At 44.8% G+C, this 72,089-nt stretch overlaps 1 protein-coding gene across 2 annotated transcripts; it reads right to left on the bottom strand.

Moving 5' to 3' along the window:
- Positions 1–17,435: 17,435 nt before the first annotated feature.
- Ccdc126 (coiled-coil domain containing 126) lies at positions 17,436–43,978 on the bottom strand. 2 transcript variants are annotated; one of them, XM_028864162.2, is made up of 4 exons: positions 43,893–43,977; positions 41,985–42,124; positions 24,198–24,575; positions 17,436–19,298 (listed from the first exon to the last, which is right to left on the bottom strand). In XM_028864162.2, the coding sequence occupies exons 3-4, from the start codon at positions 24,433–24,435 to the stop codon at positions 19,114–19,116; spliced, it is 423 nt and encodes a 140-aa protein (XP_028719995.1). In that variant the 5' UTR covers positions 24,436–24,575; positions 41,985–42,124; positions 43,893–43,977; the 3' UTR covers positions 17,436–19,113. The 2 variants fall into 2 exon arrangements, with proteins under 2 accessions (XP_028719995.1, XP_028719997.1); XM_028864164.2 differs by lacking the exon at positions 41,985–42,124 and having other exon boundaries at positions 43,893–43,978.
- Positions 43,979–72,089: the final 28,111 nt, after the last annotated feature.

Here is a 72,089-nt window from a genome sequence, read left to right as displayed (position 1 = left end):
TTATTAAGACAACTATGTATGCATGCTTTAACCTCTTTATGCAAAGGATGTATAGTCATTTTTGAAAATTTTGATGCATTATGTCTTAATCACTTATCATCCTCATGTGTAAACCCACCAGTACTCTTAGAAATCACCTTGTAATTTCTTTTTTTTTTTTTTTAAGATTTATTTGTTTATTATGTATAGTGTTCTGTCTGCACATATCCCTGCAGGCCAGAAGAGGGCACCAGATCTCATTACAGATGGTTGTGAGCCACGTTGTGCTTGCTGGGAATTGAACAAAGCAGTGCTCTTAACCTCTGAGCCATCTCTCCAGCACTTCTTACAAGGAGTAAATGACACCGACACTTTCTTCTCCCTGGGTCTGTAGATTGACTTTAAACAATGTAATTCCAGATAGCTCACAGCTCTGTGGTTGAGGCTCTTGGGTACATCTCTCTCCTGACATCTGCAGCCAATTCTCTTCAAGTGCATCTGCCCTGTAGTGAATTAGTGAGTGACCTTCTAACTTTGCTTTACTGATTGCCCCTGACATTCTTTCCTGTAGTCCCAAGCCATGATCCCAGGTGCACACGCACAGAGGCCTGAGGCTCTGCAGCTCTTTGAGGATTCCTCAGGCTTCACAGCTGGCCAGCAACCAACCTTCCCTGCTTCCCACAACCTGTGAGTTTTGGAGGTCAAACAACTACCTTCCAAGATTAGTTCATAGCAGATCAAGTTTTGTTACAATTATCAACATCACAAAAGTTTCAGTGTGTCAAAAAACAAAAAACAAAAAAAACAAAAACAAAAAACAAAAAACTTCTAAGCTCCATGACATGCCCCAATTGACTGGACTTCTATGAGCGCAACTTTTTTTAATGCTAAGACAAGAGAATTGGGAAATTTTGAAATCTTCAAATTTCCTTTGAGAAATAAGATTGTATTTATTATATAAAAGATATTACCTACTCTTAAGTTGAACTTAATCCACAGTGCCAGGAATGGGCTATGTCTAGTTGACTTAAAAGGGCCCCATGGAACCCCTCAAACAACCGAGGCTATTCCCAAGGGTATTGGTGTCTTTTGACAAACGGACAGTAAGACCCCACTGCTGACGACAACACTTATATCCCTCACTGGACACAGAGAAGCCGTGCTGGTGCCTAGCCAGAGCCTTCACCCAGGACTAGTGTTCATGGTCCTGAATGGCACCCTGCATGCTTCCAGAGGAGAAACCCAAGGGCAAACCCTGCGGTCTACAAAGGTGATCTGCCTGAATGATAGGATGGTGCAATGGTGGGTAAATGTTGTGGGAACAGCCAACTACCAACTAATTGGATTTAAGGCCCATTCCACAGGCCGGAATCCTTGGCGGACATTGCTGGGATACAAGAACCTGAGACTGAGCGGCTGCAGGCCTGGGGAAAAACCCATTCCCATTGTCCTGCTAACGGAACACAGCAATAAAACAGCTCCTAATCATATCCTGCTCCACCCGCAGATCAGTGTGCAGCTCAGCCATCATCCGAGACGTCTCCTCTTGCACTAGCTGGAAACTAACTCAGAGACCCCCAACCAGCCTTAAATGGAATATCTTCATCAAACCCCTCCTCTCGGGGCTCAGGGAGCCATGCAGAAAAGCAGGCAGGAAGATTTTCAGAGCCAGAGGGGACGGCTGACTCCACAGAAACAGTGTTTTCCTGACTCAACAGGACTGACCCACATAGGAACTCACGGAGACTGTGGCAGCATGCGCTGGGCCTGCACAGGCCCAAGGTAGACAGGGTCCCAGTGCTGAGAGGGGGAAGTGACAGAAGCCCCCATCCCTAACCAAGGAGCAATCCCCAACTGACATCCATTGGCAAAGAAATATTAGTTCTCTCCAATGGAGTCCCACTGGGTATTATTAACCATTGCCAGCACAAAACAACCTCGATGGTAATTTTGTAGACGTTTTATCTCATATTGCTTTGTTTGGGCTTTTTTTTTTTTCTTACTGGCCTTTTGCTTGTACATTATGGTTTCTGATTTGTGTGTGTGTGTGTGTGTGTGTGTGTGTGTGTGTGTGTGTGTGTTCTGTTTTTCCTTTATTTTCATTATGTTTGGGGTTTTGTTGTTGTTGTTGCTGTTTGCCTATTTGTTTTCTAAAAAGAGAGAAAGAAAGGGTCTTGTGTAATATTAGAGGAACCAGCCTTAATATTACACATCCCAGGGGCTCAGGAGAGAGAACTACGAACGTTGAGGACTATTTTTGGGAAATAGAATCTCAGCACACCGAGCTCTTAGTTCAGTCATTTATTCTTCCAAATCTTCTTCCTCTCCCTCCCATGCCCTGGGAGTCCCAGTATATACGCTTACAAGCAGTAATCAATTGGCAGTGCAAAGCCAGGCTTCCAGGGTCAAACAGAGGGGTGATAAGAATCACATAGGGAGGCAATAACCGTTAATTATCATTTGCAACCCAAAGGGAAGTGACCAATGGGGAAATTAATTAACTAAGGGCTAAATTCGGGTAATGTCTAAGAAGAGGGATCTTATGTGCTCAACTATAATCTTAAATGTGATTAGTAGAAAATGTTAAGAATCTATAAGTTGCTAGGTCAATGGGAGAAAAGAAAACTGCCTTCTTTTTTCCTGTGGCTACTATCTGTCCAAGCTATCTGCCGTTTTTCTGCAGGGTGGGGGAAAGTGTGCTCCATCGCTAGGCAACCTGTGTACAGCTAAATGCCTCTGGTGATAGTTAAAGGGAGATCTGGAACTACAGGTAATGTTTGGGAAAGGAGGAAATTAAGCTTAATTGGCACATCTGCCAGGCCTTCTCAAACAGGTAGCCTGGATGCTTAAGTCTGTTCTTAGAGAGTGCAGAGGTATCTCTGATAAGGTACTTTCCTCCATCTGGGGATGGACCTGGCCGGATGCTGCCAATGATGATAATTACAGGGAGGCTTGAACTGGAGTTCTGGCTGAGCATAGCTGTCAGCGCAGAAGGTTATCTAAATATTCCTGGAAGTGGTTAGGTAAGGAGTTAGAGGTCTATAAAGTTAGTAAGGCTGTAAGAAAGGAGGGTCTGAGCTAAATTGAGTAAAGCTATTACTTAACATCTACCTGACCTAGGCAGTGTCTCCTTGTGGAATTTTCCTTAAGTCAGCAGATTTGTATGTGGACTGTTAGGGAGATATATCTGATTCCAGAGGAGGCCTTTCCTGAGGCTGTTCTCCAAATACCTTGAATGTGTATGTCCAGAGAGTGATCAGTCCATACTGTTAGCCCTTCTTAGAGAAAAAAATCAATTATGAAGGCACACATGATTTTCATAACAGAAGACAGCTGATATATAACAAGCCAAGTAACACCAAAAGCTCCTTGGAATTTGGCTTCCTGTGAAGGAATTCCTTGATCCCTTCAGGTAGTGACTTTGCCATAACCAGCTGAGTTCTTATGATACATTCCTTTGGCCCTCGGCAAAAGGGTATACAGTTGGGTGGGTGAGAAGGTGGGGAGAATCTGGGAGGAGTTGGGGAGGGAAAACTGTGATCAGAATATATCGTTTGAAATTTTTTTCAATAACAAAAAAAGTCCCTTTTTTGTGGCTTTTTCAAGACAGGGTTTCTCTGTGTAGTTTTGGAGCCTGTCCTGAATCTTGTTCTGTAGACCAGGCTGGCCTCGAACTCACAGAGATCTACCTGGCTCTGCCTCCCGAGTGCTAGGATTAAAGGCATGAGCCACTGCCTCCTACTCTTGTTTTTTATCCAACTCTTGTTTTTTATTTATTTTATGTGTATGGGTACTTTGCTGTATGTATGTCTATGAACCATGTATACGTGTGATACATGAGGAGGCCAGAAGAGGGTGATGGATTCCTTGGAACAGGAGTTACAGGTGTTGGTGAACCACCATGTGGGTGCTGGCAACTGACCCTGGGTCCTCTGAAAGAGCAGCCAGTGCTCTTAACTACTGATCCATCTTCTTCAGCCCCATTTTCTTTAACTTTTTTTTTTAGTTTTTTGAGACAGGGCTTTTCTGTATAGTTTTGGTGCCTGTCCTGGATCTCACTCTGTAGACCAGGCTGGCCTCAAACTCACAGAGATCCCCCTGGCTCGGCCTCCCAAGTGCTGGGATTAAAGGCCTGTGTCACCACTGCCTGGCTTTCACTAACTCTTTACATCTCTAAAACCTCATCTTATTAATTATACAAATATAGCAACACTGAATAATGTCAATAAGGTCATTTATTTTACTTTAATTTCTTTTAAAGGAATAAAATCTATATATCATATTAGAATGCACTTGTTTTCTTATGTAAAGTACTTTATGTATTGTAATTTTTCTTGTGCTCTAGCAACCTTTACTTTTTATATGTTTAGGAAAACTGAATAGTCAATATTATACTTGAAATCCTTATTTCTTCATCTCACAAATGTCACCATGTACCTGTTTGGGATCCACAACTATCATCTCCCATGGATCGTCCCCTCATGCTCAGATGATAAGATGAATGAACACATTTATGTGCTGGAGGTTTGACCTATGTGGCAATGTCCAAGTATTAGAATCTTAAGATATCGAGTCTATGATGTCGGGGACAACTGGGTCATTGGATTACTGCCCTCAGAAGAAATGAAGAAAGTTCTCTTAGAACCCAGAGAGAATGAGTTGTTATATAAAAGAGCAAGTTCAATACATGCCTATTCCAGTTTCCTGTCTTGCTATATGAGCTTCCTGTCACATATGCTACCATGGTATCCTACATCATGACGTAGTACAAGCCAAGGGAGCCTCACCAGAGATAGCAGGTATCAGCCCTTGAGCCTCCAAAGCTAAATACCATTTTCTTTATGAAGTACCCAGCCTCAGTAGTTTACTACAGCAACAGAAAGTAGACTGCTGTGGTAGTGATATGTACTATAAAGGGGGAATCAGATCCAGGCAAATAAAGAGTGAAGTGATAGAGTGTCACAGGTCAGGTAAACATCACCAATGAGGCAGTAGCTTGAGTGGATCGCTGGAAAAAAAGAAGAGAATGAGCCATCCAAGCAATAGTAGCCTAGCGAGTGCCCGTGTCCTGAGGCAGACAGGTATTTTGCCTCTTCTAAACAAAGAGGTCATTGTGGTTGGAATAGGTGTGAACTAGAGAACCCTAGGCAATGATGGCTGAGAGAAAGCAGAGCAGATCACAGGGCCTGGCAGACACAGTAGAAACACAGCATAAGACATGGATGTATTTTAAATTCTCAAGCAGCCATACTTGAATAGTAAAAAGAAACAAGTGCAATTTTAAGGAGATTTTATTTTGTTCTATATAGCCAAGATAGTTTTTTTGTTTGTTTGTTTGTTTGTTTGTTTGTTTGTTTTGAGACAGGGTTTCTCTGTGTAGCTTTGCGCCTTTCCTGGGGCTTACTTGGTAGCCCAGGCTGGCCTCGAACTCACAGAGATCTGCCTGGCTCTGTCTCCCGAGTGCTGGGATTAAAGGCGTGCACCACCACTGCCCGGCTCCAAGATAGTTTCTTATTAACACTGAAGCAACTATATTGCATGACAAAACAAGATATTAGTGTGATGATCGACACTTTTGGCTTTCTTGTTAAGTCTTTAAGTTTAGCATGGATTTTAAACTCACAACTGTGGTAATATTTTAATTGTGTTGAAATGTGATTTTACTTGTATGTTAATAAATAAAGTTTGCCTGGAGACCAGAGGTCACATAAGGAGCCATAAGCAGAAGTCTGGCGGTGGTAGCCTACTCCCTTAATCTGATCACATGGCAGGCAGAGTCTCTGTGTGGTCAAGGACACAGCCAAGTGTGGTGACACAAACCTTTAATCCCAGTACCAACCATAGAGACCTGGAGGTCTGTATAGACAGGCAGTGACAAGGAAGTCATGTGGCTGGGCTTAGAGCCAATGAGAAGGCAGAACAGAAAGGCAATAAAAACACAGGTTAGAAGGGGAGAAGCTCTCTCTGGGAAAGCAATGGCATTAGGTGGTAAGATAAGGTAGTCATGGCTCTTCAATAGTTCTCTGATCTCTTTGACTATGATCTCTGTATTTGGCTCTGTGTTCCTCATTTAATAAGGCTGTTTAGAAATTCATCTACACACAATGCAGTTAAATTCAGTCTAGCAACATTTCCAAGTATCCATTAGCCACAAATACCTACTAGTGACCTTAACTGACCAGGCAATTAAACAAAAATTGTGAAGCTTTTTAAACGATTTTGTTTTTTTTTTAATTTTATATATGTATATATATATATATAATTATATATACATATATGTGTGTATATATATCACATTATTAATTTTATTATTTGTGTTTGATGTTATTATGTATTTATAATTGTTATTAATTTATATTATATATAATTTACATGATACATCCTAGCAATATATGAAAACAAATTAACTATTATGGACTCATGTTTCTATCACCCACTTTAAACAGTTAGCAATGTCTGGCCAAGCTTTTGTCTCTCTCTTTCTGTGTGTGTGTGTGTGTGTGTGTGTGTGTGTGTGTGTGTGTGTGTGTATGTCTGTGTGTCTATGTGTGTGTGTGACTCTATGTGTCTGTGTGAGTGATGTGTAAGTGTTCTCACCATTGTGCCACAGTTACCTATGTGCAGGTCAGAGATAACTAAGGAGTTGGTTCTTTCCTTTCAGCAGGCTTTTCAGAGCGAAACTCTGCTCATCAGGTACATGCTGCAAGGACTTTCTCTCTAGCCACCATGACCAGTCTTGATGCATCTATAAATCAGCCAAAGCCCAAGGTATTCTAAGGAAATATACTGGCAAGTTTTGAGCAGAGGAGTCAGTCCCTTATCAAAGCTCATTCCATTCCCTAGTGGAAAGAAACTGTGAAGGACAAGCAGGCAGGAAAAACCCAGACAAACTGGCAGCTGCGGAGCTTTGGGTGGAGGGGCTGTCGGGGGTGGTGTCTGTCGGGGTGGTGGCTGGGAGTGGGGAGAGAGAATGGACTGGGCTGACTGGATCCCTGATAGCAGAAGCTAACAGGAGATACTGGTGGACTGGTTACGGAATAAACGAGGGAAGAACCAACGGTAATGGTGGCAGGATTCTGGCCTGACCAAAATGACAATGTTGCCACTTATTAAACAGGGGAGAGAACAGGCGACCCTGAACACCCGAGTTTGTGTTTAACCTGTTAAATGTAAGCCACCCATCCGCGACCCAAGCGGGACAGTAAGTGAACAAGCTGGATGCGTAGAGCCGCAGCTCGGGAGAGAAGTATCGGCAGGAGATCACGCTGGAGAGTGGTCAGGACATAGGCTGTAACAGAAACCCCGGCCGCCTGTACTCTAGCGCTTGAGAGAGGAAGGTTTCAGGTTCTGGGCCCATTTAGGACAGATTCTTATGTCAAGGGGCAGCGGAGGGCAGGCCAGATGTGTTCAGTAGGAAAGGGATGGAGCTGAGAGAGCCTGGTGCCTCCCCTGTTTACGGCAGGAAGAGGAAACACAGACGGCCCCAGCGAGTAAGAAAAATATAAAAATAAACACAAAGGGAAGGAATGCCACGGACGATAAGAAAAAGACGTAGTTCAGGACGGGGGTAGGAGCAAAACTTCCCACTAAATTTTAAGAGAAGGAAAGAAGAACTAAAGCACGGAATTAGAAAATAAACTGAAACAAGTAACCAGTGTGGGTTTGGTGACGAAATCCAGGCAAGAGGCGATTCTACCAGACCTTGAGCAAAATATTGTCACTTCCCATCTCTGCACGCTACTTTCTTGGACCACAACACAAGCAGCAGGGGCCAGGCTTCAGATTACCGCCTCCCTTCAGCAGTCTCATTGTTCACAACAGTACCGCAGTTATTTTGAAACACGGTACTGTATAATACTACGACAAATAAACCACGTTAAAGACAGCAAGCCAGACATTTAGCACAAAAAGACCAGTAAACAACAACAGCCATTAAGATCTTACATTGGCATCTGGGTGAGGGGTTTCACACCTATAATCCCAGCAAAGGAGACTGAGCAGGAGGATGGTGATGATACAGCACAACTCGGTATCCAAAAAGAGAAGAGAAGGAGAGGGAGAGAACAAAAATATAAAATTCTTCAGTTGTAGATATATATTGTAGATAGAATCCTAATACAAAAAAAAAAGCTTTTTAATTTTAGGAGTTACATATTTTTGTCTCTCTGTGCTGATAATGCTCCCACAAACAGTGAATGTTCCTAAAACTCACTGGACTTTCTGGGAGAAATATGGCCATCACCTACCCGGCAAAGTGACGCAGCACACGGATCCTCTGTGGGACCAGGGAAAGCAGCTCCTCGGCAGGAACCTGCAAAGATGACCGTGCTGAGGTGTGAGCGTATGGAGCTCAACACAGGCTAAGAGAAACTCTGGAGGACATAAGACCAAGGCCAATGGTCCAGATCTCACTGATGTTGTTATGAAAACCATCGTGAGGTTATATTAGGGGAAGAAGTTGCATGTTTCCCAGCTCTCACTGGTGATCTTGTAGCAGAGCCCTGTGTGTACTGAGATCCTGAAACACCATTTCTTAAAGGGCCAAGAATGTCCAGGAAACAATGACCCCAAGAAACATACCATTTGTTCTTGGGACATCTTAATTCTGCCAAAAGACAAGGAGATCATCAAGATGTAATACTAACTAATTAAAGCTGCAAAGAATCACCACACACCCATCAGAACAGTTATTATCAGGGCCAAGGAGATGATTCAGCAGATAGAGGTGCTTCCCAGCAAGCCTGAAGACATAAGTTCAATCCCCTAGAGGCTTCATGGTGGAAGGAAAGAACTAACTCCCAAAAGTTGTCTTTGACCTCCATAAGATCACCGTGGTATATGCATGCGTGCGCGTGTGCGTGCGCATACACACACACACACACACACACACACACACACACACACAAGGGAGAAAGGAAGAGTGGCTATTATAAAGAAAAAAAGGGTTGCCAAGGATGGAATGATCGGGATCCTTTGTACACTATGAATGTAAGAATATACATTAGTACAGCCACTATAGGAATCAGTATATAGTTTCCCAGAATATTAATAAATAGAAACTACCATGCAGTTCCAGTACTGGGTTTATATCCCAAGGAAATAAAACCAATGTGTCACATATCTGTTCCCATGTTCATTGTTGCAACAGCCTAAGGCATCAATCTTGCGTGTATCAATCAATCAGTGGATAAACTGATAAAGAAACTGTACGATAAATATAAAATGGAACAGTATTCGGTCTTTGAAAAAAGAAAAAAAACCGCCATACGCAATAGTACAGACAAACCTGGAGGGGAAAACACTTAATTGGGGCTGGCTTATAGGTTCAGGGGTTTAGCCCATTATCATCATGGCAGGAAGCATGGTAACATGCAGGCAGACATGGTGCTGGAGAAGAAGCAGAGAGTCCTACATCTGAATCGTCTGGCAGCAAGAGAGAGAGAGACACTGGGCCTGGCTTGAGCATGTGCGACCTCAAAGCCCTCCCCCAGTGACACACTTCCACCAACAAGGCCACACCTACACCAGCAAGGCTACACTTCCTAATAGTGCCACTCCCTATGAGCTACGCAGGTCATTTTCATTCAGACCACCACAGAAGGTAAGGAAACTAAACAGACAGAGAAAGTTATAACACAAATTACTAACAAGCACAGCCTAAAAAAACCTCACACTCATAGAAGAAAAGAAGAATGTGGTAAGATGGGAGTGTGGATTGGGTAGGGAATAGACAGATGTTGCTGAAAGGATTCCCCTTCTGTCCATGAAAACTCCCTCCTTCCCATTCCTGAGCCCACTCAGCTGCTGTGGTCAAGGCTGCCAGTGGCAGAGAACTGGCTGCTGAGTTTGGCAACCTTGACCACAGAGCTGAATGGGCTCAGGAATGCAAAGGAGGGAAGGAGTTTTCGTGGAGAGAGGGAGGATGTGGCTGTGGCAGGCAGACTGTAAGTCTTCCCCTCTGCCATGCTCCTACTTCCTGTATTTACAGTCTTGTGTAATCATTCTCTTTAGGCCAACAGTATGGTGATATTTAGATATCACTTTCGGGATTAGACTGTAAAAGATTGACTTCTACCCCCCCGGGGGAGGTACCTTTAATCCCAGCACTCCAGAGGCAGGGTCGGGCAGATCTCCATGAGTCTGAGCCTGTTCTACAGAGCAAGTTCCAGGGCAGCCAGAGCTACACAGAGAGACTCTGTCACTAAAACAAAACAAAACAAAAAGACCGACTTCTGCCTTTGAGCAGACTTCTCCATTCGATGACTTCTCCACGTCAAGAGTCCTGCTATTAAGCAACCCAGGACAGCCTCAGGCCAGCAGTCAGTGAGGAACCAAGTCCTCCGGGCCCAAGAGGCCAGAGAGTGCAGCCTGAGCTGGGGAAGAGCCGCCAGCCCTGGCAAGCACCACTTTGGACGGTAAAAGGAGGCCCAGCTACCTGGTGCCTGCACACCTGATCGGACAGAAGCTGCGGGAGAATAAATAAATTTCAAGTGGTCAATCTTTTGGTGATCGTGGTTACAAACAATAGATGACTAATACAGTAGATAACTAATACAGTAGGTAACCAATAAAATAGATAACCAATACAATAGATAACTAATACAGTAGATAACTAATATAGTAGGTAACCAATAAAGGAGATAATCAATACAATAGATAACTAATACAGTAGATAACTAATACAGTAGGTAACTAATGCAATAGATAATACAATAGATAACTAATACAGTAGATAACTAATGCAATAGATAACTAATATAATAGATAACTAATACAGTGGCTATAGTCGAAGTGTGTGGGGTTCAACCATGGTTAGATTTGGGGGATTGGTTACTTTTGGGGGGTGTTGTTTTGTTTTGTGTTTTTGGGGGAGGTTGTTGTTGTTGGGTTTTTTTTTTTTTTTGGAGAAGGGTTTCTCAGCCCTGACTGTCCTGGAACTCATTTTGTAGACCAGATTGACCTCCAACTCATCTGCCCGCCTGCCTCTGCCTCCCAAGTGCTGAGATTAAAGGTGTGCACCACCACTGCCCAGCTTGGTTACTATTTTTAAGGGGAGGATATTGTAAAGTTTGAGGGCTTGGATTTTGTGGCTCTGTTTTGGTTTGTTCGGGCTTTATTTGAATGAGGTAGTCCAGGCTGGTGCCGATTCCCAATCCTCCTGACTCAGTCTAATGTGAGGGAAGCTGGGGCGGAGTGGGAGACTACACCAGTCTGAAGGCGAGCGCACTGCTTATGAGGTCACAGAAGGTCAGAAGACTGAAGCTGATGATAACTTTCAAGAAATGGGGAGGGGATGTCTCTACAAACAGATGACAGAAGAAAAGCTAGTTTGCCTCAACCCAAAACTCTGGGGAGGAGAAAGGATATCTTTTTATTTATTTTATTTATTTTAGTAGTTAAGATTTGTGTGTGTGTGTGTGTGTGTGTGTGTGTGTGTGTGTGTGTGTGTGTGTGTGTAGGACAGAAAAGGGTATCAGATCCCTGGAGCTAGGGTCTTAGTGACTTTTTTTGTTGCTGTGATAAGACACCATGACCAAGGCAATTATAAAAGAAAAGCATTTAATTAAGCTTATGGTTAGTGAGGGTTAGAGTCCATGAAGGCAGAGTGAAGGCCTGGCACCAGGAACAGGAAGCCGAGGGCTCACATCTCAAACAGCAAGCAGAGAGCACACTGGACATGGTGGACAGCTTCTGAACCCTCAAGCAGCCCCCAGTGACAACACCTCCTCCAACAGGGCCCCGTCTCCCAATCCTTCCCAAACAGCCACCAACTGGGGACCAAGTAAACATTCAGATATAGGCTCCTGGGGGTGGGGGAGGGACATTCTCCCTCCAACCACTACAGCTGAGCAGGAAGTTATAAGCTGGCTGTTGGAAATGCTGGGAACCAAACTCGGCATTTACAAAAGCAGCAAGTGCTTTTAACCCCTGAGCTTCCTCCCAAATCCCATCCTAGCTGCTTTCCCAGGGGCTTCATGGGCACTGCTTTGTCCTTTTAGTCCCAAGGCAAAAAGATAGGTCAGTCTGTCTTAGGTGATCAGCAACGCTCCAGAAATTCCTAGCAGAAAGCAAGTACAACATCAATGTCAAGGTATTATCTCAGTTGGGGCCAGGCAGGGTTTCCGCCACCAAAGCCACACTGACCATGAGATAACGATTCAACATTACATAACAAAAACAATCTATCGTGGATGACTATCAGTATTGACTAGAAACTATCAAATTATTTCACATAATAGGATTTTATTAGCCATGCCTGGAGCCACAAGCCTGTAACCTTAGCTATTCCGGAGATTTGAGCAGGACAACTGTATATTCCAGACATGCCTGGGCAATGGAGTTAAGGCCCTCTTTCAAATTTTAAGAAAAATATTGAGAAGGTTGGCATACTAGTTACGTTTCCTATTTCTGTGATAAACACCATGGTGAAGGCAACTTACAGGAGAAAAGGTTTACTTGGGGCTTACAGCTGGGGGGGGGGATAAAAGTCCATCGCCACCATCAGATCATGGAAGAGAGGCGGCAAGCACCAGGCCTGCCTGGGAGCTCGCATCTGTACCAACAAACAGGAAGCAGAGAGGGCACAGCACGATGGAGGGAGTCCTGAGACTCTCAGAGTGGCGTGCTTCCTCCAGGAAGACCACACATGCTATACCTCTCCAACAGCACCAACCGGGGACCAAGTACTCAAATGCTAGAGAATTTACCATTCACCACGAGAGCCAAAGTTACATTTTATGTTTTCATTACTGCACCTAAGAGATCCATGAAACAAAAATGCCTCTAACCTGTAAGCTCCCTTGCCCAGGGACGGATACTTCCTGAAGTGCTGGAGGCTATTGTTTATGGGGGATAACAAGCTACAAGTTTTTGCTCCCCTAGACAAGTTTGTTTGACCCAAGTATACCTGATGGTCACATGTAGGGGAGAGGTACGCAGGCAGGAAGTACGTCAGGATGTATGTTTGGCCCTGATTGGACCTAATGGGAAATACGGTGGCCTTATGGGTGTGCCTTTATACGTCTCAGCAAAATGTGACTCATCATCATTTCCTGGGAACCCTGAAGGGACCTGGCCAGAGTCCATCAACCTGGCCAGTATTTAATTAAAGCTTGCTTCAAATCCGGCTTTAAATTGGGGTAGTGGTCTTATTCTTGACCGGTGGGACTAACAGCACCACACTGTGAATAGACCTCAGTGGCAGAAGCAGAGAGAAGGAAGGGAAGAAGGGAGGTAGGGAGAAAAGAGGAAGAAAGGGGTTTTATCAGAGACATTTGTTTTTATTATTTAAACAGAGAGGGCTTGTTTGGAGGTGGGGATGAAACCCAGGGCCTTGAGCATGCTAAGCACATACTCTGCTACTGACATACATCACCCAAGTTCTCACATTAAAAACATAACAATAATTCAACCAGATGGTGGTGGCGCACACCTTTAGTCCCGGCACTCAGGAGGCAGAGCCAGGTGGATCTCTGAGTTCGAGGCCAGCCTGGTCTACAGAGCGAGTTCCAGGAAAGCAAGGGCTACACAGAGAAACTGTGTCTCAAAAAAAAAAAAAAAAAATGTGTATTTGAAAAGAAGATTCTCATTCTCAGCCAAGACGGCAAAGTAGGAGCTGCATTTGCCTCCTGTGCTTGGCTGAATAAACAAGCCCCAAATCACTGGAATCTGTGGGTGTTACAAAAGAGACTTTGCAGGCTAAGGACCTTAAGGTGGGGAGACTCTACCCGACACCCGAGGGCACCGAGGGCACTAACAGTGTCTGTGTCCAAAGGCACAGGCAGAGGGCATCTGACAGCACTGCCCTGCTGGGTCCGGAATGGAAAGGAGGGCTGTGAGCCAGGAAAGGCAAGGAATGAAGCCCCAGGAGCTGGACAAGGCAGGGAGCACATTTTTCTGCCAGGGGCCTCTGGAGGGAGCAGGTCCTGCCAACACCTTGACCTCAGCCAGGATAACTGATTTCAGATTTCTGAACTGCAGAACCATAGGGGAACAAATGTTTTCACCTGTCAGATTTGTGATCATTTTTATGATGATCACAGGAAACTAACATACTACTCCCCCTTAAAACAAAACCAAGGACCAAATATATAAAACAAGCTTTCAGACATGGCACAACAGGAAGCAGAAAATGCCGGCCCCCCGGGAGGAGGAGCGCGCGCACACACACACACACACACACACACACACACACACACACACACAGGCACACTCACTCACACACTCACACACTCACACACACACTCACACAGACACACACACACTCACACACACAGATACACACACACTCACACACACACAGACACACACACTCTCTCACACACACACACTCACACACACTCACACACACACACACACACACAGCATTGCTCTCACCTGTGCTATTAGTTTCAAAGCCTTAGCACAAGGAACATGAACTCAAATCAGGCCAGATGCTCTCAAGTTTAAGATGAAAAGTTGAGAATTCAGAAAGGCTGATGCAGCTGGCGTTGATAAAGTAGAGACGGTACTGCCCAAGACAGAGCTACACCGGGAACATGCCACGAGACACATGGCATACACACCTGAGCTGCTCGGTGCTGCTCGGCGACTGACTGGAATCTCAGTGGCCATTTCTGTGGAGGCTGCATCCCCTCCTGTGCCTAGTGTTTTAAATTCTAAGTAGGGGCTGTACTTCGGCGACTAAATTAAGCTGCAGATAATGTCGGAATGAGTAGCGCCCTTATTCTTTAGTTCCACACAAGGCACGTAAATTTTCACGAGGTTAAACATCCTGAAAACACGTGGGGATGGGCCATGCCTGACTGTAATTTGAACACTGAGGTAAGACAGGAGGGTGGCCATGAGTTCAAGGTTAGCCAAGGCTACTCAGTCAAATCCTATTTCACAATATAAATTGAAATGGGACAATGTTTTTTTTTTTCGGGGGGGGGTGTTTTCTTTTTTTGTTTTTTGTTTTTTAAATAAATTACAGTAGCAGCCCAAGGAGGTAAAGCGCAATTATAACGTCCTATCCAGAGCATAGAAAAACATACGAACAGAAGGATGAGTCCCCTCAGCAGCGCCTTTTACGCTGAGACTACTTTCCCTCTTCATAAATGCCTTCTGCACTCCTGAGTTCTCCAAGATGGAACTTTGAAGATAATACTCCGATCATCTTCTCAGAACAATGGTTCCTGAATAAATTTGATTTTTGTTCCTCCTCCTCCTCTCATTTCCCAAGTGCTGGCTTTGAGAGGTGAGCAACTAGACCCGGGCCTGGTAACAATTAACACAGTCACGTCTTTGTACACGGACATGTCTGTCAGGAGCTGTGGTGATATTTTATTTGTGGTGATATTTATCTGAGGATCAGAGAAAAAAGCCAGCCATTACATTAAACATAGAGGTCAGGCAGTGGTAGCACATGCCTTTAATCCTAGCATTCGGGAGGCAGAGATTTATCTGGATCTCTGTGAGTTTCGAGGCCACACTGGGAACAGAGCCAGGCATGGTGGCACAGGCCTTTAATTCCCAGCACTAGTTAACCATTTAGAGATTGATGTGGGAGGGCCTAGCCCATAGTGGGTGGTGCCATCCCTGGGCTGGTGGTCCTGGGTTCTATAAGAAAGTAAGCTGAGCAAGCCATGGGAAGCAAGCCAGTAAGCAGCACCCCTCCATGGTCTGGGGGGGGGGTTCGAGACAGGGTTTCTCTGTGTAGCTTTGCGCCTTTCCTGGGACTCACTTGGTAGTCCAGGCTGGCCTCCAACTCACAGAGATCCGCCTGCCTCTGCCTCCCGAGTGCTGGGATTAAAGGCGTGCGCCACCACCGCCCGGCCCTGGTTTCTTTTTATGATGAGCTGTGATGTAGAAAAGAAAGACAAATGAACCCTTTCCTCCCCAAGTTGCTTTGGGGATCCTCCTGTCTGACCTCAGTGTTCAAATTACAGTCAGGCATGGCCACCCCCATGTGCTTCATCACAGCAACAGTAACCCAACCTAGGACACCCAGTGCTGAGATTATAGGCATATGCCACCAAGCCTGTTTTATGTGGCACTGGGAACTGAACCCAGGACTTCACACATACTAGCCAAGTACTCTACCAACTGAGCTACACCTTCAGCCCAAGTTAGGGCTTTAAAGTGACGTGATAATGCTACATTTTAAGTGTAGTCCTGGAGAAAGAACTTGGTGATAAAAGACACACCTACCATGCACAAAGGCTGTGGATTTGATGACCAGCATTAGGGAGAAAAAAAGTCAGGGTTTCAAAAAACACCATGACCAAAAAGCAAGTTGAGGAGGAAAGGGTTTATTTGGCTTCCACTTTCATATCACTGTTTATCATCAAAGGAAGTCAGGACAGGAATTCAAACAGAGCAGGATCCCAGTGGCAGGAACTGATGCAGAGGCCATGGAGGGGTGCTGCTTACTGACTTGCTCCCCATGACTTACTCAGCCTGCTTTCTTATAGAACCCAGGACCACCAGCCTAGGGATGGCACCACCCACAATGGGCTGGGCCCTTCCCCATTAACCACTAATTAAGAAAATGCATTACAGCCGAATCTTATGGAGGCATTTTCTCAACTGAGGTTCCCTCCTTTCAGACGACTCTAGCTTGGGTCAAGTTGACATAAAAGCAGCCAGGACGAAGTGGAGGTGGAAAACCAACAGAGAATATGGACACGGAAGGCTGACTGACTGAGGATGCTAAAGACGAAAGACATGGTCTTGTGCACACAAGGTAAATTCTACCACTGAGCTAAACGGCCAGCCTGGAGATTCCAATGCTATACTAAAATGTCAATGTCAACAGTAGCTATCCCTGGTTAGAAAAAACGCAGGTGTTCTTCTCACTTTACACACACACACACACACACACACAGGACCCTTACCATCACCTAACCAATGTTCTTAAGAACCATTCCCTCACGGCTGGGATTACAGGCACGCACCATCACGCTGGTTTAAGCAGAGTTGGGGATGGAACCAAGACTTGGAGCACACTAAGTCATCGCACTACCAACTAGCCACATCTCCAGCCCCTTGGGTTTTCTTGTTGTTCTATAGTTTTTCGTAAAAGTTATCTGGAGTTGAAATAAAACCCAAATTTTCGTTAAGAGTATCTCTAGCCGAGCGGTGGTGGCGCATGCCTTTAATCCCAGCACTCAGAAGGCAGAGGCAGGCGGATCTCTGTGAGTTCAGGGCCAGCCTGGTCTACAGAACGAGATCCAGGACAGGTACCAAAACTACACAGAGAAACCCTGTCTAGAAAAACCAAAAAAAAAAAAAAAAAAAAAAAAAAAGATTATCTCTAGTCATTAACGTTAAGGGCTGTGAGGGGAACTCAGTGCAGAGAACTAATTTGCATGCGTAAAGCCCTAGGTTCCATTCCAGGCACTTTAAGAAAAAAAAATCAAATCATTTACCATTTATGAAATGCATAGCCACTATTTAAAGAACACATGGAACAATTGTAAATACAAACCATCTATTTTATTTCATCCCTGAAAACAATGACAAAACAGAAATGTTCACAGCCCCTCTGAGACCGCATAAGCCCTTCAGACTTCAACCTAGCAAAGGGACATAATCTCTTCACATAAAGGTACAAGGAAGACATTTCAGAAAGCTATCTTTCGTGAAACAATATATTCTTATACTCATTTTAACAAAATATTACAATCACTGCTACTGTTTGTGGTAGCACATCATAATAAGGAACAATATTGAAAACTAAGTTCAATTTAGTCTGAATCTAGAGGCCAGCTGCTCTTTAGCAGTCATTATGTAGAATAAATACTATGAAATATAGAATACTATATAGCAATTGGATTTGCTACAAAAGATATTTAAATAAAGACATGGTTTTTTCTATACTAGAATCAACCAAGTTAAGATTTCTTGTGCTGTATACAGTAGCTACTTCCCTAAAAAGATAATCAGTCTTCATAATTTATATTTTAATGTTCTTAATTTTGTAAAGTGATCAGTTATATAAAATGAGTAGCTAATCTGACATCTCCTAACACAGGATACTCTTACATAACATCAACTAACATTAACATTTTCCAAGCAGTTTTGTGCAGCACAAATACATTTATTATATACATCTGGTTAACGTCCTCAAGTTCCTTCCTTTCCCCACCAATATAATCAAAGCAACATTTACCAAAATATGGAAATAATGTACGCCTTCCTAATAGCAGAAGCAGTCAATGGGCTAAATATTTTCCTTTTCCTTTTTTTAGATAGGGTCTGCTCTGTTGCCTAGGCTGGCAGTGAACTTGCAATTCTCCTGCCTCAGCCTCCTGAGTATCCATGGCTACAAGCATATGACACTGGGATTTACTTTCAAATCAACAATCATGATTGTGAAAAATCACGCATATTTTATTTTTCATTTCATCATAAAAATATGTATTATTATGCAGAATATATGTAAGAAATTTTTAAGTATGAGATTAGAGATCACTCTCATTTCTATTAAATAGTCCCCAATGGTTAGGCTATGGACAGTGGTTGCTACCCATTTCAAAATTATACTCTTACAAATGCTATTTTTAAAAAATATACAGTTAACCTTCAGTTATTTTGAAGGATAGTGCAAATGAAAACATTCTTTGGGTCTATTTCAAAACATGATTTTTAACATGACACTTCCTTTTCCTGCTCATAATCTGAGTAACAAAATATAGTACTGGAATTAAGCATGTTTTCTACTCACAGGGACATCATGAGGGCAGACGACAGAATAATTCAGTAATGTTGTCGTCCGCTTCTCTGAAAAGCATGTTACATACTTAAATAAATATTTTATAGAAAGGACTCCGTGTCTTTCTGGTGTTTTTGTTTCTTCTTGATCTCAGATACTAAAGATGGATACGAAGATGACCTCCCTGCTCACCACATCCACTGTGCTGCCAAACTCCCAGGAAGTATACAGAACAGCATTGAAGAGCTTTGTGGGAAAGCAAACTAAGGGTGCCTGCGAATTTATATACAGAATTAGCGTCCTATGAATCCAGCGAGCTCCTTGGAAATGCGTAGAGCTTTTATTGTCAAGTATCACTGCGTCCCAGGCAGCGGTTTAGAGGTGTCCTGCGACGGATGTACTCCACAGTGGTGCAGCCCTGCAGCTGGCCCTCACTGCTATCTGACACTGCCCGGCGCGCTCGTCCTTTTGTGGGTGGTCACCGGCACGAAGCTCCCACTGGTGCCGTTGGTAGTGTTGGCTGCCGAACCATTCACAACAATATAGTCGACCTTGTTCTCCAGCTTCACCAAGCGTTGCAGGATGTCGTCTAAGAGGACTGCGATCGTCCTCTTCAGATCCGCTAGGGGAAGAATGGGAATAAATCGTATTAAATAGCAATAGAGCACTTAATACGTGTCTGTACAGTTTACAGGAAAGAGGTAAACGATTATCAGGGCATCTGAAAGAAAAGGTACTACAGAGAACACACTCGGACCCCAGACAGGGAAAGCCGAGTCACGTTCATCACTAGCACCACACCCAAGGCAAGAGAGTTCAAACACACTAGCAATTCTCCACTTCTGAGAGCAGCGCATCAGGTTTAAAGTCTGTGTCAAAACATTCCTTCTCTGTAAGGGATACACTCACTTTTAAAAACGGTATTTATTCTAGGTGTATGGATGCTTTATCTAATGTATGTCTGTGCACCATCTGTATGCCAGGCCAGAAGAGGCTGCTGGATTCCATGGACTAAAGAGAGCTGTGAGCCCTATGTGGGTACTTCCAGGTCCTCTGGAGGGAAGCCAGTGCTCTCCGCCTGAGCCATCCCTTGACACACTACGCTCAGTTTCTTGAGCAGTGTATACAGAAGGCTTGGACCGGGCAGGTGAAATACTGGAAAAGGCAGGTAAAGAGAGCTAAGTAAGCAATTCAACCAAACACAAGCAAGACACCTGAACCCTCCAGACTGGAGCAGGAATGGGGAGCCAGGGCACGCGACCTCCTGAGTTTGAAACAGTGACTTTCAGGTTCAGCCTGCGTGACTCCAGGTTACCAAGCAGCCCTTGACTCCATGTTGAGGACAAATGCAGAGGTTTTGACTCTGCATCCTGCTTGTGTGCAGATACTACCACCAGGCCAGCACTAACGCTGAGGCATTGACCATCAACTTCTCCATATGAGCAGAAAGGTATACACCAGCCGGGCAGTGGTGGTGCACGCCTTTAATGCCAGCACTTGGGAGGCAGAGCCAGGCGGATCTCTGTGAGTTCAAGGACAGCCTGGTCTACAGAGTGAGATCCAGGACAGGCACCAAAACTACACAGAGAAACCCTGTCTCGAAAAAAAAACAAAAAAAAAAAAAAGGTGTACACCAGACCCAAGAAGGATGCAGCATGAGCTAATGGACTCAAAAGTTCTCAAAGAAGAAATGCCAATAAATACTTGAAAACTTGTTCATCATCCTTTGTCATCAGATACATGCAAATTAAAATGGCATTGAGGGGGCTGGAGAGATGGCTCAGCAGTAGGAGCACTGGCTGCTCTTCCAGAGGACCTGAATTCAATTCCCAGCACCTGCGTGGCAGCTCACAAGTGTCTGTAACTCCAGTTCCAGAAAATCCAGCACCTTCACACAGACATACATGCAGGCAAACACCAAACACTGAGCATAAAAAAAGAATTATAAGAAAAAGGAAACAGAGATATCTACCATTGAGACGATGGTGACAAACCCACCTACCTGTCCTCTAACCATGCCACACAGGCACCAGGGGAGACAAAGAACCCCAAACTGCTTCCAGCAATTTAGGTCAGCAATGCCCCGCACTGCTTGATGAGATCTAATCCAACTGCTATCCTGATCCATCTCCACCCCACCCTGCCCCTTGACTGGAGGGTCCAGTCCTGTGCACCTGGCCTCAGTCTCTCGGCTCCTTCTCCAGCTCTTCCTCGGCAGGGTTCTCTGCAGCTCCTCCCAGTGAGATGCTCAGAACCCTGTCCAGCTTTCAGGCACTGCGTTCTATTAGCTCTCACCTCAGCCGTGGTGAGGCCTCTCTGAGCTCTGTGTCACCAACCTTTTGTAGCCGTTGTGTGTGTGTGCACACACACAGTGATACACACAACACACGTACACACAATAATAAACTGCATTTTTTTAAAAAAAATATGTGATCTGAGAGTTATTAGCAATTAAGATTGGAATAAAATATCTCATGTCCTTACCGTCAGTACACCTAGAACCATCTGGAATACTGCAGTCAATTAAGCCAGCAAAGCTTGCGAACTGACTGTCACTGCATGAATTCTGACCTTGTGGAAAGATGCACTGTGTCTACCGTGGACACCGCACACTCAGGAGACCTGGCCAGGGCGGCAGGCATGCCACCTCGTTCTAACTTGAACTTCTTCCAGAAAAACCACCATTGCTCTAATTCTTAACCTTTGTGGAATGTGAAGGGGCTTAAGTAGACTTTTCCTAGCTAGAGCAAAATGAATTGCTCTTTTGTGAAATTGTCCCTTCGGGCTTTTCACTGGCATCTCACAGATATTAGGTGATCAATAGTGGCAACTGATAGTGCTATTTTTTGGTGACCCTGGACCAAAAAGGCAGCTCACCCTACTCTCCGATCACCAAGGAAACTCATCTAACACCCGCTGATAAAGCTGCTGATGACTGCGCTACTATCAGAAAAAGTATAAGACATAAAAGAAAAAAAAGAGTAAGTTGGACTTCATAAAAACTAAACCCTTTGGAGCACCAAAGGAACATAGCAATAAACTAACTCCTAACGATATTCTACTATACTCAAAGATCAGTGTCTTGCTCAGCCATCATCAGAAAAGCTTCTTCCTGTAGCAGATGGGAACAAATACAGAGATCCACAGATAGACAATATGCAGAGAATGAGAGACCTTGAACGCTTATCCCTAAACAGTTTGTTTCCATCAAATCCCCTCCTGCCTCAGGGCTCAGGGAGCCCAGCAGAAAAGGAGGCAGAAAGACTGTAAGAGCCAGAGGGGATGGGGGACACCAAGGAATCAAAACCTAAACACAGCAGGACCGACACACACATGAACTCACAGAGACGGAGGCAGCAGACACAGACCTGCACCAGATGGGGTCCTAGAGCTGAAAAGGAGAAGTGGACACTCACCCCATCCCTAGCCCAGAAGCTATCTCTAATTGATAGCCACTTGCAAATTAATTTTTCTCCAAGGGAGTCTCTCTAGGGAAGCAGACTATTTTTTTTCCTTTTCTTTTCCTTTTGGTTTGTTTAGACAGGGTTTCCCTCAGCTCCTTCTGCAGCACCACGTCTGCCCGTGTGCCACCACGCTTCCCCCATGATAATGGGCTAAGCCTCTGAACTGTAAGCCAGCCCCAGTTAAATGTTTTTCTTTATAAGAGTTGATTTCCTTTATATGGTGTCTCTTCACAGCAATAAAACTCTAAGACCATTTTCAAAATAAGAAAACAATATTAGCTCTCCAGAAAAAGAGTATATATATTTGCACAGAGATAAATACAGCTGGACACTGTGATACGTGCCTATAATCCCAGCACTTGGGAAGCTGAGGCAGAAGGATCTTGAGTTCAAAGCCAGCCTGAGCTACAAAGCAAAAGCTTGTCTCAAAAGACCAAAAGGGTAGGGGGATATAGATACCCAGTTTATGACTAAGCAATTCAACAGCCACTTATTCTCAGCCTTTGCTTATTTTGAGACAGTCTCACACCGTACCTAGAATTTGCCAATCCAGTTAGACTGATAGGCCAGCAGGCCCCAGGGGTCTCCACCTTCCTAATGCTGGGATTACAGGTGTGCTACACCATGCCTGGAACCATAAACAGGGTATCTACATGTCCTCCAAGGCTCAGGGGATACCACAGAAGGGCAGAAAGAACGTAAGAGCAGCCTGGGAGTGACAACCTACTGTACTTTTGACTCACAACAGTTAGGACCCCTGCTGTGAAGAAGGCCTCTCCTCAACACCATAACTACCTCTGCTGAAAGAAGAAAGGTAGCCTGACCAAAAGGGACACCCAACCAACAAACTTACTGCAGAGGCCCAACCCCAGTGCACGCAGGAGGCAGGAAAAGGTTGAGTTCAAGTTCAGCCTAACTTACAAAGCAAGAACCTATCTCAAAAATAAACAGAGTTGGGCATATAACTCAATTAATAAAGTACTTGCCTAGTATGGGACACAGGCCTGTAATCCAGTACTAGGGGGAAGAGAGAAGGGAAGATCAGACGTTCAAGGCCATATTCAACTACATGGTAAGTTCAGGACCCTGCTCAAAATAAATGATTAATTAAATAAACCAGGCTAGGGCTACGTTTGGTTTACAGTGCTTGTCTAGCATTACGTGAGGCCCTGGGTTTGATTCCCAGCACTGACAGAACAGGCTTCATTCAGACTCATGACTCTCCTGTCTCAGCCTTCTGACAATTTCTAGCTCCCCATCTCATCTAAGAGGGGGAAAAAATAGAAGACACACGAATAGAACTTAAAACAAGCCGGGCGGTGGTGGCGCACACCTTTTATCCCAGCACTTGAGAGGCAGAGGCAGGCGGATCTCTGTGAGTTCAATGACAGCTTGGTGTATATATATATATGTATGTATGTATATGTATATATATATGTGTGTGTGTATATATATGTGTGTGTGTATGTGTATATATATATATATATATATATATATATATATATAGTGAGTTCCAAAATGGCCAGAACAGAGAGATTCTGTCTCAAAAAATAAAACAAACAAACAAACAAAAACACCTAAAACACAGGAACCAGGATTTGAAAGGGAGACTCGCAGTAAGCAATGCTAAAACTATAGGTAAATCCTGGTTCTTGGACTTCATAGATGATGTTCTCCATTTGATGTTGATATTGAGAAATTTTTTTTAAAAATCAAAAAAGTATATCATATATAAAACAAATACACTGTATTACATACTCATTTCTAAATGCACATAATATACTTTATACGTACATATTTTAAAGAGATGAATGTAGTAGTGAAATGTTGGAATTTCTCTACTGTACTTAAAATGTAATAAACGTGAGATGTTAATAACAAATCTGGGTGAGGAATGCATGAGTACTACATTCCTAGTTTACATTTGAAAATATCCACCTGTCCTCTTAAAAATCAACTTATAAAGAGCACACCAGGAGCCGAGCTCAGTTCCTGCAGCTGCGCTTGCACAGGAACGACCGGGAAGGAGAAGACCCAGGACATCCCGTGGTTCTTACCGTAGCCTGCCATGGAGGCTCCGCTGTCCACATCCACCATGCTCTTGCTCTCCTCTGCCAGGGCCTTCACGTATCTTTTGCTTAAATCTAGGATCTGCTCACGTAACTTGACGCTGCTCTGATGCCGCGGCTGTTGAAATGTATAGTGAAGTAACATCAGCCCCCAGATGAGTCCGAACACCAGCAGCAGGAAACTCAGTTTCTGGGACATATTTTTTCTTGAGATTGTAAAAAACATTTCTGATGAAGCAAACAGACTTGATTGAGAAGCAGCAACTGGAGACGAGACACCAAATAATCAGGACTTTTGAGAAAAGAGGAAGAACTCTCTAGTGCTGTGTGTCCATCTTCAGCACTGCTCCCTCTGCTTTGACATAACTGTAAATGGAGAACAAAGGGGTCAGTGTCACCTGTAAAGGGATCGGGATCAACAATGAAAGTTCTAGAGTTCTGATTTGTTCCGATGTCATCTTTCCCTGACAACTTTCTCTGCCTCAAATATGTGGGGGCCCAACAGCTTGACCACGCAGCTGCCATGACAGGCTTACTGGCAGGTACCACCCTGTCCCCAGAAAAAGCCATAAGGTGACCCCATTCAGGGAGGGCCAGCATCTAAGGGGAAATACCTGACATTCCAAGCATTCCCAGCACACATCTATACCCTAGACAAACACCAGCCAATCAGGGTCTTGAACCCTGGAAATCCCTCACCCCAACCTCTGCTATGATAAAAACTCTGCCCCACCCAGGCTCCGGGCTCTCTGCTCTCACCACTGTGTCAGACAGACAGAGGGACCAAACTTTGAGCTTGAAATAAAGGCTCTTTGCTTTTATATATGGATTCGGTCTCCATGGTGGTCTTTTGGGGGTCCCCGTGATCTGGGCATAACAACATACATTTTCAAAATTAAATGAGAAATAAATATAAATTTGTTGAGAATATCTGAAAAATGTGCCACTGTGAAGGCAATATTAAGGCCTAGACTTGACTTTACAGACTCCATCTTAGGGAAGGGCCATCTTCTTAGACCACCTGGTGACCCGAGGCTGTACTCAATTCCAGGAAGAACCTCAGGAATGTCATGACAACTCAAACAGATACCCTAGAAGCAGTCAATTAAGAAACATGGCAGTAGGGGCTGGAGTAATGGCTTAGTGGTTAGGAATACTGACTGCTCTTTCAGAGGACCTGGGTTCAATTCCCAGCGCCCACGTGGCAGCTCACAACTATGTGTAACTCCAGTTCCAGGGGACCTGAGATCCTCATGCTGATATACCAAAAAAAAAAAAAAAAAGAAAGAAAAAGAAAGAAAGAAAAAGGAAAAAAAAAAAAAGCCCTTCATGGGGCTGGAGAGATGGCTCAGCAATTAAGAGCACTGACTGCTCTTCCAGAGGTCCTGAGTTCAATTCCCAGCAACCACATGGTGGCTCACAACCACCTGTAATGAGATCTGGTGCCCTCTTCTGGCCTGCAGGGACACATGTAGACAGAATACTGTATACATAATAAATAAATAAATCTTTTTTTTTTTTTTTTTTTTTTTGGTTTTTCGAGACAGGGTTTCTCTGTGTAGCTTTGCGCCTTTCCTGGAGCTCACTTGGTAGTCCAGGCTGGCCTCGAACTCACAGAGATCCGCCTGGCTCTGCCTCCGGAGTGCTGAGATTAAAGGCGTGCGCCACCAACGCCCGGCTAATAAATAAATCTTAAAGAAAGGAAGAAAGGAAGAAAGGAAGAAAGGAAGAAAGGAAGAAAGGAAGAAAGGAAGAAAGGAAGAAAGAAAGAAAGAAAGAAAGAAAGAAAGAAAGAAAGAAAGAAAGAAAGAAAGAAAGAAAGAAAGAAAGAAAGAAAGGAAGAAAGGAAGAAGAAAGAAACAGGGCAGTAAAGCTTAACAAGATCCAGATGCTCCTGCAGACATTCTGCCTGTGGTTTATGGCCCTTGCAGATATCCAGATGATCCTGTCAGCAAGTTGTGGTTCTGCACCAAAAGTCTAGACCAATAGTTTCAAAAAATCACCTTGCCCCATGTGCCTTCTACCCAATCCCAAAATGCCAAGGCATGTAATTCCCAGCTTGTGTTATTTCCCTTTAAAAACTCTCTACCCCTGGGCCCGCCACTGCTGCTGCCACATTTCCCTCCATCTGCCGGGCGGTGGCCCAGGTTTGAACCTGACAATAAAAAGACCCTTGTGTGATTGCATTGGAAACTGACTCCTTGGTGGTCTCTGGGGGTTTCACAACATGGGTACAACACCACCTTAGTCATAAAATTTCGAATGACTTCTCATCTGTCACTAAAGCCATTGATAAGGTTCACAGACAATACCAGATTTCTAAGGTCTGTCTGTTCAAACAAGGCCACCAACACAAACACAAAGGTAATTTCTAAAGTAAACAAAAACAGGAATGAAAAAAAAAAGTTAGAAATGATGGGCCAGGCAGTGGTGGTGCAAACCTTTAATCCCAACATTTGGGAGGCAGAGGCAGGTGGATCTCAGTGAGTTTGAGCACAGCCTGGGCTACCAAGTGAGTTCCAGGACAGCCAGAACTGTTACACAGAGAAACCCTGTCTCAAAAAAAAATTAGAAACGATGAAAAGCAAATAGAGAAATCAAAATGCCTAACTGGCAGAGCCATATCTGAAGGGAAGGGCAAAAGTCATAAAGCCAGCACAGCTGCTTGACAAAGATCCAGCAAAGCTGAGCCACATGACGGCTGCCATGCCACCTTTGGTTTTCATCTCCACTTGTTACATACTTGGGGGACTTCTAATATTTGTACAATTTGGGGATATTGAATTGATGGGAAATTTCATATGAATGCCTTCTCCCAGAAATACTGCTTGTAAGCTTCCCCAAGAAAGTCCTGAACATACTACCCCTCCCACTTTTAGGGAGATATCCTTATCTACTTGAAGTTCTTTCTTATGCCTTGGAGACTGACACACATAAAAAAAGCCAGAGGTCTCTTCATGAGGCTATGAGACATTCTTGAAACATCTGTCCCTGTACTTACTCAGGAACAAGATATTCAAAACAAAGTAAATTCAAAAAGGTCAACAAGACTCAGTGGGCTAGAGGAGATCAGACTGCAAGCCTCTTCCCACTGTACACTCAGGCAATTACATGACATATACAGCAACAAAGTTAGATTAGCTGAAGTCACCTCTGCCCTACACAGAGACTTATAGTGATGAGCAAAGAATGGAGTGGAAAGATGATATAAGAATGAGATGTCAGGCAGATCTCTGTGAGTTCGAGGCCAGCCTGGTCTACAGATCAAGTTCCAGGACAGGCTCCAAAGCTACACAGAGAGAAACCCTGTCTCAAAAAAAAAAAAAAAAAAAAAAAAAAAAAGAATGAGATATATCACCGGGCTGTGGTGGCACACGCCTTTAGTCCCAGCACTTGGGAGGCAGAGGCAGGCAGATCTCTGTGAGTTCGAGGCCAGCCTGGTCTATAGAGCAAGGTCCAGGACAGGCTCCAAAACAACACAGAGAAACGCTGTCTTGTAAAAACAAAAAACCAAAAAAAAGAAAGGAAGGAAGGAAGGAAGGAAGGAAGGAAGGAAGGAAGGAAGGAAGGAAGGAAGGAAGGAAGGAAGGAAGAGAAAAATGAATGAGATGATGTCAGAACCTCCCTCTCTTAGAAGTTAGCTCACATAGAGTCACTGTAATGTCATAAGACCAAGGAACAACAGAATGCCAGGATTCAACATATAGACATAAAATAGAAACATTGTATTATGCCAGAATTTAAATAATAAGTGCAGCAGCTTTGGCCTAAGACTTGGCTTGGGCACACTGACCATTACAAGTTAATAATACACTGCTTGGGACATGGCAATGTGCCTGGGCTGGTTTGAAGATTTTGTTCTGGTCTAGTGGCCTTGTAGCCACAAAAGCTACCAGCCCGAGACCAGACTGTCATATGCCTCTAGAGTCTTAAAAGTTGGGTTATAGGGTTAATGAGTAAGAATGATAACTCTGTTTGTTAATGATGTCAAAACTTGAGGGAAAAATATTGGAAATGATAACTCTGCTCTGTCATAGTTTATTAATGATGACTAAAAGATGAGCAAGAGGAAGTGAAACACATGTCCAAAACCAAAAATTATATGATCTATGTTTTGGAACATCATGAATGTATTCCTGCTTACTAAATTCTGTATAAATAAAGAAGCACTCTGGCTGCTAGTCAGTCAAGCTGCAAGATCCTCCCGACCACCATGGCCTGGTTCACCTCCTTCCCTCACCAACTCCTTATGTCCTCTGCTGGGACCTGTCCCACAGGTGACGGCTCCTGTCAGAGCAGGACAAGCCATACCGAGATGCGCTTCCTCTCTGTCCATTTCTCCAAAAAAATGCAATTAAGAAATGTCCTATATCTGATCCCTCCCATCACTGCTCTTACATCCACCCATCTTCAGACCCTGCCCTCATCTGGAGCTGGACTCCAGCACCTAACAAGATTTTCCATAATGAAATATGTGCCAACATTTGGATGTGTCACTGAAAGGTATTACTAGTGAAAATCATTAACCCTACGAAGCATCCAACATAACATGGAAAGTAATCAAGTGAAAGGTTAAAACCAATCATGAAATTTGGAAAGACCTAAAGTTTAAAAATAGTGTTTATAGAGCACCAAAGTACCCAGGGACGAAAGCTCTGGTTTCATTACCCAGAGGGGAAAATAATCGAAGTAAAAATCTATAGTGCATTCCCATGACTATTTCATAGCTTATTACAAATAGTCTTTAGGAACGCTTTCATTTCTGCAATGAGAACAAATAAACTCAATTTTAATCCATTTACCAGGGAATGACAAAACTAAATATAACCTTCTTTGAGAACATGACTAGAGGCGAGCATAGTGCAACAATGTAAAGGTAACAGGCCAGCCGCAGAGGCACACATCAGCACTCCAGCACATGGAGGACAAGACAGAGCATGGCAAGCTCCTGGCCAACCTAGGCTGCATGGGAGTGTCAGGTCAGTCTCAGCTACACAACAAGACAACAACCAAACAAAAAACCAAGCCCATGGAGCAATAAGTAGCATTCATTCAGCACATACTGAGTGAGGTATGAGGGATACTCTATAGCTCTACCCAAGAAATTTGCTTTCCAGCGAATAGATGCTTTCAACTTTTTGTTTTACTCGAGACAAGCTCTTGTTATGTAGCCCTGGATGACCTGAACTCACTATGTACATCAGGCTGGCCTCAGATTCACACAGATCCATCTGCCTCATAAATTTGTATTGCTGTATACTGGCTCTTCTGTGTCTTCCAATACAAGCTGCAGGTTACACTGTGTATCTTAACACCCCATGAAACACTTGGACTCTCCTGAATGGGTCAGTTAGTTCAAAGTCTGAACTGCAAAGTCAGCAAAGTGACTTCACTGGAGAACCGAGAACACAGGAAGCTAGGTATTTTTAGCAGGTGAAGATTTAAATGACAGCTAAGAAAGAGAAAGGAAGAGGGGGAGAGAAAGCATATCCAAATGTATGCTAACTTGACACGGATGTGCTGAGGAGCGGAAGCAGGAAAGCAGCAAGGCCTTTGTTTTCCATAAGCACACCGTACGGGCAGTGAAAACACGGTGCCGGTGACGTGCCGCAGCCTTGACTATGAGCACTGCGTTGAAAACAGCACGGAGGAGGCATGCACACTGCAGAACGGCATGCTGTGTGATCAGAGCCAAGGCTACACCATGCAGCCTGGGCAAACACTGCCGCAAACACAGGGTTCACTGCACATGTGGTTCTGAATTCACTTCTGGCTGTTGCACATACAGAAATCTTCTACTGGTGCCCAATTGGGAAAAAAAAAAAAAAACAACTAGTAAGTTGCTCAATCCAGATGAGATAATGGTGCAGTGTAAGACACTGGACTTTGTGACCAGTATCAGATCTGATTACACCCAACAGTCAGAAAAGAGACCTTCATAAAGGCAAGAACTTCCCAACATGGACTCTACAGTGTGTCTGCTCAGGACTGACAAGGGGGGAATCCGGGTCTTCTCTTGGGGTTCTTGATCTTGTTAATAAAAAGATTTTAAGAATAGACCCAAAGGAAAACCCAAGAAAATTGTTATTAGCGTTTATTCAGAAAACCCCCAGGCAGGCAAACTGTTAAATCTCAACAGAATTAGTTTCAGCTAGCATGGAAGTGAGACACGTAACTCACAAACAGCAACATGATTGGGAGGGGAGCTTTAAAGAGCATATGGAAGCTCAAAATGTTGGGGAAATTCAAGGCGTAAGGCAAGCATGCTTAGAAAACGAGAACTAAAAAGAGAAGTGACACTTTTCTGACTGATTCAGAACAGGCAGCAGGCTCATGAAGGTGCATCACAGTGGCCCGGTAAGCTACACTCTAGGGGTGGGGTCAGGTAAGGGAAGGCACAGTGTCACACTAAAGGAGTAATTATTACACCTCTCCGTCTTTCTTTCTTTCCTTTTTTTTTTCCAAGACAGGGTTTCTCTGTGTTGTTTTGGTGCCTGGATCTCGCTCTGTAGACTAGGATGGCCTTGAACTCACAAAGATCCACCTGGCTCTGTCTCCAGAGTGCTGGGATTAAAGGCGTGCACCACCACCACCACCACCACCACCACCACCACCACCACCACCACACAACACCTCTCTCTGTAACATGGCTTACTGGAGTAGTTCTTAGGTCAAGGGATTGACCATGCCCAACTGGAATGTTAGCTCTCCACCCAGTCCAGATTCCCTTTTCTTGACCAAGAGTTTTTACAATACTCAGCCTTCGACAGAATAAAATGCCCACTTCACAAAATGCCTACCTCTGCAGGAAGTCAGGGTCTTGGAGAGAGCTAAACATGATAAGGAATCTAGGCTCTGCAATCTGGTAGTGTCTGCTCCATGATCTCTCATGGTAATAAGACATTTATTATGAAAAGGTTTTTAACCAATGTAGTATATACACACAATAGAGGTTTCATTCAGCCATCATGAAAAGCAAACTTAATTACAGGAAATGAACAGAACTGGAAATCATCAATAAGGGGAACAAGCCAGTCTCACAAAGTGCCATGCTTTCCCTCATAGTTGCCAGTTAACTTTAAAAGAAAGACATGGAAGCAGGGAGGACTTGGAGTATAAAAGAAAAAAGAGGGAGGGCAAAGAGCATAAGAGGCGGAGTGAATTTGACAAACAGACGTTCTACACGTGTATGCAAAGGTCAATGGAACCCGCTGCTTTGTACACCGCATACACACCAGGAGAAGTGTAAAGAGAAGAGGGCTGTCTGGAGAGTAACAAAGGTTTGAGAGGCTGGGAGCACCTGGCCCCACTCTACACTAGGGTATTCTGAAAGGACATCAAAGAAGAAAGTAGGCATGGACAGCACACAGAAGAAAGAACACTCTAGAACTTTCCCAAGTTAAACAGATGCCCAGGAGCCAGCTTATGTCTGGCAAAGGGCACAAGTTCCAAAGTCCAAGAGGATTCCCTGAAGCGCCCCAAGACCTGAGAACTAGCCTGAGAATCCCACAAGCAATTCCAAGCCACTCAGGAAGAAGTAACTAAAGTTTTTAAAGGTATACATCTGCCTTTGGTCTTTCTCAGGTAATGTTTTATATAAAAATCACCCGGCCAGATTTTTTATAATCCCAGTACCAAATCACACCCTACACCTATAAATTAGAATGAGGATGGGAACCAAGCCTCATCTTTTCATTTTGCTTTTGAATGATGTATTGGTGAACCTTCCCACATGATGGACAAATGTTCTCCCTACCACTGAGCGATGCTCCCAGCCAGCATCAGTCTTTACAATTGTCATTGCTTTGAGACAAAGATCACAATATGCACCTCAGTCTGGCCTCTGTCATCTTGCCTCAGCCTTTACAAGTGTTAGGGTTACAGATGTGTGCTACCTGCTGCTGCTACCAATATTTTTTACAGAACACAACGTTAGTCCTCAATGCACAGCAAAAACAGAGAAGAACAGTGCCCAAAATGTCCGATCTCCTCACAAAGTAAAGCAGCAGCAACAGCTGCAGGGGAGGTGTGTAAATTCCACGATGTGAATCAGTTCATTTGGTGTGACATCAAACCCTGCTGCTTGGACCTGGGCACGGGAAGTTGAAAACCAGTGACCTTTACTAGAACACAAGTTGTTACTGCCAAGATGGCCAAGTCCCCACGAAGGAGAAAAACCAACTCCACTGAACCACTTCAGTGTCAATGTGAACACATTCCTGTTCTCTGGGATTTACATCTATGCTTTCGTATAGGAAGGTGGGCAGACAAGGAGTTCAAACTTTCAGCGACTAATAGTAATTTACTTATATACGTTCAGTGATTAGAGAAGAAATAAGTATTAGCCTCAATTAGGAAAAAAAGAGGACTCACTGTGTTTTTCTGTATAATGTTCAAAGCTTTAAATGACTGCAGAAGCTGCACTTTAAACAGCCCATTTTTCTTTGTGTTTCAAATACCAGCCAGGCACTTGGAAAGCCATGTAGGTGAGAGAAGAGTCATTGCCTAGAAACTTGACTGACCAACACCATCACTAAGAGCTCTGGGCCACCACCATCTAACAGTCTTTCCCTGGCCAAAATGGATTGCAATCTAAAAATTACTTTTTTTTTTTTTTTTTTTCAGTGCTGGGGACTGAACCCGGGACCTTTCCCAGCTGGGCAAGCAACCTACCACTATGATACAGCCCCAGCTCCTAAAACACTCTTCAGTCTTAACTTCTGCACCGCTACACTGCCTACTACTGACTTCAGAAAGTAAAATGCAACTACATCCTCATGTAATCCCCAGAATGTTTAAGGTAAGATTATTGCCACCACTTAAATCATTACCATCATTTTAAACACTCCTAGAGGAAAGTTCTGACCTGCAGAAAATAAAAAAGGAAACCATCTTTCTAGCATGTGGTAAACTGAATGAGAATGGACCCATAGGCTCACAGGTCTGAATAACTGGCCTCCAGCTGGTGGAACTGTTTGGGAAGAATTAGGAGGTGTGGCTTCAGAGGGGGCAGGCTTTGCAGTTTCAAGACTCACATTATTCCCAGTGTGCTCTTTCTGCCTCCCGCTTGTGGATCAAGATGTGAGCTCTTCGCTGTGCCTGCCACTCACCAAGCCTTTGCTCCACCATCATGAACCCTAGCCCTCTGAACCCCTAAGTCTGATTAAACACTTTCTTTTATAAGTTGCCTTGGTCATGGTGCTTTGTCGCAGCAGCTGAAAAGTAACTAAGACAAGGCACGAGGTAAAAGAAGTAAAGAGAGGAGACATGCAGGAAACGAAGTGTCTGAAAAGTCCTTTATGGACTTGAAGGAGGGCAGCAGAGTGTAGCCCGGCCATCACCACCCTGCTGCTTCCTAGAGCTGCTTCTCAAGTGGATCCCTGGATTCTTCAAGCCCACTTCAATCCACTGTCCTCAAAGAAGTCAAAATACCTTTAAAAACAAAGTTTGAGCAGGCTGAGAGATGTCTCGGAGGTCAGGAGCACCTGCTGCACAATCATGAGGCTGGAGTTCAGATCCTAACATCCATGCAACAGGCCAGGCATCCAGCGCACACCTGCATCCTCTGGTTGGAGACCAGAGGATAGATGGGGCTTGCTGGCCTCTAGTCTAGCTGAAGAAAACCTCAGGTCCACTGTATTCATGACTTGTCTATAGCAGTGACAAATCACCATTGCCAAGGTAACTTACAGAAGGAGAATTTACTGGGCTTGTGATTGCACAGGTTTAAGAGTCTACTGTGGCCGGAGAGGGTGACAGTCAGCCGCAGGCATGGTGGCTGGAGCAGGCAGCTAACAGCTCCCAGCTTCGACCGTCACTCAGCAGAGAGAGCAAACTGGCAATGATGTGAGCCTTTAACCTCACAAGTGACACACCTCCTCCAACAAGATCACACCTCCTAAGGCTCTCCAGTCTACCCCAGTATTCAGTACCCAAGGCTATGAGGGCACATCTCATTCAAGCCCGCCCACTGCTCTTCTTCCAAGGAGTCTAGGATCTGGGGATATTGATTGTTTGTTTGAATGTGGAGTTTGGGGTTTTTTTTTGTTTTTTGTTTTTGGTGGGAGGGTTGTTGTTTATAGAGTTTTTTACATGTTTATTTATTTATTTTTTGAGACAGAGTCTCATTTATAGCCTTGAACTCACAGAGATCCATCTTCCTACTGAATGCTATAACTAGGTGTGTGCCACCACGCCTGGCTATATGTTTTGGTGGTGGTGTTTTTGTTTTTTTGAGCCAGAATCTCACTCAGCCTAACTGGTGTGGAACAGACTATGTAGCCTGGACTTGCCTCAAACTCACAGCAATTCTCCTTGGCCTCACGAATGTTGAGATTACAGGCATGAGCCATTACACACAGTAAAGTACGTGTTGAAATGCTACCTCTGCTGAATGGATTTCCAAAGCGCATTCCCTCCATTCAAGTCCACTCTGGTCCTCTAACTCCCACAATACATCACTGTGCACCAAGTGATCCTGTCTGACATGCCGTCCAATCGTGTGCTCCTTGGTGCCACCCACACCCTTAACTCACCTTGGACTCTGTCACCTGCTCTACAGAGCCTGAGGAACACTCAGCAGTCACTGACAAAAGCCTCACTGCTCTAAGCATATCCCTGCACGTCATTCTGCCTTCTCCCAAGCAGTCATGTGACTCTCTGCAATTTTTTTTCTTTGAGGGTAGAAAGGCAGAAAATGGGAATTTGGAGGTAAAGTTAAAGTATCTTCAATTATCTGTTACTGGATTAGAGGAACCAAAGAGAAATCTAATCCAATGTCCCTACATAATGAAAAGACTAAAGGGCAGAGACTAAAGCGTCTTTTCAAGAATGAGACAACAGTTAGCGGCAGAAACGTGGGGCTCAGAACATGGGTCCTGACTCTCGGTCCAGTTTCTCTTTGCCACACTACTCCCAAGACGCTGCGTGTCCAGAAAACTGGGGGGACCAAACCTGACATGGCCGACACCATACAGACTGAAGAGACCCAGGGAAACCGACAGAAAAGCGAAAGGCAGCCTCACGGATCCTCAAGGAGTTAACCTTTTCCTTCCAGGAGGGACTTTTGTGTATGTGTGGGAGCCTACAGGACTTTATGCGCACTCTTCACATGCAGAAACCCACAGAGGCCAAAAGAGGGTGCCAGATTCCAGGAACTAGGGTTACAGGTGGTGGTGAGTCACCATGTGGGTGCTGGAAACCAACCTGGGTCCTCTGCAAGAACAGTAAGTGCCCTTAACCATGAGCTATCTATCTCCGCAGTCCTCATCATGGTTTGTATGAAATTATACGACAGTCTACATTAATACAACAGGGAACAAAATTCAGTCTTTCCCTAGAATTCCTCAAAAATAACAGAAACAAAATCAGTGGCCACTTCAAATTTTTCATTCATTTTTATTGGCATTAAAATTATCATTTTTATTGTTTCATTTCTTGGCATACCTACTTAAATATGTGTGTGTGGATGTATGTGTTTTGGTAATACATTTAAGGGTCTGATAAGTTTTTTTGAATAAGGATGAATTTGCAAATACTGAATGAACTGTAACATTAAATGAATCTCTGTCCTTTTTCTCTTTAAAAGAATAACATAAGAGTATTAGGGCAAAGATCCAGAGGTTGACCATTATTGAAATGTTCATTAATTTATTATTGGTCCATTATGTTTCAAATACATTTTATTCACATGAATCAAAGCATTACAAAGTTTCTATAAGAAGGATCTATAAACAAAGATTAAGGCTGGTAAAGTACTTGCCTTGCAAGCATCAGACCCTGAATTTGATCCTCAGAAATTGCCTAAAAAGGCTGACCCCCCACCACACACACACACTCACACTTTAAATAAACAAACACGGGTTATACCCATACCTGGGGAGGGAGCTAAATGTGATGGTGGCATGTTTGTAATCCCAGTACCAGGGAGGCAAAGACAAGCAGATGCTTGCAGGCCAGCAAGTCCAGCACAGGTGTGGAGTTACAGACTAGTGAGAGAGCCTATCTCCAAATCAACATGGATGGCTCCTGAGGAACGATACCCAAGGTTGTCCTCTGGCCTCCACACACGAGTGTACCTGCACATAAATGAATACACACACATGCACACACAAAGAAAAACTTAATTTTAGAGCTTAATTTCTTTCTTTCTTTTTTTTTTTTTTTTTTTTTTTTTGAGACAGAATTTCTCTGTGTAGCAGTCCTAGCTGTCCTGAATCTCGCTCTGTAGCCCAGGCTGGCCTCAAACTAACAGAGATCCACCTGCCTCTGCCTCCTGAGTGCTGGGATTAAAGGCGAGTGCCACCACTGCCCGGCTAGATCTTTTTCTAACATGGGTTTTTTCAAACACACACACACACACACACACACACACACACACACACACCTAGAACTGGGGCTGGAGAAATGGCTCATAGGCACAAAGCGCTCGGCAGGCATGAGGACCCAAGTTCAAATCCCTGCCATCTGTGTAAAGAGCCAGGCATGGTTCTGCCAGTGACCCCAGCATGGGGTGGGGGTGAGTGACAGGCCAATCCTGAGAGCTTGCCAGCCAGCCACCCAGAACAGCCATTTCAGCGAAAAAGTCTGTCTCCAGAGAACAAGGCAGACAGCTATATGGGCAGAAATCCAATACATCCTCTCCCACACACAGCAGAAAAGAACACGAAGTGAAGCAAAGATGTCATCCTCAAGAAGTAGATCCCTTCACCAAGATCTACTTATCACATCATATATCAATACATATCAATGTATTTCCAGAACAAGTGTGGGGAAAATGAATAAAGCTCTATACCTTATCCATGCAGTTTCATTTAATGTATGAATGAGCTTGGTTTACTCATTCATCTGTTCATCCACGCATTCACATTATCTATTAAAGCACCTACTGTGTGTCATGAGTTGATAATGTGAAAGGTGAAAACAGGATTACTGTTCCTGACAATTATACCTTAGAACAGCAGTTCTCAACCAGGGGGCCATGACCCATTCTGGGGTCAAACAACTCTTTCACAGGGGTCACCTAAGACCACTGGAAAATACAGATAATCACATCATGATTCATAACAGTAGCAAAGTTACAGTTATGAAGTAGCCGTGAAAGTAATTTTATGGTTGGGGGTCACCACACCATGAGGAACCGTCTTAAAGGGCCGCAGCATTAGGAAGGTTGAGAACACCGCCTTAGCAGAAGTGGGACAATTGATAAGTAACTCAGAAACAAGCTAATTTCCTATTATAAGGCACCACACTGAATAAATGGAAGCAGTCTGTGTCTGCGAAAGTCTCTATGAGGTACGGGCTTAGGTAACCCCTCTGAGGAGGTAGCAATTGATCCGCCAAAGCACAAAGCCTGGTCCCAATTTCCTGCCAACTAAAACCATTAATATTTGCATCTGACCAGAATTTTGAAGGAAGGGAAAAACTGCTTCTTCTGCTCTTGACACAAGCAAATAGCAGGGCTGGAGAGCCGGCTCAATACCTAAGAGCACTTACTGCTCTTTCAGAGGACAGCTCAGTTCCCAGTACCCATGCTGGGGTAGCTCACTACCTATAATTCTAGCTCCAGGAAATCTGAAGCCCTCTTCTGGCCACCATGGACATGGGAAGACAGAAACATGGACAGACAGACAGACACACAAATAAATCTGAAAGAAAGGGAGGGAGGGAGGGAGGGAAGGAAGGGAGGGAGGGAAGGGAGGAAAGAAGGAAGGAAGGAAGGAAAGAAGGAAGAAGGGGAAAGGAAGGAAAGGAAAGAAAAGAAGAGAAGAGAAGAGAAGAGAAGAGAAGAGAAGAGAAGAGAAGAGAAGAGAAGAGAAAAGAAAAGAAAAGAAAAGAAAAGAAAAGAAAAGAAAAGAAAAGAAAAGAAAAGAAAAGAAAAGAGCAAATAAATCAGGGGAGGGTTCCCAAGCCCTAGTATGGATAAGCCTGGCCTGGTCTGGAGAAGCCAAAGCGAGTGAGTTAGAAACAAAGACTATCCTTGTCCCACAAGTAATCCCAGGAGCCAGGACAGCAGCTTGCCAAAGCAATTCCTTCCTGCACAAAGATGCACTAAGACCCCAAACCAGGCTAGCAAGCACACGTTTGTATTCTAACACTCACGGTGACTGCGTCTTTTCCAGATTGGCTGGGGTCTGATCTCACAGTCATTCCCGATTGGCTAGTTTTAAAAGACTCATGCAAAGACAATGAAGGAAAGGGAGGAGTCTGCTATTCCATTGAGGGGGGGTATACATAAATATGAGGAAAATAAAAGTTCTGCATAATGGTTTTACAAGGTGGGGAGAGAGATCAGAGGTGAGGGAGATGTACGGAACGTGGGCCCTCGCTAGACTGTCGACCTTTGATAGAAAAATGACATTCTGCCCTCACAAATAGCAGGAAACCCCAGACAAAGAAAGCCCCATGACCCTTTCTTAAGAACTTGTCAGGCAATCTGGTAACATACAGGACCAGTAACATAGGGCACCTCGGAGTCAGCTCAAGATACCCCAAGACCAAGTTCTCAGCACAAAGGAGATTTATTTACCCCAGAGGGGGACAGAGGGCAGGGACTAAGAGACAGAGACAGAAGAGAGAGGGAACCAGGGGCAAAGGGGAGGGATGAGGGGCATTTGTCCTGGAGGACAAAGGACTGCCTCTGGATAGAGGAGACAGACACACAGCATATAGGAAAACGGCCGTTTATAAAGGTAAAATGGGAACCACACACACACACACCGTTAGGATGAGGTGTTTAATTTTAATTGGGCATGTAGTTAAGTAAACCAAAAGGGACTTCTGATTGCTGGACTTGAATACTTTGATAGCTGGACCTCAGTCTCAGGAGGAGGAAGTGTCCAAATAAGGGGCTACACCTTGGTGGCTAGCTTAGAAATGTAATCTAATGGTTTTCGACAAGGCAGAGGGAGTAGGGGAGAAGGGCAAGGCCTGCCAGAGCCACATGCTCGAGTGAGCTAACGTCCCTTCAGTAATGATCTCACGTGGTGGTCTTTACAAACACAAAGATACTCTTACTTTGTGTTTTCTAATAGGAAGAGGATAATAGAACACCGGTACAGAACAAAGTCTATCTAGCAATCGCCAGAAAGTTAACAAAAAACAATCGCTAACATTTTAAGCACAATATGTCAAATTCTAAAACATTACCTACGGAGCACAAGAGTCAACCAGCAAATACTGGTAGAAGTTTCTCTAAAGTTCTGTATTTGTTACAGCCTTTAATACCCCCACCCCAACTTATAAAATCTTTACAGGAAGCAGGGTGTAATGGTACATGCCTAAAGTCCAGCACTCAGGACACAGAAACAAAAATATCTGAGTTCAAAGCCAGCCAGGACCACAGAGTGAGAGCCTGTCTTTAAAAAACAAAACAAAAAACAGTAGTTTTCATCTTTCCTGATGCTATGGCCTTTCCTCACGTTGTAGTGACCCCTAGCCATAAAATTATTTTGTTGTACTTCATAACTGTAATTTTGCTGCTGTTATGAACTGTAATGTAAATATATGATATGCAACTCCTCTTGGGGTTGCAATCCACACATTGAGAACCACTGCTTTAAAGGAAAGTACTGTTCGAAGCTCTCTGACACTCTTACCAAACAGCATACCATCATGCAAAAAGCCGAGTAGTTAAGCAACATTTTAGTGGTTTCACCCTAGGCCCAAACCAGAAGATAAACACGTCAGGCCAGCATTATTACTAGAAAAAAGACAATGAATCATGAACTAGTTAAACTAGAATTATATTTTATTTTACTTTATTTTATTTATTTGGCTTTTTTGAGACTGGGTTTCTCTGTGTAGTTTTGGTGCCTGTCCTGGATCTCACTTTGTAGACCAGGCTGGCCTCGAACTCACAGAGATCCACCTGTCTCTGCCTCCCGGGTGCTGGGATCAAAGGCGTGCGCCACCACCGCCCAGTCCTAAACTAGAATTATAAAAAGAAAGGGAAGAGAACACCAAGGGAACAAGGACCTTCCAGCAACCCCAGAGGACTGGAGACAGCTCACACATCTAAACTCCCAACTCAGGACCCCACTGCTCTTCAAAAGCAGGGAACAGATTATTTGCAATTAGCAATGTTTTGAAAAACAAAGCAAAAATCATCACAGAAAAATGTACACACTGCAGATTTTTCTCAGGATATTTGTTTTTATATAGACATGCATGCAATTATAAGTCTATGAAATCTGAAGATAAAGATTTCTTGCTGGGTTGCAGTTTTAAAAACTATTTTTTAAAAAAAATAGAGCATTTCAAACTGCCTTTCATGAAGTATTTCCATGTATCTTTATGAAAACACTGTAATAGCAACATTAAAAACATTAACAGATGGCTAATCCTACCTTAAAATCTCTCATTCAAATCCCATTTTGCCTTGCTTCAGGGCTCCGTTTTGTGCTGTTATGAATATTATCTAACAGCAGCAGCAGCAGCCCTCACTCAGCCTAGGGTACTCTAAGAACCACCCCTGTCTATTAGTCTCCAAAAGACTTTGCAGCCACAGAGGTACGTGTGTATTATAAAAGAGACATGGTATGCTCACCAGCTCGCAAAGGCACACATAGCGCTGTCCAAGACAACCATACACAACTAAGTCCTACACACACACACACACACACACACACACACACACACACACACACACACCCTGGATTTGGCCCTGGAATGGAATTTCTGGGGAAAAGGTCCATTCCTAAAATATTTTCCCTACATAATACTGCCTGAAGCTACTATCTGGTGGAAAAAAAAATCAACATAGGTGACAGCTACCTACTCTATAATTAGGTCTACACTTGAAGGTGCCTTAGGCCTGGGAGTTATGTAGCTACTGGGTTCAATCCACACTGCCAAGAAATAAAGATAAAAAATAAATACATAAAATGTACTGCCTTGAAGAAAGCTACACAGATTTCCTGCTAAGGTAACACACAGAAATTTTATCATTTTTAGATGGCATTTTTGGGAAGGAAAAAGACAGAAGCAGCAAAGATTACAAAAATAGGCCGGGTGGTGGTGGTGGTGGTGGTGGTGGCGGTGGCGGCGGTGGCGGCGGCGGCGGCGGCGGCGGCGGCGGCGGCGGCGGCAGCAGCAGCGCCCGCCTTGGATCCCAGCACTCTGGGAGGCAGAGGCAGGCAGATCTCTGTGAGTTCGAGGCCAGCCTGGTCTACAGAGTGAGATCCAGGACAGCCAGGGCTACACAGAGGAAACCCTTTCTCAAAAAAAAAAAAAAAAAGATTTTTTTAAAAGAGCAATAAAATACCTTAAAGTACCCACATAGAGACACAGCCTTTAATTCTAGTACTCGGGAGGCAGAGACAAGCGGCTCTCTGTGAGTTGGAGACCAGTTTGGTCTACACAGCGAATTCCAGCCTAGCCAGAGATTACATGGTGAGACCCTGTCTCATAAATAAATAAATAAACCCCAAAAAGGGGTGGGGGTAAAGCAAGGCAGAGATAAAAACAGGGAGCACTATAGTAAAAAGAGCACTTCATCACTGTGCTCTAGTGAGTGCTTGATCTAAAATATATGGTGCACCCCGAGACACGTCAGTCACAGTCTGACCTGCTCACAGCCTTAGCCAAGCATAACTTGTATCACGTGGCCCACACCCCTTCCCACAGCGAGCTGTGGGCATGGGCACCCCTGCCAGAGGCCTTCTACGAAAAGAGGCCCGAGAGAAAACAGCAGCCGAAGTAAGTGAATTCATGGCGAGCAAAAAATGAAAACGGGTTAGAAAAGTGAGAATAAAAGCCACACTCGAGAGCACATACCTAGGGCCACCAGCAAAGGACAGACAATGAAATGTCATCACAGAAAGAATGGGATGCGGTCGGTAGGGATGGCGGTTCCTGCAGCTTCCCAGCTCTTTCATAATCCCTTTTTATCAGGGTGACTCGGAGAACTACGTAACCTGGAGAGCAGGGAACAAGGACACAACTGAGTAAGGGAGTTTCTATCTTCTTCCCCCACACTAAAATGGACGTTTCAAAATCCTTAGCACTGCAAGTCTGAGACAGAAGAGTCGCCGGGATCGATCAATTCACTGTTTTAGACACAAGCAAAGGAAATCTGCAGGGAAAGCAAAGCTAAGGTCATACAGACAGTGGCAGAGCAGGACAAGAACCAAGGTCTCCCTCTTCTGTGGTCATTACTGTCCTCTAGACACTCAGTAACACCACTAGAAACATTTGCTTCAAAATGAATGTTTTGCCACACATTTTAAGGCAAATCAGAAATATTTACATGCCTTCCTCCCCAATACCCGGTCATTAACTATGTTACTCTTCTAACAATCACTGGAATTCTTCCTTTTTCCTAAAGACGTTTACACAGGCAATTCATCAGGCCCACCAGCTCCGCTGCCCCATTACAACTGCCCATCCAAAACAATACTCAATGATTTCACAAACTGCACACGAGTGTCTCCACTCAAAACAGTACATACAGAGCAAATGTCTTAAATGAAAAGGAAATTCAGTTACAGAGTTAGAAAGATTTCCATGAAAAACACATCACCAATGTCAATAAAATTGAGAAAGCAGTGCAGAAACAACCGCCATCAGCAGGGCTAAGGTGAACCGCTGAAGTGGCTCCCCATCAGATTTACTGCGTTCAATGTGTCTCGAGAACAAAAACTGCAACTTGGAAACAGAAATCCTAAGCGAGGTGAAGACTGTGAACCAGTGAGACAGTACAGAAAGTTGACAGGGGAAAGCTGCAAAGGTCCTGGGTGCTGACAAAGCCTTTAATCTCCTCTTAAGGGTTCCCCAGAGGACAGGCTGGAGAGGTGGGGGAGGTGAGTGAGTCCTTGTACAGTACCTCCAGAGCTGATCCTCAGGAAAGCAGAGTCATCAATTTCCTTAGAACATTCTCAGCCATCTTAAAAGGACGGAAATTAAGAAGCCAGCATATTTTAAGGCAGTGGCGCTCAACCTTCCTAATGCTGTGACCCCTTAATACAGTTCCTCATGGTGTGGTGACCCCCAACCATAAAATTATTTTCGTTGCTACTTCATAACTGTTATTTTGCTACTGTTATGAATCGTAATGTACATATCTGATACGCAGATGGTCCTGGACAACCCCTGTGAATTGGTCCTTCGACACCTGGTTGAGGACCGCTGTCTTAAGGACTTCTTTGCATGTAAGATGAGTAAAACCTAAAGTCAACACACAACTTAATAATGATTGAACGAAAGAGCACACACAAGTGCACACCACTTCGTATCACATTCAAAACATCTTTTCGTTAAATGAAGAGCTCATGGTGTAATAGTTTATTATTCATAAATCTAACAACTTAAAACTATGTGCGATCTCCATCTGCTGGGTGAAACATATCGGGCTTGGAGCCTTTGATTAGCCTGATGGAAGCAGCACCCGGAGTTCGAATCCTGGCATCCTGGCCACTCAACCTTCACCGCCGCCTGCACCAGACAGCAAATGAAGTTCCTCCCCCACCAGCCTCCCAGGAGAAGAGTTTGGCAGGTTTCAAGGCCATTTCATGATCCTTCTCTCAACGGGAGAACTGAGCTGTCAAGAAGGGAGCGCGAGTGAGCGCGGCCGCGGCGGCTGCACATCCCCGCAGAGAGCCGCCGAGCCGGCCCGGGAGTCTCGGCTGTCACGGCGGCAAAGCCCGGGCCGCGAGGACACCGCCTCCCGCCTCCCCTCCGCGTTACCTGGCCCGCGGGCTTCCCGTCAATCACGCGGGCCACCGCCGCGGAGCTCGCGAGCTGGAGCTGCAGCCACAGCCCGCCGCGGACGTCAGCGGCGCCGCAACAGCCTCCGGGCCGGGATGGAGGTAGGACGGAGAGCGCTGGGCGCCCGGAGACTCTGCTCCCCGTTTCCGCTCCGCCTCCCGGCCGCCCTTCCCCCACGCTGCGGCCAGGGCCCGCTGCGCGCGGCATTGTGGGAGATGTAGTCGGGGCTTGCGGAGAGGCGGCACGTGCTCTTAGCCCAGGGGCTCCCGGTGACGCCGTTGCTTGGCAACCAAGAGGCGCGGCAGCTGCAACACTATTAGAAGAAATGCCGCATCCTGATGGTGAACTGAAGTCTCCGCGTCCTGCTACCGACCTTCCATCAGAAAACCAACCCTCCAGATGCTGTTAGCTGATGCTGGGAATCCTACTGTTGCAGAATGCAAGTGTGCCATGGTTGTTCCTGAAGATCCTCACATAGTGCAGAAGGGCATGGAAAATAAAAGGACTAAAGATTAATAGAAACAAAGTATCCTTCTCTGGTGACTGAGGGCCTGGCTCAGCAGTTCAGACAATTTGCCAGAGTTCGATTCCCGGCTCCCACATGAAGAGGTTCATAACCTCCCGGAACTCCGGTTCCAGGGGATCCCATCTTCTGGCCTCTGCAGACCAGCACACTCACATACAATTTAATAAATACAAAAGGTATTTTAAAGATATTCTTTTCACGTATGGTATAATTATGTATGCACACAGCAAATATAAGACAATTTGTAGACAAATTATTACAATTAAGAAGAGTTCAACAGGCGGGTAGTGGTGGCGCACACCTTTAATCGCAGCACTTGGGAGGCAGAAGCAGGTGGATCTCTGTGAGTTTGAGGCCAGCCTGGGCTACAGAGTGAGTTCTGGAAAGGCTCCAAAGCTACATAGAGAAAACTTGTCTCAAAAAAGCCAAAAAGAAGGAGGAGGAGAAGAGTTCAACAAAGTTAATACATTAATAAAAAAAATAATCAAGAACTTTCAGGTGTGGAGATGCAGCTCAGTGGTAGAACACTTGCCTAGCAAGCATACCGCCCTAGATTAAATGCCCAGTGATAGAAATTCCCACCACGCACCCACTGTGGGGCATGGTCACGAATGCCCGGCAGGACACTTAGTCATCTCCACGGAGTCATTTCTGGGGTCCTGCGTGACCCATGCCCCATGGTTACACGGTCACGTAGTCGTGCAGATGTGACCACATGATCTCTGCGCGTGGGCCTCTCTCTCTCTCTCTCTCTCTCTCTCTCTCTCTCTCTCTCTCTCTCTCTCTCTTGTCTTTCCACAGGCCTGATCACATCTATCCCTTTCTCTTTGTCTTGATAAAACTCTTGTTAGTGGATTCTGTCATGTGTCATGACTTTTCCTTTGGGGCAAGAGCACCGCAAAAAAAAACCAACACCCAGCACACATTAAAAATTACACATTCTAAATGGATGGAACTAGAAAAAATCATCCTGAGTGAGGTAACCCAAACCCAGAAAGACAGTCATGGTATGTACTCACTCATAAGTGGATTCTAGATATAAAATAAAGAAAAATCAGACCACAACCCATAGAACCATGGAGGATATATATATATATATATATATATATATATATATATATATATATATATCATGGAGGTCCCTAGGACGACTGTGGCTTATAATAAATTTCGGTTTCACTCAATTATTGAAAAAAAACAGCCAAATGAATGGAAACACATGAACTATGAACCAATGGCTGAGGGGCCCCCAGCTGGATCAGGCCTCTGAATAGGTGAGACAGTTGATTGGCTTGATCAGTTTGGGAGGCAACTAGGCAGTGGGACCAGGTCCTGTGCTCATTGCATGAGTTGGCTGTTTGAAACCTGGAGCTTATGCAGGGACACTTGGCTCAGTCTGGGAGGAAGGGACTGGACCTGCCTGGACTGAGTCTACCAGGTTGATCGCAGTCCTCGGGGGAGGATTTGCCCTGGAGGAGGTGGGAATGGGGGGTGGGCTGGGGGTAAGGAGAGGGGGTGGGAGGGGGAGAATAGGGGAACCCATGGCTGATATGTAGAATGGTATTGTAAAATAAAATAAATCAAATTTAAAAAGAAAAAATTACACATTAAAAAGTCAAATATTGGCCGGGCGGTGGTGGTGCACGCCTTTAATCCCAGCACTCGGGAGGCAGAGCCAGGCGGATCTCTGTGAGTTCGAGGCCAGCCTGGGCTACCAAGTGAGTTCCAGGAAAAGCACAAAGCTACACAGAGAAACCCTGCCTCGAAAAACCAAAAAAAAAAAAAAAGTCAAATATTGAGCTGGAAAGATGTCTTAGTGGTTAAGAGCACTTATTCTTGCAAAGCACTCAGGTTCAGTTCCCATTGTCCACATGGCGGCTCACGGCCGTCTGTAACCCCAGTTCCAGACAGTCCCTCTTCTGGCCTCACCAGGAGTGCAGGTGGTAGATACACTGATGTACGCAGGCAAAACACCCACACCCTTAAAATCTCTCTCTCTCTCTCTCTCTCTCTCTCTCTCTCTCTCTCTCTCTCTCTCTCTCTCTCTCTCACACACACACACACACACACACACACACACACACACACACACACATACATACACCATACACATGCAGTAATAAATAAAACAAATCTAAATTTTTCAAAGTTTTTTTTTTAAAAACAAAAACTCAGGAACTGGTAACTGTAAAGGGTGACTAATGCTGCCCTCAGAGTCCCTATACAGGGGAGTTAAGGTTGGAAACACCATCTGTCTCTCGGCATGGATAGTGTAGGCTTTATAATTTGCCAATTATATATTCATTGCTTATGCATTTTTCCACATAGATGCTGTGCTTACCAAGTTGAAAATCAAAGTTCATGGATCTAGAATCAGAGAGCCTTCATTGAATTGTAGGTCCTACAACAGTATGACTTTAGGCAAACGCCACAACAGCATAAGCCTCGGCTTCCCCATCAGTCATAAAAGTAAATCACAGGGATATTGTGAATTAACTTGAGAGCATGAGCTGATATGTATGAAGCGTTTTCACAGCACTCTGGGTACAGCAAGCCCTTGGGAATGTTGGCTCCTTGGCCTCCCTTCCACACTAAAGCATTAAAGACACTGCCGTAAGTAAAGCCTGCGAGGGCTCCTTGCTGCAGAAAGACTGGATGTGACGGTAAATGGGGAAATGGTCTCCGCGGCTGTCTGTGTGGAAACAGCCAGCCTGGTAGGCAGGCATACGGGGAAAGAAACATCATCATTCATGTGTGCAGAATGGAATGACCTGGATGTAGATTTTCTGTGCTCTCTAATGCTGCTAGCCATGTGTGACCCTTGAAGACTTGCAAGGTAGGTAGTTAGTCTAAATCAGGATGTGCTGTAACAGCAAGCTACCAAATACTAATGATTGGCTACATAAGAAACAATGTAGACTACCACTTGGGGTTTTAAACTTTTGACTATAAATATTAAATATTATATATATATGTAAATGTATTGATAGGATTTTGTTTGTTTGTTTTTCAAGATAGGATTTTTCTGTGTAGCCCTGGATGTTCTGGAACTCACTCTGTAGACCAGGCTGGCCTCGACTTAGAGATTTGCCTGCCTCTGCCTTCTGAGTGCTGGGAGGATTAAAGGAATGCACCACCACCACTAGGCTAATTTATGTTTGTTTGTTTTTTTATGTTCACCATGCAATAAACTTTTATCTACTTTTTTTTTTTTTTTTTTTTTTTGAGACAGTATTTCTCTGTGTAGTTTTAGTGCCTGTCCTGGATCTTGCTCTGTAGACCAGGCCGGCCTCAAACTCACAGAGATCTGCCTGGCTCTGCCTCCCGGGTGCTGGGATTAAAGGCAAGTGCCACCACCACCTGGCTTTTATCTACATTTTTAACAGAGGTTCAGCTATTACTGAAATTCATCATCTCCAAACTTGAGTCAGGGCAAATGGCTACAGTGCAGAGTCAAGCCATCGCGGCCCACAGGGAATGCAGACTGATGAATTAATAACCACCCCTCAGGTGGAGGATGAGTTAGAGTCAGCTTTCTAGACTTTATAGCTGGAAAGAGCGTAGCCATCTTCCAGCTGCTTGCCTGTAGACATGAGCCTCTGCTGGTCCAGGGGGATGCTTTCCTTATCCCAGCTCTTGGATCTTGGTCTTCTTGTTGTTTTTAAGATTCTCCCTCTATAGCACTGGCTGCCTGGAACCCATAGAGACTCCTGAGAGCTGCGATTGAAGGCGCATGCCACCACCCAACTGGCCATCACACTAGCCGTGAGAGCGTCGAAGGACTGCCTCCGAGACGATGATGGCCCTACCAGACAGACAGGCTCTTCACAGAGATTTGTGTTTTCACCTTTTCACAGATGGGATGAAACCACAAATCACCAATCACATCGAGACACCAGCAGCAAAGCACCTGACAAAGCCACTCACTATTGCAATTTACCAGCTTTTTTTTTTCCCAAGGTTTTTAAATATAACTGCAGCTAAATGACATATACCTATAACCCCAGCATTTGGAAGTTCAATGTCATTCTCAGCTGTATATTGAGTTCAAAGCAATCCTAGGCTACAGGAGATCCTGTCTCAAATATGTGTGTGTGTATACTATCGTATATATGATATATGGCGTGTATATACTATCATATGTGTGGTATATTTACTATCATATATGGTATATATATATACATATATATAGTATTTAGTATAGTGTATATATAAACTAAAGTAAATACTACAAGCAAAAGTAAAAGTTTGCATTGCATTTCTCTCAGACAATGTTGCTATAAAGATACATGAAGAAACTGAAAATGTAGGCAAGAACAAAATTTGTACAGCCTTATAACATGTGTAACCCAAACAGAACCTATGTATAGAATCTATAAAGAACTACAGTAAGGGCTGGAGAGATGGCTCAGCGGCTAAGAGAACTGTCTGCTCTTGCAGAGGACCCGAGTTCAATTCCAAGCACCCACATGGTAGCTCACAACCATCCATAACTCCAGTTCAATGGGATTCAGCATCTTCTTCTGAACTCCACAGGCACCAGGCACATACACTCATGCAAAACACTCATACCCATAAAATAAATCTTAAAAAAAAAAAAAGAACTACTATCATAAGTAAAAGATTCAAGTGCTCACAGCACTAAGGAAGAAAAATAGCTGTTGTATCCTGGTTATGAAAGCTGTGTCAACCTAAGGAATTTCTGTTTAATTTGAAGAGTATTAAAAAGTGTTGAAACCATAGTTCTTACTTATCTGAAACTCTATTACCTAATGTTTATGTGTGTTAATCTGTTATATTTATAAACTATGGCCATGTGAATGAGATTGGCCCCATAGGCTCATGTTTGAATACTTGGTCCCCAGCTGATGGAAGCGTTTGGGAAGAATTAAGAATTGTAGCCTTGTTGGAGGTGTGTCACTGAGGGTAGGCTTTAAGGCTTCGAGACTCACACCATCCTGAGTGTGTTCTTTGCCTCCTACTTTCAGTTCCAGATGTGAGTTCTCATCTGCCACACCTTCACCCCATCCCCCACCTACCTAACCCCATAATGGATACAACCCTCTGGAACCACAGGCCAAAGTAAATATTTTCCTTTATAAGTTGCCTTGGCCATTGTGGTGTTTTGAGTGAGAATGGTCTCCCATAAGCTCATATGTTTGATATTTAGTCCCCAGTTGGTGAAACTGTTTGAGAAGGACTAGGAGGTGTGATCTTGTTGGAGGTATATCACTGTAGATGGGCTTCGAGGGTTCTGGAAGGCCACGCCATTCCCAGCTGTCGACCTCTCTGCCCCCTGGCTGTTGCCTCAGGATGTAAGCTGTCTGCTCTTCTCCAGCACTGTGCCTGCCTCCTGCGCTCCACACCACAATGGCCACGGACTCGCCCTCTGAAACTCTAAGCCCCAAGAAGTCTTTTTCTGTAAACTGACTTGGTTGTGGTGTCTCTTCACGGTAATATGAAAGTAACTAAGCCAGTCTTTGGTGTTTTAAAGCTGGGCATGGTTGTACACGCCTTTAATCTCAGCACTCAGAGGCAGAGGCAGGTGGATCTCTGTGAGATCAAGGCCAGCCTGGTCTACAGTGTGAGTTCCAGGACAGCCAGCCTACACAGAGAAACCCTGCCTGGAAAACAAACAAAACAAAAGAAACCCTGATTAAGACATAATTCTGTTTCTGGACAATAGTAGGAATTTTCAATGGCTACATGAGAAATGCACAATTTTTTTCCCCTGACCCCAGTTCACTGATCTCTGGACACTGCATATATTTAATAAGTTCTGTTTGCCTCTGAAGGCTCCCTGGATTTGGTGGAAGGATTCATTGCATGCTATTTTCTTTCTGTTTTATTATGAGTATCTCTGTGTAGGTATGTGCGCATGAGTACTGGTGTCCCTAGAGGCCAGAGGAGACAGATCCCCCTGGAGCTGGAGTTACAGGTGGTTGTGAGCCACCCGCACGAGTGCTAGGAATCAAGCTGGGGTCCTCCGGAAGAGCAGTGTGTGCTCTTAACTGCTGAGCCTTTTCTTCAGCCCCCTACTGTAGTACGTGCTGTTTTCAATAGCCTCCGTCACCTCCAGTCAATCCTACAACCTGGCAGACAAAAAATAAATTAGTTTAGAAGTTTCGAGAGATTAAAAATAATAACTGTTATCTTTTATTGTACTTTTCAGCTAAGAAACCTTTTTCTTAGAAGTCATGGGACATATTGTCAAACTCATTCTGCTCATCCTTCAAAGAGACACTAAAATCAAAGGAATGCAGTTAGCTGCTCAGGTGAACTTCCTCAGAGTGGAAGCCATGCCTTTCCAGAATCCGAGATGACAATCACAGCCAATGAGAATGAGAGTCCTGCTAGGACTCCGAGAGAGGGCAAGACCATCAGTACCACACTGGTAGGACAAACAGCCCCTCGTGTGTTTAATCATGTGGTCTCTAAGGCCAAGAGCTGAGAAGGGGACTCAGAAAGGAGGGAAAGTTGAAGTTTTACTTCCATCCTCGTCCTGTTTATTTGAGACAGGCTCTTGTGTAGCCCAGGCTGACCTCAAATTTGCTATGTAGTTGATAATGACCTAAGAGCTGGGATTACAGGTGTGCACCAGCAGGTTTTGGTTTGGTTTGGTCCTAAATTCAGGTTTTCATGCATGCTAGGCGAGCACTCAACCAACTGAGCTATAGCCTCAGTCACTGTTCTTGCTCCTAAGGCAAAGCATGACGCTCGGGCCGTATCTCTCAGATTTGCGGATCCCAGGCAAAGGACTGGGGACTAAACATGTAGGGCACCTGTGACTCTGTCCTGGGGGTAGCAGTGGCTCTTCAATGAACGTTTAAAGTGGAGAGCCATGTGGTTGTAGAGAGATGAGAAGCCAGTGACAAAGTCGGGTGGGAATGGCTGAACAGACCCGTAATCCAAGGACTCAGAAGACTGAGACAGGAAGATCACAAGTTTGAGAACTACCAGCGTTACAGAATGATTTCCAGGCCAACCTGAGGGACTTACTAAGACCCTATCTCACAAAGAACATTTAAAAGAGGGCTGGCGATATCACTCAGTGGTAGAGTCTAGCAAGTACAAGGCCCTAGCTTCAATCCCTAGCACACCTACACACACACACACACACACACACACACACACACACACACACACACATTCACCAAAAATAAAGTAAGACTCCCTGGACAAGGTCACTCTTGAGAAGGCTGAAACCTGGATCACTGGGCTTCAGGCCCAGTAAATATGTTCTGTTTTTCCCATAGCGATTTCAGCACAGAAGTGACAGACTAGAATGGAAGGGCTGGCCATCCCCGTTTGGAGAAACTTGGAATATGAATACTGTTAGCTATGAAAAAAAACTATTAAAATGGATGCAGTTTTTATTGTATTTGATAAATTCCAAGGATTAGTTTGCACATTTATAATAAAACGTATGAGGGCTGGGGATACAGCTCAGTGGTTGAGAGCAAATATTGCTCTTCCAGATGACCAGAGTTCAATTCCCAGCACCTACATCAGGGGCTGACAACTACTGTAATTCCAGCTCTGGGGAAATCTGATGCCTCTAACCTCCAAGAGCACTTGCATTCACACACACACACTCACACACACACACACACACACACACACACACACAATTTAAAATGAAACCTTTTATTAAAAAACTCTATTTGAATTCCTACATTCCAGTGTGCTCCCTATGTACTTGACTCAGTTAATCCTGAAGCAGAATAGATAGTTTTTTAGAAGAATAGAGGCAGCTTTGAAATCCAAGTCCCTGTCGGCTCCATCTATTCCCACCCACACCATGACAGCAACTGTCTTGGTTTCCACAAAAAGTGAGAGAGAAGGGAAGAAGGAGGAGAGAAAGAGGAAGAGGAGGAAGAGAAAAAGAAGAAGGAGAAAGAGAAGGAGGAGGAGGAAACTGGCAAGCAATAACTACACCATCTCTTCATTTGGCTGAGGATAAACAGGATTCAGACTCTTCAGTTTTCATACAAATAACTTCCTCTAGTCAAACACTGGGTTGAATGTTTCCAGAGCACCAACTGCCCAGTTTTATGCTGGTGCCTCAGGAACACATGGCAAGCACAAACAGGCCCACACTTTGTGAATTTTTCAAGGAGGCCAAGATAACATGCCCGGCAAGAAAAGCAAATGACAAAAATACAAGACATTCTTAAGCGATGGAGTGTTGATAACAGTGTAAAAATTCAAGGTTATGGAATGCTTAGAACATAATAGCAGGTGTTTAGCTATAGCAAGAACACTGTTAAACCTGGGACCTGCTGTTAGTTAATATGATTGCTGGGAACTTGGATCAATCAGGGTTCTCCAGAGAAACAGAATTCATAGAATGAATCTATATACATAAAAACAGGAATTTTGTTTGTTTTGTTTTGTTTTTGAGATAGGGTTTCTCTATGTACCCTGGCTATCCTGGAACTCGATCTGTAGACCAGGCAGACCTTGAACTCAGATATCTGTCTGCCTCTGCCTCCGGAGTGCTGGGATTAGGGGGATGCACCATCATCACCCCGCTAAAAGCAGGATTTATTAGAGTGGCTTACAGGTTATGGTCCAACTATCCCAACAATGGCTGTCTCCCAGTGGAAAATACAAGGCCGGATGCCTGTGCTGGTCTTTAGTATACATCAGAATCCTGAAGAAGGCGGCTCTGACACCAGTGGAGGAATGAAACCACCAGCAAGAGTGAGGGCAAGCAAGCAAAAATCCTGTTTCCTCCTTCCGTGTCCTTTCATAGAGTGGCAGAAGGTAGGGCCCAGATTAAGGTGGATCTTCCCACCTCAAAAGATCTAGATTTAGGGTGGGTCTTTGCACCTCAAATAATTCAGTTCAATTTTAGTTAACTCCAGTTTTGGTCAAATTGACAACCAAAAATAGCCATCACAGAACTCATAATCAAAATGTTTTATGCAACCTTTAGAAACTATAGGATCTAAAGAAATACATAGTGGCTTCATTTGTATACATTTTTTTTCAGCAATGCAATATCCTGACAATCTTTCTTACATTCTAAGAGACTGGAACTTTTGCTGGAGCTCACAGCCAAAGCTAATAACATACTTTGAGGTCACTAGAGACAAGAGTGCTCTCCTACTGTGTATTCAAACTGTTTGTTTAGCCTGTTCTTAAGGGAACAATGTAACAACCCGTCTTACTAGCCTTGGATTTCCCATATAATTGACTTTTACAAACTAAAGTAATGCGTAGCTATAATTTTAAGTTATGTATTCTTCCATGCCCCTGGCCCAGAATAATGAATGCATGTGTATCATTTGCTGAAAGCAAGTACAGAAGTTAAAAGCAACTTCCTACCATAAAGGCTCAAAGTGTCCATTATGGATATTGGTTGATAAACAATGATGTTCCTTATCTTGGCTAGTTGGAGCCAGTGACTTAATCCCTTGTAAAACTCTGTTAAAGATGTCTGTAAACTATCCCATTCCTTCCCCGTGTGATGCTTTCTGTGCTGTTCAAGGAACACAAAGTAAAGCTCTTTGTTGAGGACAGACACACATACGGACAGACCCAGACCCAGGCACAAACAAATTTATAGGGAAGCCTTCAAATAGGCACAGACGAAAGACAGAATACCTGGGGAGCATGAAAGAGAATTCAAATTTGGACTCACAGTGGGATAAATGACTTCAAGGGAAAGTGCTTTTTTTTTTTTGGTTTTTTGAGACAGGGTTTCTCTGTGTAGCTTTGCGCCTTTCCTGGAGCTCACTTGGTAGCCCAGGCTGGCCTCGAACTCACAGAGATCCGCCTGCCTCTGCCTCCCGAGTGCTGGGATTAAAGGCGTGCGCCACCAACGCCCGGCTGGAAAGTGCTTTTATTTCTTTTCTTAATGCATTATCACTGCATTATTGGTAAGTTGGAGTTAATCACTAATGTATATAATCTAAGCAATTTTTCAACTCATTTTTGTTATCTCACTTAATTGTTCTAACACCCTAAGAAATAAAACTAGAAATATTATAACTCATATTTTACCAAGGAAACAGACTCAGGCTAGTGAGAGGGCATGGTCAACAGGATAGCATGTAGGTAGCAGAGGCAAGAACAGAAATTACATATTTTGCTACCTCATGTAATATTCAATAATATTCTTTCTGGATGGGGAAATAGCGCAGCAGGTGAGGGCCTGAGTTTGGATTACCGGAAATTATGTAAAACTGAATATGGAATCACATGTCTGTAATCCTAACCTTCCTGCAGCTAGATAGGACACCGAGACAGGAGAGTCCTCAAAGGCTCACAGGTCGGGTAGCCTGGAATACACGGTAGCAGAGGAGAAGTGAGGGCAAACATCTAAGGCTGTCCCTGATCTCTACACACAGGCCATGTATGGCATGCACTCCCACTCCCACAGTTCATACCAGACTTCTTTTTCTTTTGGGCCACCCAACTAGCTCAAATCATGATATGAAGAGTTATTATTAGTTTCAAATGCTCAGCCTTAGCTTAGCTCTTTTCTGGGATGGAAACCAAGGCTTTATGCACGCTAAACTAGCAGTCTGCCAACTGAGCCACGTCCCCAGTCCCAACAGTGCAGCATTTATTAAAACATGTTCCCAACTGTTTCTAGGATTCACTAGTGAACCCCTGGCATCTATTCTGCAAGGCAATCTGAACGGCAACCCTACCCAACATGTGATACCAATAATGTATTTAATGTTGTAATGATGAAAATATAAACAACTACACAGAGAAACCCTGTCTCGAAAAACCAAAAAAAAAAAAAAAAAAGAAAAGAAAAGAAAAGAAAAAGAAAATATAAACAACTAATGACTATGTTGGCAGACAACTGAGTGTGTGTGTGTGTGTGTGTGTGTGTGTGTGTGTGTGTATACACATGTATATGCCACCTGGATGACAATAATTGTAAACCCATCCTGATTTCAGAGATGACAAAGTGAATGATGAAAAAAAATTAGTCTTAGAATTTGTAAGATTTTTTTTTAAAGATTTATTTATTTATTATGTACACAGAAGAGGGCACCAGATCTCATTACAGATGGTTGTGAGCCACCATGTGGGTGCTGGGAATTGAACTCAGGACCTCTGGAAGAGCAGTAGGTGCTCTTAACCCCTGAGCCATCTCTCCAGCCCAGAATTTGTAAGATTCTTAAAAAAAAAAAAAAAAAAAAAACTTAATTCACTTTTTGTTTTCTTGTATAAAAAAGCTGAAGCCTGGGTCCTCTGAAGGAACTCTGATGTGAGTTTTCACAAGATGGCGGGTTTATTCTTGATAGGAAGGCTTGGTGAACATAGACTCTTTCCAGAGGTGGGGGATGGGAGATGGGGGTGGGAGGTGAGATCAGACAGTGGTAGGTTTTGGAGATTATATCAAAGATGGCCTTGGCCAAGTTGTCCAGGGTGGCATGCCACCTCTGGCTGATGTATAGCAGCCATGGATTTCAGTCAACAGCAGCAGCTTCTTGGGCACAGAGGCAAAGAGACCCCAGGGCTCTGGTGGCAGGGATGAGACACCACCAGCACAGAGCCCATCCCCTCACATGGAACCACGTGAGGCTTAACAATCTTTTCCGCGCTGGGCGGTGGTGGCGGCGGCGGCGGCGGCGGCGGCGGCGGCGGCGGCGGCGGCGGCGGCGCACGCCTTTAATCCCAGCACTCGGGAGGCAGAGGCAGGCAGATCTCTGTGAGTTCGAGGCCAGCCTGGGCTACCAAGTGAGTTCCAGGAAAGGCGCAAAGCTACACAGAGAAACCCTGTCTCGAAAAAAAAAAAAACAAAAAACAAAACAAAAAAAAAAAAAAAAAAAAAAACAAACAAACAAAAAAAAAAACTTTTCCCCAGGAACCTCTTTGCACAGGGACAATGGAAACTTGACCAAGATGATGGCCCCACAGATGGCAGTGTCACAAGTCTTTCTCTGTCCTGCCAGCCAGCTCCCTAATAAAGACACAGAGACTTCTTATTAGTTATGAAAGCATGGCCTGTAGCTTAGGCTTGTCCCTAACTACTTCTTTGCTGTGGGATGGTCTGTATGTCAAATTGCTCTGATTGGTCAATAAATAAAACACTTATTGTTTTATGTCATTAAATATTCACTTTAAGGTACTAAAGTAAACATGTATATTTGAAATAAAAGCAATTTGTATCCTCAAAAAAAAATAAAAAATAAATAAAACACTGATTGGCCAGTGGCCAGGCAGGAAGTATAGGCAGGACAAACAGAGAGGAGAATTGAGAGGACAGGAAGGCGGAGGGAGTCACTGCCAGCCGCCGCCATCACAAACAGCACGTGAAGATGCCGGTAAGCCACGAGTCATGTGGCAAGGTATAGATTTATGGAAATGGATTAATTTAAGCTGTAAGAACAGTTAGCAAGAAGCCTGCCATGGCCATACAAGTTTCTGTGTTTACTTGGTTGGGACTGAGTGGCTGTGGGACTGGCGGGTGACAAAGACTTGTCCTTACTGTGGGCAAAAAAGGAAAACGCTAGTTACAGTTCTTATAACTTAAATTAATCCATTTCTATTAATCTACATCTTGCCATGTGGTTCGTGGCTGTTTCCTCTCCTCCTGCACATTCATCTTCCTCTGTGTCTGGCTGGTGACTCCACCATTCTTCTTCTCAGAGTTCTCTCTCTTCCTCGAAGTCCCTCCTATACCTCCTGCCTAGCTATTGGCCATTCAGCTTTTTATTACACCAATCACAAGAACACATCTTCACAGTGTACAAATATCCCACAACAGCAGAGGCTACTTCCTCAGAGTACTTAACACCCAGACCACCCTGACTGATGTAGTCCTCAAAAGTGACAAAAGCCTTGAACCAGATCCACTGACCAGTCCAAGTCTGTATCTGCACTGGTGTGATCTTTAGCGCCTCATCCTTGGGCCAGGCATGGTGATGCATGTGCCTTTAATCCCAGCACTTGGAGAGGCAGAGGCAAGCAGATCTCAGTGAATTCGAGGCCAGCCTGGTCTCCAAAGTGAGTTTCAGGACACAGGACTGTTATACAGAGAAACAGTGTCTCAAAAAACAGAGAGAAAGAGAGAGAGAGCATGAGAGAATATTATCCTTTAGGGATGTTCCAGGAAAAATCAATGATCTCAGACTCCTTGAGTGGCCGGCAGAACAGGCAGATCTCCTCCAGAGACTTGATCTTCACTCGCTTAACCGGGTGGCTGATCTTGGGGACCCACTCCTTGTCTGTAACTTTGCCTCCACCAACTCACAGCCTCGACCTGAGGCCATAACCACAGCTGCTGTGGCCTTCCTTGTCTAGATCCTCAGGTCCTCCTGGCCACCAGCTGCACCAGCTTCATCCACCATTTACAGTTTCTCCAAGGAAGAAGAGATTGTTTGGTGATGGGATATCATGGTGTGGTCTGTCTGGCCTGGAACTCACTGTGTAGACCAGGCAGGCCTCAAACTCACGCACTGATGCTCCTGCCTGCCTCTGCTTCCTGGGTGGTGGGATTAAGTGGACCACCACTCCCCTTGACAGGAGTTTGTAAGCCTCTGACAAATTCAGAAGGCAAGTTTATTGAGGAGTTTAAACTTGGCCTCTTTATTAACCAAATGGTCAAAACTAGTGGCTTCCACAGATGTTTGCAATGAATCATTGCTGCTGTAAATCTTGTAAACAAACGTTAAAGCTGTCACTGTTTGTGAATACTAAATGGAAAACATTCTCAGAACTTCCAGCCAAGCTTAGTTACACAAGTTCTCAAAGATCCAAACCGTGAGAGGGGAGGAAGGATACACATTAAGCCTTGAACCCACCCTTCCTGCATCAATCCTTGGCTCAAAGTCTCGTTATGTCGATTGAAATAAACAGAACAGAACCTCCTCCACTGACAACAACCGGTTTAAACTGCAGTTTATTTCTTCTGCCATGTAAAATGTTCCCATATGTTGAAAAGAAGTCTTACTTCCTGCCCTCTCCGCATCCTGGTCCCTTAGGCTGATACCCTTAGGAAGTCCCGCTCCTTGACCTCTGGGTCTGCTGTTTTTCCAGGTCTCGGTTCCTAGCTTCAGTCGTTTGGGCTGAGCCCAGTTGTGTGAGGCTCTTTTGTGGGTTTTCCGTGGACTCCCTCTTGCCACTGAAATCATCTGGCAGGTCTCCTGGGGCTTAACAGTCAAGGATGGCCGCACTGACATGTCTGGCAGCTGTCCCTGTGGTCAGTGTGTCTTCCCTCTCCGCACAATGACCTGTCAGCAAGGACTTTTGGTTTCTTTTCTGGGAGTGACCACCTAGCAAGAAGAAGAGAAACGTTTCAGGACTTAAAGAGCCTCGGCCAGGAACTCAGTGACATGCTGCCAGAGACTACTGACCGACACCTCATCAGGGCAGCCCAGACTAAAGCAGGTAGAGAAACAGACTCTGTCCTTTGTGAAGAGGATCAGAGTCACAGTGAGTTCTGGATCGTCTCCCCATCTAGCCACTGTCTTGGCAACACAAAAGAGCTGTCTTCATTCCTCCTAGAGCAAAAGGCAACCAGAAATAAGCGGAAGAGGCTCTCCATGTGCCCTTTCTCCTTCCAGAACTGTACATATGGCAGGTTTTGTTCAATCTAGAGAAGGGATTCTCAACCTGTGGGGAATGACCCCTTTCATAAATCTTTATCTCCAAAAATATTTACGTTTCAATTCATAGCAGTAGCAAAGAAAATAATTTAATGGTTAGGGGTCACCACACCATGAGGAACTGTATTAAAGGGTCACAGCATCAGGAAGGTTGAGAACCACTGGTCTAAAGCCAACTGAAATATCCAAATCCCTTTAACTATAAACCCCAGCAATGAAGAGATATTTCCTCTTGTTATAACTCATGCTGATAATATTTGGCACAGTGATAACAACAATGATAACAGTGACATCTGTACTATTGAGAGTTTGTTGATCTAGCTACCAAGCACTGTGTCTTGTATTTTTCCCCTTACTCTCCTGAACTGTCTATTAACTGTGTACTATTATTATGTCCTGTTAGGTACATTGTCTTACACATAGTCTACTCGGAGACAGGATTCCTAAGTTATCACAGCAAAAGAAAGTCTTTTCTTCTCTACTTTCCATTCAGACCTGTTCTGTAAAGGACTGCATGGTCACACATGCCTGTGATTTCAGCACTTTGGAGGCTGAGGCAGGAGGATCTCAAAGCATAGCAAGATCTTGTCTTAAAAAAAAAAAATCTGCTGCGGGCCGCAGGAATATATCATAAGAACTCAGCTGGTTATGGCAAAGTCACTACCTGGAGGGATCAGGGAATTCCCCCAGAGGAAGCCAAATTCCAAGGAGTTTTTGGTGTTACTTGACTTGTTATATATCAGCTGTATTCTGTTATGAAAATTATGTGTGGTTTCATAGTTTTCACAATTGATTTTTTTTTCCCCTAAGAAGGGGTAACAGTATGGCCTGATCACTCTCTGGACATACACATTCCAGGTATTTGGAGAACAGCCCCAGGAAAGGCTTTCTCTGGAATCAGATATCTCCCTTGGTCACTTTCAATGACTAACAGTAATAACAGTCCACATGCAAGTCTCCTGGTTTAAGATAAATTCCACAAGGAGACACCGCCCAGGTCAGGTGGATGTTAAATAATAGCTTTACACAATTTAGCGTGGACCCTCCTTTCTTACAGCCTTACTAACTTTATAGTGTTGGACTCCAAAGTTTTTAGAGTCACAAGTGGGCACCCCAAGAACCCAGACTCCAGTCCAGTTGACGCAAAAGCACGAGGAATTTATTAAAGCTTCTGTACAGAAGGGCAAACTCTTGTCCTGAGAGCAAGAGTCGCATCTTACTGCAGCCCCATGGGGCTTTTAAAGGAAAAACCCACAAAAGCCATAAGATTACAATTCCCATACAATTTCGTTTCACAAGATCATGGTCTGGTTACAGAGTGATCACAGAGGGGGTACAGTTACGTCAACAGGTACATTCTTCCCAAAACCTCAAGGGGGGTATCAGGGCGGGAGTGGAGTTTACACAAAGGTCACAGTGGTCCTTCCTGAAACACCTACAACTATCCCAGTCACAGTTGAGCACATCTCTTAACAGAAATCTTTTTACATTGTTACATTGTGGCAGGGGTGATGGAGTAGTGGCTGAGTCAGGTGCCCTTGGAACTAGATTTTTAGTTTCTCATTTCCTGGTGCTTGAAGTTTTTCTTTTCCTGAGGCTTGGGGGTGTAAGCCTGAAGGGCTAGGGTCTTTCAATAGACCTCTAACTCCTTACCTAACCACTTCTAGGAATATTTAGATAACCTTCTGCGCTGACAGCTATGCTCAGCCAGAACCCCAGTTCAAGCCTCCCTGTAATTATCATCATTGGCAGCATCCGGCCAGGTCCATCCCCAGATGGAGGAAAGTACCTTTTCACAGATACCTCTGTACTCTCTAAGAACAGACTTAAGCATCCAGACTACCTGTTTGAGAAGGCCTGGCAGATGTGCCTATTAAGTTTTACTTCCTCCTTTCCCAAAACTTACCTCTAGTTCCAGATCTCCCTTTAACCAGAGGCATCTAACTGTACACAGGTTGCCTAGCGACTGAGCACACTTTCCCCCACCCTGCAGAAAAACGGCAGATAGCTTGGACAGATAATCATGTTTAAGACTATAGTTGAGCACATAAGATCCCTCTTCTTAGATATTACCTGAATTTAGCCTTTAGTTAATTCATTTCCCCATTGGTCACTTCCCTTTGGGGTTGCAAATGATAATTAATGGTTATTGCCTCCCTATGTGATTCTTATCACCCCTCCATTTGACCCTGGAAGCCTGGCTTTATATACCAGGACTTCCAGGGCACGGAGGACAGAGAAGAGAAAAGAGAATGGAAGAACTAGATGGGTAAGAACTTGAGAGGAATGAACTGAGATGGGGAAGAACTAGATTGAAGGGTTAGAAGAGAGTACTAGAGGAATGAGATGGAAGATGAGGAAGAGCCAGATGGGGAAGAACAAGATGATAAGAGAGAAGGAGATGGGAGAGGAGATGATACGGGAAAGAACAAGATGGATGAAAAACTAGGAGGGGCAGAACTAGATGAAGGAATTAAAATAGAACCTAGAGGGGACCACAGATAAGTGCAGAGAGAAATTAGGCAAGGAACGAGCTAAATATGAGCAGAATATAAGCTTGTAACTGACACAGAATAATAAAGTGTATGGACTAAGGAGTTTCATGCATATAGATTCATTTCTTTTCATTAAAGATTAATTATCAGCTGGTTGTAGATTCTTTCCGGACCCTGGGAGGGGACTATCGAGGGGTTGAACCCCATAGTCCCTGATAAACATCATCATCAACCAACTCCTATGCTAAAGCAAGCCTTTGTGTGTATGTGTGCGTAGGCCAAGGAACAACCTTGAATGTCATTTCCTGGCTGCCATTCACTGTTTTATTTTATTTATTTATTTTTAAGACAAGGTCTCTTACCAAGTAGGCTAGACTGTCTGATCAGCAAGCCCCAGAGATCCATCTGTCTTCACCTGCCTAGCCATGAAATTACAAGAATGGGCAATCATACCCACCTCTTTTTCTTTTTCTTTTTTCTTTTTTCTTTTTTTGTTGTGTATATGGGTGTTTTGCCTGCATGTATGGCTGTACATCATGTGTGTGCCTGGTACCCACAAAGGCCTTAAGAGGGCATGAGACAGTTGTGAGCTGCCATGTAGGTATGGGAATTGAACTCAGGTCCTCTAGAAGCCGTCTCTCCAGCCCCACCTCTGCTGTTGGTTGTTTTTGTTCTTTTGGAGCCCACTACCCAGCTCCCAAATAAATCACACATGGAGGCTTATTCTTAATATAAATGCTCAGCCTTAGCTTGGCTTGTTTCTAGCCCACTTTTTTTAGCTTATCCTGTCTACCTTTTGCCTCTGTGCTTTCACTCTTGCTCTGTGGCTTGCGGTGTGGCTGGCCCCTGAACTCCTCTTCCCTTGTTCTCTTGCTCCTTCTATTTATTCTCTCTGCCTGCCAGCCCCACCTATCCTTTCTCCTATGGTTATTGGCCATTCAGCTCTTTATTAGACCATCAGGTGTTTTACACAGGCACAGTAACACAGCTTCACTGAGTTAAACAAATGCAACATAAACAAAAGTGTCACACCTTAAAATAATATTTTACAACACACCTCTTTTTTCTTAAGCCTGGATATTAAGACCTAAACTCAGGTCCTTGTGCTTGTAAGGCAAGCACGTCACTGACTGAGCTGTTTCCTGGCCCTAAGGCACATCATCGGGTAGGTCTTAGATAGTAATTCTGGTTTTTAAGTTTCTGAAGTGGTCTCAATTCAGAAACTAACAGGACCAACCCCTGTGTAAGTAGTGTAAATTCCTCTTCCCCTTTCACAGGCAACCCACTACTGACTGATCCAGTCAAAAATCTCTGGCTGGTACAAGTAGTTATTCAGAGCTTGAAGAGAAACAAGAGATTTACATTGTTGTTTTTTATCTTCCTATCTGGAAAGAAACATAAATCAGCATTTGTAATTTATGTGTGAGACTGTAGCTCTTTAAAAAGCTCACTCCTTCTGTGTGTGTGTGTATGTGCATGTACAGGTGTACATGTGCTAGGGTGTGCAGGTGTACATGTGCTAGGGTGTGCAGGTGTACATGTGCTATGGTATGCAGGTGTACATGTGCTGTGGTGTGCAGGTGTACATGTGCTATGGTGTGCAGGTGTACATGTGCTAGGGTGTGCAGGTGTACATGTGCTAGGGTGTGCAGGTGTACATGTGCTGTGGTGTGCAGGTGTACATGTGCTAGGGTGTGCAGGTGTACATGTGCTTGGTGTGCAGGTGTACATGTGCTAGGGTGCAGGTGTACATGTGCTAGGGTGTGCAGGTGTACATGTGCTAGGGTGTGCAGGTGTACATGTGCTAGGGTGTGCAGGTGTACATGTGCTAGGGTGTGCAGGTGTACATGTGCTGTGGTGTGCAGGTGTACACGTGCTAGGGTGTGCAGGTGTACATGTGCTGTGGTGTGCAGGTGTACACGTGCTAGGGTGTGCAGGTGTACACGTGCTAGGGTGTGCAGGTGTACATGTGCTGTGGTGCGCAGGTATACATGTGCTATGGTGTGCAGGTGTACATGTGCTAGGGTGTGCAGGTGTACACGTGCTAGGGTGTGCAGGTGTACATGTGCTGTGGTGTGCAAGTGTACATATGTTAGGGTGTGCAGGTGTACATGTGCTAGGGTGTGCAGGTGTACATGTGCTAGGGTGTGCAGGTGTACATGTGCTAGGGTGTGCAGGTGTATATGTGCTAGGGTGTGCAGGTATACATGTGCTATGGTGTGCAGGTGTACATGTGCTGTGGTGCGCAGGTGTACATGTGCTAGGGTGTGCAGGTGTACATGTGCTAGGGTGTGCAGGTGTACATGTGCTGTGGTGTGCAGGTGTACATGTGCTGTGGTGTGCAGGTGTACATGTGCTAGGGTGTGCAGGTGTACATGTGCTAGGGTGTGCAGGTGTATATGTGCTAGGGTGTGCAGGTGTACATATGCTAGGGTGTGCAGGTGTACATATGCTGTGGTGTGCAGGTGTACATGTGCTGTGGTGTGCAGGTGTACATGTGCTGTGGTGTGCAGGTGTACATGTGCTAGGGTGTGCAGGTGTACATATGTTAGGGTGTGCAGGTGTACATGTGCTGTGGTGTGCAGGTGTACACGTGCTAGGGTGTGCAGGTGTACACGTGCTAGGGTGTGCAGGTGTACATGTGCTGTGGTGCGCAGGTATACATGTGCTATGGTGTGCAGGTGTACACGTGCTAGGGTGTGCAGGTGTACATGTGCTGTGGTGTGCAGGTGTACATGTGCTAGGGTGTGCAGGTGTACACGTGCTAGGGTGTGCAGGTGTACACGTGCTAGGGTGTGCAGGTGTACATGTGCTGTGGTGTGCAAGTGTACATATGTTAGGGTGTGCAGGTGTACACGTGCTAGGGTGTGCAGGTGTACATGTGCTGTGGTGTGCAAGTGTACATGTGCTAGGGTGTGCAGGTGTACATGTGCTGTGGTGTGCAGGTGTACATGTGCTGTGGTGTGCAGGTGTACATGTGCTAGGGTGTGCAGGTGTACATGTGCTAGGGTGTGCAGGTGTATATGTGCTAGGGTGTGCAGGTATACATGTGCTATGGTGTGCAGGTGTACATGTGCTGTGGTGTGCAGGTGTACATGTGCTGTGGTGTGCAGGTGTACATGTGCTGTGGTGTGCAGGTGTACATGTGCTGTGGTGTGCAGGTGTACATGTGCTAGGGTGTGCAGGTGTACATGTGCTAGGGTGTGCAGGTGTACATGTGCTAGTGGTGTGCAGGTGTACATGTGCTGTGGTGTGCAGGTGTACATGTGCTGTGGTGTGCAGGTGTACATGTGCTAGGGTGTGCAGGTGTACATGTGCTGTGGTGTGCAGGTGTACATGTGCTAGGGTGTGCAGGTGTACATGTGCTAGGGTGTGCAGGTGTACATGTGCTGTGGTGTGCAGGTGTACATGTGCTAGGGTGTGCAGGTGTACATGTGCTGTGGTGTGCAGGTGTACATGTGCTAGGGTGTGCAGGTGTACATGTGCTGTGGTGTGCAGGTGTACATGTGCTAGGGTGTGCAGGTGTACATGTGCTAGGGTGTGCAGGTGTACATGTGCTGTGGTGTGCAGGTGTACATGTGCTGTGGTGTGCAGGTGTACATGTGCTGTGGTGTGCAGGTGTACATGTGCTAGGGTGTGCAGGTGTACATGTGCTGTGGTGTGCAGGTGTACATGTGCTAGGGTGTGCAGGTGTACATGTGCTGTGGTGTGCAGGTGTACATGTGCTAGGGTGTGCAGGTGTACATGTGCTGTGGTGTGCAGGTGTACATGTGCTGTGGTGTGCAGGTGTACATGTGCTGTGGTGTGCAGGTATACATGTGCTATGGTGTGCAGGTGTACATGTGCTAGGGTGCAGGTGTACATGTGCTAGGGTGTGCAGGTGTACATGTGCTGGGGTGTGCAGGTGTACATGTGCTGTGGTGTGCAGGTGTACATGTGCTAGGGTGTGCAGGTGTACATGTGCTGTGGTGTGCAGGTGTACATGTGCTAGGGTGTGCAGGTGTACATGTGCTGTGGTGTGCAGGTGTACATGTGCTGTGGTGTGCAGGTGTACATGTGCTAGTGGTGTGCAGGTGTACATGTGCTAGGGTGTGCAGGTGTACATGTGCTAGGGTGTGCAGGTGTACATGTGCTGTGGTGTGCAGGTGTACATGTGCTGTGGTGTGCAGGTATACATGTGCTAGTGGTGTGCAGGTGTACATGTGCTAGGTGTGCAGGTGTACATGTGCTAGGGTGTGCAGGTGTATATGTGCTTGGTGTGCAGGTGTACATGTGCTGTGGTGTGCAGGTGTACATGTGCTAGGGTGTGCAGGTGTACATGTGCTGTGGTGTGCAGGTGTACATGTGCTAGTGGTGTGCAGGTGTACATGTGCTGTGGTGTGCAGGTGTACATGTGCTAGGGTGTGCAGGTGTACATGTGCTGTGGTGTGCAGGTGTACATGTGCTGTGGTGTGCAGGTGTACATGTGCTGTGGTGTGCAGGTGTACATGTGCTAGGGTGTGCAGGTGTACATGTGCTGTGGTGTGCAGGTGTACATGTGCTAGTGGTGTGGCAGGTGTACATGTGCTAGGGTGTGCAGGTGTACATGTGCTGTGGTGTGCAGGTGTACATGTGCTAGGGTGTGCAGGTGTACATGTGCTGTGGTGTGCAGGTGTACATGTGCTAGGGTGTGCAGGTGTACATGTGCTGTGGTGTGCAGGTGTACATGTGCTAGGGTGTGCAGGTGTACATGTGCTGTGGTGTGCAGGTGTACATGTGCTTGGTGTGCAGGTGTACATGTGCTGTGGTGTGCAGGTGTACATGTGCTAGGGTGTGCAGGTGTACATGTGCTTGGTGTGCAGGTGTACATGTGCTGTGGTGTGCAGGTGTACATGTGCTGGGTGGGGTACATGTGCTTGGTGTGCAGGTGTACATGTGCTAGTGGTGTGCAGGTGTACATGTGCTAGGGTGTGCAGGTGTACATATGCTAGGGTGTGCAGGTGTACATGTGCTAGGGTGTGCAGGTGTACTGTGTGTGGGTGCTGCAGGGTGTGCGGGTTGTGCTAGAGTGTGCAGGTGTTGGTCAGAGGACAATCTCAGGTGTCAGTCTCTCCCTCCACCTTGTTTGAAACAGGCTCATACGTCATTCCTCACTTGCACACAGGAGGCTGGCTGGGGCCTCTCCTATCTCCACCTCCCATCCGGTTAGAGGAGCACTGAGACTCCAGACACAAGATACCACATCCAGCTTTACATGTGCTTTAGGGACCTGAGCTCAGGTGCACATGCTTGTGTGGCCAGTGCCTTTGCCCACTGAGCGTCCACCCAGCCCAGAATGCAAATCTTGCACTATATAGTCTTCTGTCAGGAGTCCTTGGCTGTGCTCTCATTTTTATTATGAGCCTTGTTCCAGCTGTGGGATCTTTGTGTATGGGTGGTGGTGGTGATTGTTGTTGTTGTTTAAGACAGGTCTCACTCACTGTGTAGCCTTGGCTAGCCTACAACTCACAATTAAGCCTTAGTGACCTGCTTAAAATAAATAATTGCATAGAATGCTTACATCAGATAAGTTACTCTGTTGCTGTGATGGATTAAGACAAAATATTACAGTTCATTTGTCATGTGTGAACATAGAGAAAAAGTGAATGACCAAACATCTCTCCTCCTGGGACATATGACTGATTACTGCTTCTTTGCTGCCAGATGTGGTGGCATTCACCTTTAACCCCAGTGCTCTGGAGAGGCCAGATGTGGTGGCTCACACCTTTAACCCCAGTGCTCTGGAGAGGCCAGATGTGGTGGCTCACACCTTTAATCCCAGTGCTTTGGACAGGCCAGCTGTGGTGGCACTAGCCTCTAACCCTAGTGGTCTGGAGAGGCCAGCTGTGGTGGCACTCACCTTTAATCCCAGCTCTCTGGAGGCAGAGGCAGGAGGATCTCAGTAAAATAAAACCCTGTGCAATTGCCTCTGCTTCCCCATGCCATCTAACAGTTATTCCAGGACTTGCATGTTTCTGATGATCTGGATACCGACATCTGGAAGGCATGGGCATGGCCATCTCAGTTCTCAGACCATTGACTACATTATTGACCTGTTTTTTTAAATTTATTATTTGACAACTGCATACAGGTATATAATGTATATTGATCGTGCTCACCCCCATATTCTTCACATCCCTCTCCCCCTGACCCTCGTCAATTCCTCCCACTCCCACCCAGTGCCCCTCATACTTTCTTGACTTTTTGAGTTCAGTTTTTTGTGATCCACTGAGTTTAACCAGGCCTGCCCACATGGCCATACTATGAAACTAACCACTGGACATGAGGGACTCACCAGTGGGTGTACCACTAATGACAATGACTTCCCCTCTCCCAGCAGCCATTAATTGGCAATAGCTCCTCAGAGAAGGGGAGGGCCTGTGTTAACCTGTTAATGCCCAAAGTTTGCTAATTGTCTACAATTTCTTTTTGTAAAAATTATCTTTAGACTTATTTATTTTGTGTGTCTGAGTGTTTTGCCAGCATATATGTGTGTGTACCATGTATGTGCCTGGTACCTGCAGAGGTCAAAAGACAGTATCAGATCTCCTAGTACTTGGGTTACAGATGGTTGTGACACAGTGCTGAGAAATGAGCCAGTGTCCTCAGTAAGAGCAAAAAGTGTGCAGGGCCGTGGCAGAACTTACTTTTAACCCCACCCAGAACTTACTTGAGTGGCAGAGGCAGGCCAAGTGCTCTTGACCACTGGGCCATCCTCTCAACCCCTACAATCTCTTGTTTATTTGTTTGTTTTGAAACAGGGTCTCGGTATATAGCCCAGGCTGGCCTTCCTAAAAGTCTTCTTGTCTCTGTCTCCCAAATTCTAGGATGGATATACACCACCACACCCAGCTTGTCCATAATTTTCTTATGAGCACTTCAAAAAAAGAAGTCAAGCTGGGCAGTGCACATCTTTAATCCCAGAGCTTGGGAGGCAGAGGCAGGCCAATCTCAGTGAGTTTGAGGATAGCCTGATCTACAAAGTGAGTTCCAGGACAGCCAGGACTGTTACACAGAGAAACCAGGTCTTAAAAAAACAAAACAAAAAAACAACAAACAAAAAAAGTGAGGTGTGGTGGTGGCACACACCCTTACACCTAGCAGCTTGGGAGGCAGAGGCAGGCAGATCTCTGGTCTACTGACCAGATCTCACCCAATCTGTTGAACAGTCCTGAATAGGGGAGTGAGAATTGAGGGAAAATAGATAGAAAGAAACGGAGACATAAAAGACAAGACAGAGACACAGGATAGCTTCAGGAGGGCTCAGTCAATACTGCGGCAGCCCCGAGTTTATTTCTCATCACCTTTTTATACAGAAGCAAAGAGGCAAAAAAGACCTCCCCCTCTCAAGGACACCATGGTTCAAGGAACAAGCAAGCTTAAACACCTCCGTAATTCTCAAGACATCTGGTAACTACGTCTTTGGCCGAACATTCTGTTATCCAGCCTTAAGGAGCAAAGACAAGCTTGAACTCGCTGACCTTGAGTCAAGATTGAAACAAGCCACAAGCTGGAGTCACTGTGGGCTCCCAGTCTACAAAACAAGTTCCAGGACAGCCAAGGCTACAAAGAGAAACCTTGTCTCAAAAAAAAAAAAAAAAAAAAGCAAAACAAAATATGTCTTGAACTTAGAAAATCGAATTGAAATGAATCTAATTTATCATTGGGGGGGGGGCAGCCCCCAGCAACACGGGCTCAAAGAGAATCCACTAAGTTGTTGCACACTATGACTTTTTTATTTGAGGAAGTAAGGGAAAAGGACACTCACTCTCTCTCTCAATGGTTTCCTTCTTTATTCTTCTGTATTCTTGTCTGTGTTCTATATTCTTTTTTCTTAGCTCTATCCAGAAATGTCCCTTCTGTCTCTCTTGATGTTTTCCTTCTCCTTCTATCTTTTTTCTTGTTGTTTTCCTTCTAATTCCTTCAAACTATTTTTTTCCCTTACGACTTATGTACCTCAGCACAATCTTTCAGGCAATATAAAAACTGCAATGTGGGGCTGGGGGGTTAGCTCATTGGTAGAACACTTGCCTAGCAAGTGCAAGGCCCTGGGTTCAGTCCTCAGCTCCAAGAAAGAAAAAAAAAACTGCAATGTGGTTACATTCTATTTTTCAAATGAATGATTATAATGAGTACAGGTAAAAACATGTTTTTGATCTCCCTTACATCCTTAAAACAAAGTCATCCCAAGAACTCACATACATTTACATCTAAGTAACTTGCGACAGATTAACAAAATATGAGCAAGCAGGGGTATGTTTCCTTATTTTGTTGACAGGTTGCATATTGTGGCTACAAAGAATCAATCACTTTATTATTTATCTTGAAAGGTAATCTTATAAGGAATCTTAAAGGAATCATAAACCTAAACTTTTATAGATGAAAAAGAACCAGTCAGCTCTACTTTAAATCTTTGGGGTGCATTGTTATGATATACAGCATGGGGGGGGGTGCAGCTGGCCGTGCCAGGGTATCCCACCTGTGCAGGAAAACATGGCAGGCAGATGCATTGGTGGGCAGCAGTGCAAGGAACAGTCACACCCAGGCGCTGCATCCATGTGGAGAGAGTTTATTATAGTAGAGAGATGAAGAGAAAGGAAAGAGGGAGGGAAGAGGAGAAGGGAGGGAAAGCAGAGGTGTGCACACCTCGTGGGAATGGAGAGAGAGAAAAATGGAAGGGAGAGAGGAAGGGGAGGGTTTTTTTTCCTTTAAATGAGACTTTTACATCAGGATGCAGGGCGGCCCCAGGGGGGCGGGTTTCCAAGGGGCGGGTCAGAATACTAACATTCCTCCATTTTGATTATTATAAAAAGGTGAGTTATGGTGAAAGAACCCCCAGAGGAGATCTTCCTTCAGGAGAGACCCCAAACCCAAGGAACACACCGAAACCACCGATCAGATGCAAAAGCAAGAGGGTTTATTAAATGCGCAGGTACCTGGGGGCCAAGTCTCTTGGAGGACTTGCGCGCCTTCCCAGGGCAAAGGGGACTTTTTATGGGTTTCCAGGGGCAAAGGCGCGGCTACAGGAGCTAGAGGCATAGTTACAGGGTCCCGATTGGTTGCTTTACAGAAGGCCAGGGTGAACTTGGGTCGCATTCTTTAATTATCAGAAGTTTGATGTGTGGCTGACTCGTCCTTGCACAAAGTATAGTGGGTGTCTTTCCAGCCCAGCTGCTTATTCCTCAAGGCCAGGGGCCCGCCATAAAATATCCTCATTTAACCCAACTGTCTTTCTCCCAAGGCCGCTGACCACCATTATCTCCTCCCTAAGCCAGATGGCTGGCCACAGTTATCTCTCCCTCCCAAGGCCGGATGGCTAGTTAGTTACAGCTGTGAACTTCTGTCTTTCTGTTTCCTACAGAATGGCGTTTCTTAGGCTAAGTTATGGGGGGCATTACTTCAGCCCAACACCCCATATCCTCATAATGGAGTGGGGGTCTTTCAATGGGAGCAAGTTGGGAAACAAGGGCGTTGAATTCCTGAGACTGCTGCAAGCTGACAAGGGAACGCCGAAATGGGGAGAGGGAAACTGGGAGTCATGCATGGTGTGGGGTGTTTACCCACCCACCCACCCCCACAGTTCCCCAGAGTTTTCTTGAGTGTGAGCAGCAGGAAATATTAGAAGGATTTATATTGCGGAGAATCTTGCGGAGATAAACAGAAAAAAAAAGGGTAGCCTCGAGAGGGCCTGGAACCTTTTCTAACCGGCCCCGACTGTCTCTGGCCCAGGGTTTTTATAGAGACGCCAAGGGGTGGAGCAAAAGACCTCCCCCAGCACAGCCAAGTGCAGACCATCTCAGACACCTGCACTCAGGCCCGTGGTCCTAATCATCCTCTATTCTATTCGGACCTGCTGGGTAAAGCCACGAGGAACCCGAGAACGGGCTCCCACAGCATGGCGGAGGGATCTCAGGCGTCTGTTCCTTGCAGGAGCTGAGGAGGCAGGTTGCAGCAGTGGTGTCCCAGGAGCTTAGGGGAATGGCACACCAATCAAGAGTATAGAAGCCATGGCATCTGCTGTTTCTCTGGAGGTCAGGAGGGAAGAGTGAATCTGCAAAATGTGCTGGAAAAATAGGTGGGGTCAGAAATGGGCTCTGGAGATTGTTAGTTTTCATGGGGCCAGATTTTTTGATACAGTAGCAGAACTTTCCCCAGGAATATGCAGGTATCTGTAAGACAGCTGGAATAGATTTACATCATAGCAAAAGGGTTAAAAAGCCATAGAAATTTAAGAATTCTTAAGAACCGTTTGTAGTCAGTGTTGTATTAGTTTACCAATTTAAATCAATTTATGCATTTAAAACTTTGAACCTCCAGAGTTACATATGAAACCTGTACCATGAAGTTTGTGAATGAGGCATATATGTCTGTATTTTTGTTGTTGTTGTTGTTGTTGTTGTTGTTTGGTTTTTCGAGACAGGGTTTCTCTTGTGTAGCTTTGCGCCTTTCCTGGAACTCACTTGATAGCCCAGGCTGACCTCGAACTCACAGAGATCCGCCTGGCTCTGCCTCCCGAGTGCTGGGATTAAAGGCGTGCGCCACCACCGCCCGGCCACAT

This window comes from Peromyscus leucopus, chromosome 3 (genome assembly GCF_004664715.2).
Source record: "Peromyscus leucopus breed LL Stock chromosome 3, UCI_PerLeu_2.1, whole genome shotgun sequence".
Lineage (NCBI taxonomy): Eukaryota > Metazoa > Chordata > Mammalia > Rodentia > Cricetidae > Peromyscus > Peromyscus leucopus.
Note: the sequence above shows the minus strand (reverse complement) of the source record. Positions and strands in the feature narration are given on the sequence as shown.

What these genes read in the sequence shown, in the direction of transcription:
- Ccdc126 (XM_028864164.2), bottom strand. Translation starts at nt 24,435, where the DNA reads ATGTTTTTTACAATCTCAAGAAAAAATATGTCCCAGAAACTGAGTTTC. An exon ending in AGCCTCCATGGCAGGCTACG is followed by an intron (nt 19,299 to 24,197) that starts GTAAGAACCACG and finishes TTCTTCCCCTAG; the next exon opens with CGGATCTGAAGAGGACGATC.